Below are 72089 nucleotides of genomic sequence, written 5' to 3'. Positions count from 1 at the left end.
GGAAAAACTCCCTTTAGAGGAAGAAACCTCCAGCAGAACCAGGCTCATAGTGGGCGGCCATCTGCCTCGACCGGTTGGGGTGAGTGGAAAGAGAAGAGAGAAAAGAACAGCAGGCAATAAAGACAACAACAAGCATCAAGAACATTGGGCAGATGAACTGGATTCTGGAGATGTACAGCTCCAGGCCAAGGATACCTGCAGAAAAGTACAGAGAGAGGGAGACAGAGAGGAGGAAACACAACTAAAAGAGAGAGAAGACACAAAGTTAATGACATGCAATGGTGGCATTAGCATTGATATAGGAGAAAGGAGAGAGGAGAGGAGCTCAGTTTATCAGTAGAGGTCCCCCAGCAGATTAAGCTATATCAGCATAACTAAGAGATGGTTAAGAGTCACCTGATCCATCTCTAACTATAAGCTTTATAAAAAAGGAAAGTTTTAAGTCTAGTCTTAAATGTGGAGAGGGTGTCTGCCTCCCGAACCTGAACTGGGAGCTGGTTCCACAGGAGAGGGGCCTGGTAGCTAAAGGCTCTGCCTCCCATTCTACATTTGGAAGCTCTAGGAACCACAAGTAAACCTGCAGTCTGAGAACGGAGAGTTCTGCTTGGAAGATAAGGAACTATGAGGTCTTTAAGATAAGATGGAGCCTGATTATTAAGGGATTTATAAGTTAGGAGAAGAATTTTAAATTCAATTCAATTCTCTTCAATGGAGAGAAGCTAATGTTGGAGAAATATGATCTCTCTTGCTAATTCCAGTCAGAACTCTGGCTGCAGCATTTTGGATTAACTGGAGGCTCTTTAATGAGTTATTGGGACATCCCATTAATAAGGAATTACAATAGTCCAGTCTGGAGGTAACAAATGCATGGACTAGTTTTTCAGCATCACTTTGGGACAGGATGCTCCTAATTTTAGCAATGTTTCTTAGGTGAAAAAAGGCAGTTCTAGAGATTTCTTTGTTGTATGAAGTGAAGGAGATATCCTGATCAAAGATAACTCCGAGGTTTCTTACAGTAGTAATTGAGGCCAGAACTAAGTCATCAATGGTGAGAATGTGATTAGACATAGTGTCTCTGAGATTTTTAGGCCCAAACAGTATAACCTCGGTCTTGTCTGGATTTAGGAGAAGGAAATTGGAGAACATCCAGGTCTTTATGTCTTTTAAGCATTCCTGAAGTTTGACTAATTGATTAGTTTCTCCTGGTTTCATAGATAAATATAGCTGGGTATCATCTGCATAACAATGGAAATGTATAGAGTGTTTCCTAATAATATTGCCTAAAGGGGACATATATAAAGTGAAAAGAATCGGTCCAAGCACAGATCCCTGTGGAACTCCATAGCTGACTTTGCTGTGCATGGAAGACTCATCATTAACGTGTACAAACTGAAATCTATCCGATAGATACGATTTAAACCACTCTAGTGCTGTTCCTTTGATTCCAATGACATGTTCCAGTCTGTGTAATAAAATGTTCAAGTCAAGTCAAGTCAAGAAGCTTTATTGTCATTCCAACCACATATAGCTGAAGCAGTACATAGTGAAATGAGACAACGTTTCTCCAGAACCATGGTGCTACATAAAACGGCAACAAGACAAACATGGGGCTGAGGACTGCTAAGTTGTCCTAGCAAAACACATGAAGTGCATCCTGTGCAACCTAGTGCAAACAGTGCAAGAACACAAAGAAAAAGTGCAGACAGACGTCAGAAGACAGTGCAAAAACAGAACACAAAACACAAAACAGCAGCGACCAGTAGCGGAATAAATACAATTTACATCTGAAAGATGGAAACATGACAAATCTAGAGAGTGTGTGTGTGTGTGCTCGGTTCAGTTTGTTGTGTGTGTGTTGAGGAGCCTGATGGCTTGGGGGAAGAAACTGTTCAAAAGTCTGGTTGTGAGGGCCCGAATGCTCCGGAACCTCTTCCCTGATGGCAGAAGTGTGAAGATTGGGTGTGAGGGGTGGGTGGGGTCGTCCACAATGCAGGTAGCCTTGCGGATGCAGCGTGCGGTGTAAATGTCCGTGATGGAGGGGAGAGGGACTCCAATGATCTTTTCAGCTGTCCTCACTATCCGTTGTAGGGCCTTGCGATCCGAAACAGTGCAGTTCCCAAACCAGGCAGTGATGCAGCCGCTCAGGATGCTCTCAATGGTTCCCCTGTAAACACATCATACACCTTCTCCATCGCACCTATACCCACCTGGACAAGCCTGGGGGCTTAGTGAGGATCATGTTTTTTGATTTCTCCAGTGCATTCAACACCATCCGGCCTGGATTGTAGTGGCCAGTGTCATCTTTTATGCTGTGGTCTGCTGGGGCAGCAACATGAAGGTGGCAGACCTGAGGACCCTGCCAGGAACGTTGTCAGGACCAGCAGCCTTCCGTGGGTTGATTCTGCGTAGAGTCTTCCTCACGTCGGCTGTGGAGAGACAGAGTACCTGATCATTTGAGGGAAGGGTGGATTTCCTAGCTACCGTGTTATTCTTTACCTGTACCTCAAATCGGGCATAGAAGTCGTTCAGCACATCTGGGAGGGAGGCATCGCTATCACAGACGGGTGGAGTTGTCTTGTAGTTAGTGATCGCCTGGATGCCCTGCCCCATGCGCCGGCTGTCTCCGCTGTCCTCAAAGTGGCCGTGGATCCTCCTGGCGTGCGCACGCTTCGCCTCTCTGATGGCTCGGGACAGTTCAGCCCTTGCTGTTCTTAAGGCCGTCATGTCTCCTTCTCTGAAGGCTGAGTCCCTCGACTTCAGCAGCGCACGCACCCTAGCAGTCATCCACGGTTTCTGGTTGGAGCGTGTAGTGACGGTCTTGGAGATGGTCACATCATCAACACACTTGCTGATGTAGCTGGTCACTGATGATGTGTACTCCTCCAAGTTGACGTAATCACCGGTGGTTGCAGCCTCCCTGAACATGTCCCAGTCGGTGCACTCAAAGCAGTCCTGAAGAGCAGAGATGGCTCCTGCTGGCCAGGTCTTTACCTGCTTCAGAACCGGTTGGGAGCGTCGAACAAGTGGTCTGTATGCTGGAATTAGCATAACAGAGATGTGGTCTGAGTATCCGAGGTGGGGGCGGGGCTCCGCTCGGTACGCGCCGGGCATGTTGGTGTAAACACGATCCAACGCGTTCTCCCCCCTCGTTGCAAAGTCCACATGCTGATGGAGTTTAGGGAGCACTAACTTGAGATTTACATGGTTGAAATCTCCGGCAATGATGACCAGTCCGTCAGGTTGGGCGTTCTGCACGTCGCTGATAGCTCAATGTAGTTCACTCAACGCCTCTTTGGCATTAACGCCAGGAGGGATGTAAACTCCAAAAATGAAAACAGTGGTGAATTCCCTCTGTAAATAAAAAGGTCTGCACCGAACAGTCACAAACTCCACAAGTGGTGAACAGTAGCTGGAAACCAGTACAGAGTCCTTACACCAGTCCGTGTTAATAAAAACACGTGATCTATAGTGTCGAATGCAACACTAAGATCTAACATGATGAGTATAGAGAGTAGTCCATTGTCTGATGCCAATAGAAGATCATTAGTAACCTTTACCAGTGCTGTTTCTGTACTATGATGTACTCTAAATCCTGACTGGAAATCTTCATACAAGTTATTGCTACGCAGGTGGTCGTACAATTGCTTTTCAGCCCATACTTGCCGTTGATGTTTCTGTGCACTATGCCAGCCACTTGGTTATGGTGTTTCATGTACGCCCTGGCTGCTAGCATCTTGTACACTCCTGTTATGTGCTGGATTGTCTCAAGGGGCATCTCTGCACAGTCTTCCCTGGTGTGGTAACCCAAGCCTCTATTGATCTTGAACTTAGAGCGTGCTTCTGTGCTGCTATGATTAGTGCCTCTGTACTGTCTTTCAATCCATCTTTGTCCAGCCACTAGTAGGGTTTTTGCAGCATCTTCTATCTGCTGGTGTTACATGCCCTACAGACATTTCTCCTTCCATGATGGTCCCTGTTATTTCACACTTTACTTATAGCTGTCCTCAGTGACTGCTATGTTGCCTTCTGATGTGTGATCCCCTGAGTTCTGACTGCCTTCCCTCTCTGATCTGAATGACATTTCTAATTTGTTGCTGTAGATCCTAGTGATGTAGATTTAATGTCTCGTGCACTCCTGGCATACATCTTGATGTCATCCATGCAGAAGAGGCGGCTGATGTTGGCTCCATTCCATAGATCAGGGGTGTCAAATGTACGGCCCACGGGCCGGAACCGGCCGGCCAAGGGGTTTAGCCCGGCTCCCAGGATAAATTTGAAAGTGAAAAAATGCACTGAGACATAAACTAGAATTTCTAAAAAATAAACTATTGCTAAATTGTTTGCTAGGGGCGCTAGGGTGTTTTACACATAGGGTAGGTGAAAGAAGAAGAAAAAGACAAAACAATTCTGAGATAGACACATCTACTTACTTTTCTACTCGCCTTTGCACTCTCATTAGCCAAAATGTCTTTCTCAAAAAAAGAAAAATTGACTGCTTCCTGTGTTCAAGGAATATAATATTCTGCGCCACTATGAGACAGCCTGCAAGGACAACAACAAGATGTTAGTCACCAGCTTTACTACAAAAGAGTTTGGTCATAAATTTTCTGTATGTATTTTTTATGTGTGTTTCATGTACAAATTTTATATTTACAGGCCAGGTGATTACTTTCTTTTGTATTGATTTAAAATGGCCACCACTTAGGTTTGTAAGATGTTGGGAGTCAAATTTAGTTTTGAGAATTATTACACATGTGGAAAATGATAATTCCTATATCTTGAACTAAAATGAGTTTGACATCCCTGCCATAGATTTTTACTGCATCCCTGCCACGACAGTACACCGTGATTGATGCGTCCGGTTTATTCTCCTGCCTTATATATCTATGGTGATAGAGTTAGGTTAGACAAGGCTCTGAGTCTTTGTGAGACTGTGAGTCCTCAATTCTGATAACTAATTAACCATTACCCACTAGCTGCCTTAATCTTTATTTTACAGCCAAGCATCTCACTGTTGCTGTGGTGTAGTATGGATTGTTTGTAGTGCTTCATTCATATCTTTTAGTAGGCTTTTAAATGTTACTTCTTGATAATTTGACATGGAGGGTCCAGGTTTCCATCTTAGCCATGATCTTATGTCTCAGGTCAGCTGCTCTTATATTCAGCTTACAAGGACTTGTTGTTTTTGGGGCTTGCTACCGAATCTCAAATGTGGGAATGATGATATCTCCCCTTGACCCATCGTCTTGGCTCTCTCTTGCCTTAGCATTTGTGTTGTACCTTCTCAATTTAGTTGTTTCGATGGCAGTCTAGACATTGGATTTAAAATAATTCATAGGTCCTGCATCGTCTTTATGTAGCCTCATTCTCTGGAGCTGATTGTGTAGTAGCATATGGAGTTCCACAGGGATCTGTGCTTGGACCGATTCTTTTCACTTTATATATGTCCCCCTTAGGCAATTTTATTAGGAAACACTCTATAAATTTCCATTGTTATGCAGATGATACCCAGGAGGGGAGGCAGACACCATCTCCACATTGAATACATTCTAACATCAGCTGTGGATGACCAATTTAGATAAAATTTTGACGTCATGCTTGTTATATCATTAGTGTCATATCTGGAAGTTGAGTCATGGCAGCTGGACCGAAGAAGCTAATTGAATGGGTAGTGAAATGTCCAGTTGCCATGACTCAACTTCCAGATAAATTCACCTGGACAACTGAGAATCTTCACTGACGTTAGTGTCATAGTTTTTTGCAGGTACATCATTAGTTTTGCATGTATTTGTTCATAAACCAAAGTGGACAGTTGGGTACACCTTGACCTGATGATGATGAGCCACAGGGAAAATCAGAAGACCACCAGAGTTATTACAACAGGTTTTTCCACATTAATTTTCATCTTGTGGTCTCATTTCCTCTCATGCCAACAGCGATCATATTATCTCTTCTAGCAGATTGTGGTTGTCGCTCACTCCCCTCCTCCCATACATTACCTTGGCATTGGTGTTATTTTCACTGAGGCTTAATTTACTTAATCTGTACACGTGTGTGGGCGAGGATCGAAGATTCTCCTTTCCCCTTATGTCCTTGTTCATGTCTGTCATCGAGTGCACACACACACACACACACACACACACACACAATACAGATACTATTTACTGTAAGTGTGACTCATCCTCTCTGACTGGTATACAGAACACCATTAAAAACCATTAAACCATTAAAACGTGCATTAAAACTGCAGCATGCATACATTAACACAGAACTTGTATATTAGAAAGGATCTGTCTTTATCAGCATCTTGATGGAGGTAGAGTTTTGAAAAAAAATAGAGGCAATACTGGTAAAATGGTTGAGAAAAGGAATGAGTAGAACTAAAAACTCTTAACATTTCTGCACCCTTTATTGCTTATTTCTCCTTGTAAAACACACTGCAACTGTGAAACACACATCAATCTACTTTAATTATTACTAATTTCCTAACGTTTTTGTTATTATTATAAATACTTTCTTAAAATCTTTCTGTGAATCAGACTTACTGAACAGCACTTCCAGTAGGTCAGACATATTGATTCTCACAGTTTTTGAGCAATTGTAATTATTTCTTCTTCAGATCTTTGCATTGGCTTCCTGTGGCTGCAAGGATCAAGTTCAAAGCTCTGTCTCTTGCCTACAGAGTGGTCAACTCTACAACTCCATCTTATCTCACGTCAATCATTCAGGTCTACATCCCCTCCCGTCCACTGCGCTCGACCAGTGAATGACGTCTGGTGGTACCAGCGTCACACAGTCGACACCAAGGAAAACTCTTCAGCCCAGTGATCCCACGATCGTGGAATGAGCTGCCTAACTCTGCATGCTCAGCCACCTCACTTGCAATATTTAAAAACCTGCTGAAAACAAACTGTTCTGGCCCCTCCGCTCCAGCTGGCTCAAAGTTCGTCGCCGGTCCTGATCGTCGCCTTCCGGCCGTCCGCCCGAAGCTCTTCTGGTCTGTTTGTCGCCGTTCGTCAGTTCGTTAGTTCGTCACTTTGTCACTCAGCCTTTTTGGATCACTCTGGACTGTACTTCAGTTTGTTGGACATTGGTCTCATTCGTGAGTTTATGTTTGTGAACTTGTAAGTTGCCTGCCTTTCGCAGTGTGTTTTAGTTGTTACTTTGTCCTGTTAGTTTTGTATGTTTGTTCCCGTCCATCCTGCCTTCTGCAGTGATTTTGGTTTGTTACTTTGTACATCTACTTTGTCTGTTGGTTTTGTCCACATTGGTGTGTAGTTTTTCGTTGTTACTTTGTATGTCAGGTTATGGTTTTGTTTGTGTTTATCCACCGTGTTTTCGGGTCCCTTTCAGTTGATACTTTGTTAGTTTGTGTTAGTTCCCTGTGTCCCCTGCCGTTTTTGTTAATAAATATCCTTTTGTTCGAACCTATTTGGTCCCCGTCAGTCCAGGTTGCAACATTAAGAACATCAAGCAATGTCCAGTTGAATGCACCACAGCTCTCGATTTATTTGTAAGACCTCACTTGTACATAGACAGCTTTTTCCCTTTATTGCAAAAAGTGTCTCCATATCCTGAGCTCCATGTCACACTTAGATTTGTTATTTTTCTGAAGGAAATATTGTTACTTGATTTAACAGCTATTACTTTCATATCATAAGACTTTGCATTGAAATATTACTATTAAAAATTAGTACATTTTGGTTATAAGACTTAAGTAAGACATTTTAATTGCAGTGGAATATTTCCAGATTTCAATATTGGTACTGTTACTTAAGTGAAAGACTGATGAATACTTTTCAGTAGTAGCACTACTCACACAAGAAACAATAGCACACCAGAAAAAGCACATATACTGTATTTGCTGTAGCATTAAGGCTTTAATGCTTTAGCTTCATATAACACAGTTGCCATCCACTGATAAAGAGAATGCATTGCAAGTATAATGGCACTTGAGTGTTTGATAGTGACAAGCTGCCTGTGGGTAATGATTGTTTTCAGTAAAACATACAATTTGTCAACGCAATAATCTTTTTCTGATTCACTTAATTTTCTTTGTTGAAGTCTTTCTTCCCAGCAGTGAGAGCTGCATAAAGGTCCCTTATAACATTTTCAAATACGTTTTATAAGTTTTATATGGTGAGGACCTTTGTTTAAACATTGTAGATGCCATGGTGATAACATAGGATCGTGATACCCAGATTACAGGCTCTGGTCAGGCTGCCTGGAAGAACTTTCTCATGTCAGCTGCTTGAAATGGCTGTATGTACCACTGTGTTCTGTGTTCAATCAATTGATTCATTAATGTCCAGGTTTAGCGTTATGTGCTCAATAACAACTACATACATATGCTAAACCTTAACAGTGTGTTACAGATAATAATGAACTGAGTTAAGGTAAATAAGTGGCCACCTGAATGGCTACTTTACTTGCCACAGTGAGGCGTCACAGACTGTTACAAGCCTTTCTTTAACTCACTTACTCTACCCACCTAACTAACTTACACCAATGATCTTCCCTTCCTTTCCAACATTTTCTTGGAACATCCTTAGGAACAAGACTATTTAGTTTACATACTCGGTCTCGATCATCTTCACTCTATCCAATCAGTCTCATCGCATGGATCTCTCATGCCACAATTTATCCATGCCATATGGAAACAAGCACAGGAACGGGTCTGTTGCTGCATTTACCATTTGGAACTCTCTCTCCATCTTTTCTGGAAATAGGATTTGTACCATAACGAGTGCTGTTGCATCGGTCTAGTCTGGATTTGACAAAAGCATGAATAAAGGATGGCTAAAGGTATGCTGTGTTTTGCAGGTGGATTAACATGATGTTCAAATGAAAGGTTGGTGTCTAAAATAACAGTAATTGATACTTTATTAATCTCCTCTGGGAAATGTTTGTGGATAGACAGCTCTTTTGAAGCACCACAGATTCAGGGTTCAGTTTCTTGTCCAGGGATGTGATGTATGTCAGAAAATGCTGGGAACCAAGAGCTGAACCATCACCCTTGGGGTTTGTGAGCCATGCTCAGTTGGTAGAGCAGAGTTGCCTTTTCACTAAGATATTGTGGATGTGTGGGAAGGAGGAGAAAGTTGTCCATGCTGATGTCGAGATTCTGTGTGGTTCTAGGAAGAGATTTAAGATCAAAGATAATAATGTATGATTTTTAAAGTTTAGCTCCAAGAAGTTGGTGTACATCTACAGTGTGACTTCATTTCATTCGTCACATTTCTTTTTGGTAATGGTGGATTTAGTTTTGTTGTAAGTTTTGTAGTGATGTAGAGTTGTATGCCATCAGCATAAAGTAAATGGAAGCTATTTTGAGCCAACTGTGAGAAGTGTATGAGCAGTTTTAATTTGTATTGTTCCCGTGTGTATTCGCATGTAGACCCGAGGAGTAATAGCTGCGGTGATACAAGAGCCAAATGAATTCCCATACATGATTCTTCAGTGGCAACTGGACATTGCTTGAAGTTCTTAAACCTGTTTCACTTTTCATATAAGTGACTTCACATGGAACATATTAGTCAAAGTGTGACGTCAGAGAGGAATTATGCAGCCTTTCAGATGAAAGACAAAAAAGTCCCAAGAACTCCAGTCAACCAGTCCTGTGCCATTAAACAAGCAACTTTGGAATAACTATGGCCTAAATGACCGAAGCTCTGCATAGACATGATCCAAATAAAGAAGTGGATTAGCAACTTACTACTGCAATGATATGAAACATCTAAAAGGTGGATTGTAAATAACTAAAAAAAGTATTGCAATGGCGCTTCCACACTAAGAGCAGTCTACTGCTTCTTCTTCTTCTTACATATGTCTCCTTCTGAAGATGGTTTTAAAGGAAAACCAAAAGCTATAAACTGCCATGACTCCTGTCTGTCAACTGGAAAAAGGTGGCTTGCACCCTCCAGGTTGGGGGGGAGATCCTCCCTCAAGTGGAGGAGTTTAAGTATCTTGGGGTCTTGTTCACTTGTTCACGAGTGAGGGAAATAGGGAGCGTGAGATTGACAGACGGATTGGTGCATCAGCAGCAGTAATGCGGTCGGTGTACCGGTCCGTCGTGGTGAAAAAGGAGCTGAGCCGAAAGGCAAAGCTCTCGATTTACCGGTCAGTCTACGTTCCTACCCTCACCTATGGTCATGAGCTTTGGGTCATGACCGAAAGGACAAGGTCGCGGATACAAGCGGCCGAAATGAGTTTCCTCCGCAGAGTGGCTGGGCGCACCCTTAGAGATAGGGTGAGGAGCTCAGTCACCCGGGAGGAGCTCGGAGTAGAGCCGCTGCTCCTCTACATCGAGAGGGGCCAGTTGAGGTGGCTTGGGCATCTGTTTCGGATGCCCCCGGGACGCCTTGTAGGGGAGGTTTTCCGGTCCTGTCCCACCGGGAGGAGGCCCCGGGAAAGACCCAGGACACGTTGGAGGGACTATGTCTCTCGGCTGGCCTGGGAACGCCTCGGTGTCCCCCCGGAAGAGCTGGAGGAGGTGTCTAGGGAGAGGGAAGTCTGGGCATCTCTGCTTAAGCTGCTCCCCCCGCGACCCGGCCCCGGATAAGCGGAAGAAAATGGATGGATGGATGGATGGATGGACTCCTGTCTGTAACTTTATTCCTTTAAACAAGAATGTCTACATATATTATTCTTGAGGAGCCATCCATGCTAGTTACAGCCGGGATATGATACATTTTTTCTCTAATAGTATTGGTTTTATTTATAAAGAGGCATTTAACCTCCATTATGTAATTCAATGAGAACATAGTAAACTCAGTTGATGTCAAAGAAAAAGAATACTGCAAACACAAAATGTCACCATGTTTTTTAATTGAAGACAGTTGCTACAAAAACTTAGTTTTCTGTGTTTTCTTTTCTTTCTTTAACTTTCATTTTCTAGATTTTCTTACAAAATAAAACAGTAACAGTATAACAAATAACTCAAATTCACAGGTATACATCAAATATACATTTATACAGAAAAAGTCCAAGTAGGATCACAGTGGTAAGGGCTGAGAAGAGAGGCATGATTGGCTTTGGGTGACCCCTCTAGAATGTAACACTGACCTCTGTGCCCCATGTGCTTTGTACTAAAAACTGTCCAAGACAAAAATGTCTAAACAAAGTACAAATGTTTTCAGGGCCACCCAGCTCACACAAAAAGGAAGATTGTGAGGTAAAGGGAAAAACTACTACTTAAAACTAAAATATTGGATTTTGACAGGAAAGTGTGTCTTATACCTTGTAGGTAATTTTAATATTGGCATGCAGACTCAGCAATGACTTTAAGACTGTAAAACAATTATTCTGTGATGTACACAGGCTTGAATTTGATTTCAGTTTGGTTATTCAGATTTTTGTTCTATGGAGTTAAATGTGTCCACCACTCCATAAGCCAAAATGTTCTAATGCTAGACATACTTTTGAGAAATGTGCTTATTCTCTTTATTTGATTGAGTGATCTGAGAAGATGGATATCAATCATTAAAAAATCCATGTACCAGAATATTTAAAGCTCACAAACAACCAGGATATGCAAGTACATCACATGTCTTATCCTGGTTGTTTCATCAGAAAAAACTAGGTAAAAATTCAGAAACACCAGAATCTGACACATTTGAGCTCCATGCAAATGGCAACAAACTGTCATGGTGCAGTTCATACATGGGCCAGCATATAGACGAAAAATGGCACATACACAAAGAAAATATATATAAAAAAATTAAGATGTTCACTTAACTGTACATAGAGAGATCATAGTGAGGTCACTTCTAATTTCAGTATTTGTGAATAACCCTACAAACAGAAAAGAGACAGGCAGTCTTTAAAGCTCTGAACTCACCCAGTCACGTAGAAATAAAAACAAATAACATGAAGTGGAAAGACTAGAACACTGTTTTGAGGGGATGTTTCTTGCACTGGTAATTAATGAAAGACTATGTGAAAGGTTTAGCTCTTCATACAATAACCCAGTTATTGAGTGTGAAACTTTGATACTTATTTTGATGCCTTGCCTTAAACAAATGTATTTATTTTGTTCTGCAATGAATGTCACAATGTAAAATCAAATCTTAAACATCCGACATGGTACTGTGATCCAGTGTAATCCATCTTAATGGTAGACATTCATCCAAGCAAAAAGAGGGATCACTGAGGGCCCCACTTAGTTTTCTCCAGGAAATTCTTGTTCTTTAGAGACTCTCACACAGAGGAGATTAAATGACATTTGTAAAACTGTCTCTGAATACATAAAAGAACAATTTCTGGAATGCGTGTGTTTTTATGAAAAGTACTAATTTAAAGAACACAAATACAAAAAAAGGAGCTTGAATGTGCTGCTTGGACCCACTGTGCTAAAATGTGTGAACATACAGTACATACAGTACAGTGTCCTTGTGTATCTGTAAAACGAATGACAATTACAACAATACCACACATAGAGTACATGTATGATAACATATTGGAGATTTGTCCATAAAAATCAGACTGACAACTAGGTAATAGCAGGATGTGAGAGGAAAGCTTTGCTGGAAGAAGTTCAAAATGATAACTGCGGAAGCACCTGTTTTAGACAGCAGTCATATAATGTGAAATAAAAAAACAACAAAAACAAGAAACAAAAATAAATCTAAAATGAATTTTCACTCCAGGATGACCAACACAGAGCAAAACCACATTGTGCTGTATGTGTAGTGTCTCATGCTTTTGCAACAAGTTCGTGTTTCTCAGTCCATGAGCAAATAGTTTATGTTCAAACATAAACATGCACCAGCAAATATTGTACAAATAAAGCACTTCAGTGCATTTTCTCAAACTCTAGCTTAGCTTAGGTCTGACTGTGCACCTGTATGAAATAAAGATGGAGGTTAGAGATCAGGACCAAATTAACAACTACACCTCCACAGCAGTTTCCCACTTTGTTCAGCGGGTTACCCAGTCAGCATGAGAAACGTGACATGAACTATAATAGAAGTGTAATAGGGTCTATTATAACCTGCACTGCATTAAAAGTAAGAAATTCTTTTTTGTTTTTGTACCTGAAAAACTGTGACTTAGTGAGCAGACAATGAGGAAGAACTTACCTCTCCTGATTTTAAGTAGCAGTCAATGCCAGCAGCACACTACTGCTATTGACTGCTAGGAGCATGTAAGCATTAACATCATCAACAAAACATCATCAATTTGATCATTTACAACTGACCAAAGACCTAGTTCAGTGGGTTTTGAAGTTAGTAAGAATCAATTAACATGTCACCAAGTCCACCAAAAGTTAGATAGCAAACATATCTGTTGTAATGCTACAATAGATAGAAGAGGTTTAAATATGTCAGATCTCCTAATACAAAAAAAGAATCAGACCTTATCTGACCCAAGGTGATATTTCACTTTTCTGTACTCTGAAGTATAAATTATTGTCATAAACACATACCTTAAAAAAAGCACAGTCCTATCAAAATTCACATTTCTAAAAACTGACAAATTAGAGAGTTTCTTTCTGTTTCTAATCCCTGCCCAATGTGGTCCTGAAAGTCAGATTCTCACATCAGCTGGACTATTTTATACCATAGATGGATTAAATATGGACATATAATCACAGCAGAGCTGGAGGATGTCAGTTGTCAGAGCTTGCATGACCTGTGGTCTGTATTATGTGGTTCATCTGTGCACTCATACTGTACAACAGACATGATCACTCCCACCCATGTGGGTACTGCAACACACTTGAACCTCTGAAAGAGAGGCCATGGCAGCAATGCTTTATGGAGCTACTCTTTAAGTCACCCAAATTTAGTCTTAAAACACTATTACTATTACTAACACTATTATTACACTTTACTATAGAAGTGCATCAAATTCAACATTATAGATAAATGGAGATGTTAACTTGTATCATGTATCTAATACTGGAGAGCAGATACATTTGTGCATTTTAAACCACTCACTGAGCTTTTAATACACTCTGGGCGTCTATCATTTTGTTGGTGGGTGCTTTGCGGATGATCTGCTATGAAAAATGTATGTACTTTTATTTATCTCGGACTGTGCCAGTTTAGTCTTTCGTCTCCTTTGGTCAGACTATCTTTCTGACACTCTAGTGTTTAAGCTGTTGTAAAAATGCAATTTCTCCATTGTGGGACTAATAAAGGTTTTCTTATCTTGGAGGCCGCCGTATTTTAGTCGAGAGTTTGTTGCACATGTAAAACAAAAAATCTTTTGCTCCAATAGCTTGCGGGAAACCAGCAACCACATAAAATCCACATTTGGAGTCATTCCGTAGACCCTGAGTATCTTGAAACTCTATGTAACATCCCATCCTAGAGAACAAGGACTTTATGACTTGGCACAACACACATGAAAACCTATCATGGGAGACCCCAGAATAGTTGCAGCAATGGCTACAATACTTACCATACAATAATTTACATGGTGTGGCCTCTTTTTTCCAGAAGGGCACACACAGCTTTAGCTAAATGCTACACAGATGCCTTGCTTTTGAGCTTTGAGCAATGAGTTAAACTGACACTTATAGGGCCCATATTATGCAAAATCCATCATATGAGACAGGTGAGGTCAGACTTATTAATGGTGTTGTCTCACTACTTATTTTAACATTCAGTGTTTGTGAACTGAGGAAAAAAAATTTTTTTCTTTTGAATAGCATGCTGACAGTAAGCAAGATGGCCTACAGACAAAATAGTACTTTACACTTTAAAATAATTTAATGCTACAGTATTATGTACTATAGATGATGCACTCTGCATGGCTTTGCATTTGTATATTGAGAAACATTATTCTTAATTTTGTAAATACTTCAACAAAGTGGTAAATCTTGCTCCATTCTTACTTCTGAAATACTCAGAATACACTACCCTTTCTTTTTATAAAACACTGAAGAACTGAGAATATTTTGTCGTATGTCTTTTGTCAAACTCGGGCTCCGTAGACCGTAAGACATGAAACACTGTACAGTTTTTCAAGTTGATTATGTGCTACTTTAAATGTTTAAATGTTTCAGACTTGATGTGCAGTTAGCTTGTTGTTCTTTTCTAAAGTGAAGCCAAACTTTTAAGCATTTACTGCACTTCATCTTTCACATACTGTTGTAACTTATAACGTCTGCCACACATGTTAGCCCGTAAACAAATTACATACACAGCATTGGTTCTGCGTTTCGGGACCATTAACAGAACTGAAATTCAGTTTTTGCTGCGGGTACACGGTACTTTCCATTCTGAATATAATTCTTATTTGGAACTGAGTTTCTGTTCCCAATTCTAATACGTTTTTTTTTTTTTTTTTTAGAATTCTCAGTTTCAGCATTTATTATGTTGTCTTTGTACTATTTTCCATCACATAGGCTTTAAATTATTTACAAATCATTGCATCATCACATTTTTTTATACAGCATCACAACTTTTTTAGAAACAGGGTTGTATTTTAATCTGCAAGACCAGCATCACTGCTTGATAGAGTTAACAGAAAAAGTATGGTGCCAGGAAGCATTTGTAAATGTGCTCCAATTGATTTTACCAGCTTGCATTTTTCAGTTGCCATTTAGTGGAATCCTAAAGCACATTAAGACCATCTAATTGCGTTAATTGGTGTTAATGGAGGGTCAGCATGGGCAGTCTTTCTGCCCCATACCCAGAAAACTGTGATACACTCTGCTTTTACATACACTCAAGTAACCAGGTTACAGTCGACTTTCTAGAGTAATATATGTATAATAGTAACTTGGTTTCCTGAGTGCCTGTTAACGTCTTTCCCTATTTCTCTGGAAATCTGGTTACTTCAGTACATGTAAATGCAGTCTTACAATTTCCATGGGCAGTTTTACAGTTTCACTAATTAGCCAGTTTAAGTAACTGATTTCTTACTAAATGATTTAACTGGGTGGTAAATATACTCTGTTATAATTGAAACGAATAAATCCAGCCAACAAGGTCTTGCATTATATAGACATGGACTGAGCAGTAAGTTGTCTGGGTGGCTGTGCTTATGTAAACAATAATATCATCCTCCCCCTGAGAGTGATCGTTACCTAAACATACAGCAGTTTTAAGAAATCAGTGCTGTACTGCAGACTGGTGGAATCTTCTAGTGGGAGATTAGAGGGAGTAAAAGTGAACTGAGGTTGGATTGAAGTCATAGTCTATCTGAGGACATCAGCTCTCCTCACAGGATGCAGGGTTGGTGCTGGCACATTTCCTACAGTGCACACAGCCTGTGGGAGATCACACCTCGACCGAAGTGATCTGGTTCATCTGGGCCCTCATGGATTGGATGCTGTTGAGGATCTTCTTCTGGTGGCCGGCCAGTGTCACTCCCACCCTGAGGATGTCCCTGTAGAGAAACCATTTGTCAGTTTGACCTTGGTATACCACTAGACTAAGACCTTGTTTTGTCAGGATGCTGAAACGCAAACCTAAATGGCAATTCTGGTGCTCTCTGATTTTGTTGTAGGCAGCAAAGCAGTGTCTTTTGCCACTCTGAGTCATAGCCCTTGAATAAATCTTAGTATTGATTATGGTGTAGTTTTATTAATCTTTTTAGAAAACTGTAGGACTTCAACTGGTTTGAGGATAAGAAAGACATGCTGATGATAGTCAAGCTGCAGGAGTAAAATTAAATCTTGATGGATGACTTGAATGATATATTTTCTCTGCAGTACATTAACATTTAGTCATTTGGCACATGCTTCTAGGGTAAGCATAAGGAGGTCTTGCCTAAGCACCCCTACTGGAGATAGGCAACACCCAGGATATGAATCTCGATCTCCCACATAGAGGGCAGCTTTGTAGCTAAAACTACATTATCCAGCCGCTTAAAGGTATGCTTATTTGTTTCTGGTTAAGCTGGAATTATCTTTACAATGTTACATATACCAACATAAATTTAGATGCAGCTAATTGCTTCTATGACTGCCTACTGAAGTATATGTTATTATTTGACTATTGAGTCCAAGTTTTCTAAAATACACGACTATGGTTGGAGCAATGAGCTAATGGTATGTTGGCAGATGCAGATAACATGCTGACTGTGTATAGCAAAGTTATTAAAGTGTTATTAAGTCATTTCAAGCACTATTAATGCACAAAAACAAATTAGGCTCAATATGCCATTAAGTTGGCATGCAAAAATCAATTAGACTCTAGAATAGACTCTCCTCTCTATACACTTTGTAGACTGTATGTTTAATTGGGCCCATGTTTGATTTACCACACTTTGAGTCATATGGTATGACTTCAGTAGATATACTTTAGGCTTTTTTCTTTTTTTTTTCTTACCATGGGTCATAACATTTCAAGTTATAGTATAAAGCTTTGAAGTATACCTGAGTAATAAAACAATTACTTATTTTACAGTTTCACATTAATTAAAAAGAATATTTGCATCATACTGCAGGCAGCTCCTTTAAGACATTGTCTGCACTGCAAGCCACTTCAAAGTATTTTTGCAGTGGGTTTTTACTAGTATTAATATTGTGTATAACTTACAGTATAATGATTTTTAGATACAATTACAAACCATTACAAACTAGTCATTTGTACATCTTTATATGGTTTACATAACAACAAGCTAACTATGATCATGATCATGATCATAGGATCATATCTGTCCTCATAGTGTGGATAGTTGTGAAGTAATGTAACATACTCCATGGTCATTTGAGACACCACATCAAAGCTGGTGAAGCCTTCATTGGCAAAGTTCTCCTTGTACTGCCCCATCTTAATGGCATCCAGCCACTCATCCACTGTGCTGAAAGAAGAGAAATCTGGAGTGCTGCGGTCCAGTAGAGGTAAGTGAACACTGGTGGACAGAAAAAAGACAGAGGAGGATCATAGTAGCCTGTGAGACAGCTGAATTGTGTGGGGTGATAATCAAAAGTGCTGAAAGTGTTTCCTGCCTCACCTTGATGATAGAGGTGTCATGGCTTTGAGGCTGCTGGGGTTGCGGATCATCTTGTCCAAGGTGCTGACGATCTGGCTAAATTTGGGCCGGTTGTTGCGGTCTTTCTGCCAGCAGTCCAGCATCAGCTGATGCAGTGCACTGGGACAATCCATGGGGGGAGGCAACCTGTAGTCCTGTTCTATGGCATTGATAACCTATTGGAATTTACATGAAAACTAATGCTGATTCTCTGAGAACATGATTAGAACACAGTAGAACGTGACTCATTAGAACATATTTTTCAAGCAGAGAAAAAAACAGATAAGGTATACTAGAACACTCTGGTTTCACATTTATTTATCTATTTATTTTATACTTAGAATTGATTTTTGTGTTTTTTGCAAAAATGAAGTGACTGGGATCTCTGCGTTTGTGAAAGGACTTTTGGTGGCAACAGCTAGCCTGCAAAACACAGGCCTAATCCCAGAAGGAATCCTGAAATTTACCAGGAGCTGAGGAGGTGGAGACAGTGTCTGTGCAAAATGGACAAATCATCTGTGCTGGACCAAGGAGCTGAACAGGACATGGCTGAATGAACTCAGGACAACTTTTAGTTGTTGAGGATGAACAGACAAACAAGGTTCGCCTGTCATCAGACTTCTTTTTGTTTCAACCACGCCCAAAAAACTCAGGTCACCTGGATAACCTCAGACTGATGTAAACAGGCCTAGTATGCTTCTAAATAACACTTACAATTGAATTCTACTGAGACTAAGCAGAATTACAAAACCCCACTCTATTCTGCAAAACCCCTTAATGTATAACCTCTGAATAATTTTACGAAAAACTGCATACAGTTCCATACTTTACCACCACATTTAATGCATCAAAATAGAATGCTGACTGTTCTGCCGGACTTTACCCACATCTTGATTGCTCATGTCCCAGTAGGGTCTTTCTCCATATGACATCACCTCCCACATGACTATGCCATAGCTCCAGCAATCACTGGACGAGGTGAACTTCCTGTATTGAATGGCCTCTGGAGCTGTCCACCGGATAGGAATCTTTCCTCCCTGAAAAAAAGTATGGAGCTTCCAGCAACAGTGGCACACAGTCTCCACCCTAAATGACTATAATACTGTAGGTGGTTTGCTCCCTCCCATCTGATATGGGAAGTCTTTTAGTTTACTGTTACTATAGCATATTAGCTATGGTTTTGGTAACAACAACAACACAAATAACAGCACACCTGTGTAACTGAGTTCACCTGGTGTTAATATTGCAAATATAGGAATATTGCAAAAAACTAAATAAAACAAAACAAAACAAGCAAACCAACAAAAAAACAGACTCTGAGCAACATTGCTTAAGTGCTGCATTTGCAGGCTTTAAGCCTGCAGGAAAATAGGGTCATAAGTGACTCTGAGTGTGATGAAAACTTACCAAAGCACTGGTATAGGTGGGGTCTGAAGTATCATCCTCAAGGAAGCGTGACAGGCCAAAGTCTGACACTTTGCACACCAAGTTGCTGTTGACCAGAATGTTCCTAGCTGCCAGGTCTCGATGGACATAGTTCATGTCACACAGGTACTTCATTCCTGCTGCTATGCCGCGCAGCATTCCTACCAGCTGGATCATTGTGAATTGCCCATCATTTTGCTTAGTAAAAAAACAACAAAATCAAATTAGTGTTTTGTAAAGTGCAAACGACTGAAGACTGGTAAAAATAGAACTGCAGTGTGAATACATTTCAACAAATGACCATGTGTCGTTGCTTGCTTGTTTTCAGATCCAGCTTACCTCCTCTCTTGTCTGCTCTGTAGTCAACAACATTGGTTGTTAAGGCAATTCCATTAACTGCTTTTGTTTTACTAGTTACTGTTCAATGGATATCCAAAAAGAAATAATTAGAAATAGAGATATTTATTTAACATACTGTAGAGATATGTTCCATTTATTTTGTCCAAAACCCCTTTTCCTCTAAATTTCGACAAAATTTGCTGTGATTATTTGTAGAAGATGTCCTTTACTGAGCTTTCCTCTCACACTGTGAAGACTCCATACTAAGACTAGTGGTAAACCTGGTGGTCGGTCATGAAGATGCAGTGGAACTACATACAGCACTTTGAGCTGGGGAATCATAGGCTACTGTGGGTTAAAGGAAATATTGAGGTTGGTACTAAAGTTGGCACTGCTGGTGAAAATGATCCTGATGTCAGAGTATAATAACAGAATGTTTAACTTACAGCTATTAGCCCAGCAGAACACAGGTCTGATGCCAGGAAGAAGACCTAAAATCCACCAAGAGCTGAAAAGGTGGAGGTGTGAAGAGGTGCTGAGAAAAGCTGGTATGAGTCATCTGCACTGATTGTGGACAAGACTGGACATGGCTGAATAAACTCAGACTTAAGGACACCTGTTAACTTAGTGCTGTAGCTTCCCACAAACTTTATCTGCTATATCTCACCTCTCTACTTGTATTTTATTACTACGCTATTGATTTACTCTGTATTTATTTTTACTATATTTGAGTAGTCTACATTAGTTCTGTTTTTAACTTTTAATGTCAGGGTGACTCTGCTGCTTAGACGTGTATTTCCTCTTTGGGGGAAGGATAAAGTATCTTATCTTATTATAATTATAGTTATAATTTGTTACATGGCAATGACAATTGCAATATCAGTGATCTAAGTGACCCTATAATGACTATAAGGTGGTAAGATATCCACTGACCTGAGATTTATGTATAGTTATACACTGAAAACCATTAGCTACAATGCATGTAGGTTGGTCATGTTAAGTGATTGAGAGACAACTTTGTCATTGATCAGTTTGTTTATTACCCTGAGAAAAGAGTCAAGGGATCCATTTTCCATAAACTCGGTTATGATCATCACAGGGCTACTCTTGGTCACCACCCCCTCCAGGTGGATGATGTTAGGATGGTCAAACTGACCCATAATTGATGCTTCACTAAGGAAGTCCCGCCTCTGTCGTTCAGTGTATCCTGCCTTCAGCGTTTTAATTGCCACAAGTATCTCTCTCTTCCCAGGCTGTCGGAGGTTGCCACTGCACACCTCACCAAACTCACCTGACAAGTAGATAGGAGCAGTGAATGGCAGGTAAATGGCATTTTAAAAAAGCACAGTTAAACACACCACGTCTTAATCTAAACATTGTACTGGTGCTGGTGTAGTAAATCCTGAGTTCTCTCACAAGACAACTGAAGAACCCCAGTAAAGTCCAGTAAAACCTTTCCTGCTGAAAATATTTGTTCAGCCCTCATCTGTCTTTTCTACGACCCAACATCATTTCCTTTGTTTCTTTTACCTGCACCAATCACTTGTTCAATCTTGACGCAGGAAATGTCGATCTCCTTGGCAAACTCTCTCACTGCTTCATTAGGGTCTTCATATGTGAAAGGGTCAATATAGATCTTCATTCCTGGAGACACTTCAACAGAGAGATAGAAATGACCGTAACAGCTATACACACAAATCTCCAACATAACTCCAAGAAATAAAACCTCTGGTTTTTTTTTTACATATGTCCTAATAAATATGTCCTATAACACAAAAAATGCATTCATCGTTGTTAATTAAGTACTCACTGTGACCACTGGTATAATGTTGAGCTTTATCTGTGCACTCTGATTCTGTTCTGTCTGAATTTCTCCTGCTGGAGAAAAACACATATAGGCTTCCATGTCAACAGATCCAAGCTGAGCAATGGAAATAAAAGCTATGAAGTGGACTTTGAGTTGGGACTGTTTTGTCAAAATCCAGATTGTTAGTTAGGTAAACGCAACGTGTAAAACCAAAGTAACACCAAAATAGCAATGTGCAATTTTATTTCAAATAGAGATATAAAAGAGCACTCTATGTTATTGCCATGAATTTGTAAGAGATGTGCAGATAAACAGATATTTTTTCAAGAGTTGGAGTGCAGAGGTTTCTTATCCATGTCCATCCATCATTCTAACAGCTTTTTCCTTTTAAGGATCACAGGGGTGCTAGAGCCAATCTCAGGTGAAACTGCACAAGAGGCAGGTTACAGAAGAGTCTGGGATCTTCAGGTAACTCCACAGATGTTCTATGGGATTTAAGTCTAGGCTTTGTTTGGGACATTTAAGGACAATCTGAACCTTGCTGAAGACATGCCAGAATTAGTTTGGCTGTTTGCTTCATTATGCTGATTGTGCTGGGGTCAGGTTTTACAAGTTTTTTTCAAGCACTTCTCTTTATTGGGTTGGAACTTTCAACTCTAAGCACTTCACCTGGCCCTGACAATCAAGTGCTGTTTGATAGCTAACAATAGAAATAAGCCTCCTTAAGTGATATTTTTTAACCCTTGTGTTTAGTACTTTGAGGGAAACACTTCATGGCCTGTAACATTACTGACTCACCTGCAGCAGACAAGTATGAAGACAGTGATGGCAATGATGAAGACCACCCCTGCGGCAGCTGAACCAATGATGAGCGGCAGTCTCTCTTGGATATTGGAGTCATATTCTTCTACATGGCAAAACAGAAACCAAGACGTGAATAAGCTTCAAATTCAGACTTTAGCAATACCAATCTACAGTAAAAAATAACTTTTCAACCAATCTTTACAGAAATGCTGATTATAGAAGTATTTTATCCTGCTCTCTATTTCCAGTTTAGTTTATCTCATAAACAGCGGTTTTCATGGTTTCAACACTGTTTTGCATTTGTCCATCAAGGTAGTAGGGTTATAATGACAGTTCCTATGGTACCAAATACTGACCTTTTTAGATTTAAACTGATACTAAAGGTATGTCCAGGATGGACCTGCCATCAAGACAGCAAACAAAAATTATTATCATTATAGTTGAAAATATCATGTTTGCTTGACTTTATGCATAAAAACTGAGTTATGATTAGGTACTAAAAACTTTAGAGGTAAGTATAAAATAAATATATTTTAATATTTTAATATATATATATATATATATATATATATATATATATATATATATATACACATATACATATTAAAATATGTCTCACACTGGACTTCAACTTCACTCTCCTGTGGGAAAGTCCAACGTCTAAAATTTATTGTAGTTTTACTTCTGAAACCAGGGTCATGTGGGCCTCATTCCGTGTTGCAACTCTATTAGGAAGTCCTCAGGGCAAACATACATGTAAATTCAGCTGGCCAGTACATCTGTTTGTCAATCTTACCTTCAGTCATAGTTTGGAAGTACATTTTGCCACTAAAGCGCCCAAACCCAGCAACAGTTCGAGCCCGAACCAGAAAGACGTAGATTGTTCCAGCTTTCAAGCCTCGTATTACAGCAGTATTGGTCTGACTCCTTGTTATAGAAGAGTTCCATTCTGCCTGGTTCTGAAACACACGACAAAGACATTACAAAAGGAATAACTTTAAACTATACAGTATATAAAGTAGCAGATTGTCAAGCTAGGAGTCATAAAGTGTGTATGAGCTGTTGTGGAACAAACTGGACGCCTATATTTTTTATTATCATGTACCTTCTCATAGTACTGCAGTTCATAGTCCAGTATAACTCCGTTGGGCTGATCAGGCTGGGACCAGGACAAAGTAATGCTGTTAGGTGTTCTGCTGACCTGGTGGATGATGGTGACTGCTGATGGTGCTGATAACAAAACAAAGAGAGAGGCTGTTGGGAAAATATTGTCAGGCTATCCATCTATTTTCTTAACCGCTTGTCTTCTTACTGGTTGTGGGAGTGCTGGAGTAGGCTCCAGCGCTCCCAATTGACAGCTGGGGTAGGTCCCAGCTGTCAATTGGAAGATAGGTCACCAGTCCATCACAGGGCTGACATACAGAGACAACCACTCACACCTATGGACAACTGACCAATTAACCAAACCTAAAATGTATGCCTTTGGACATTGGGGGAAAGCCAGAGTACATGAGAAAAACATGCAAACTCCACCGTGAGGTGACAGAGCTAACCGCTACACTACTGTGCCCCCACTGACAGGCTACTGAGAGTTAAATTACTACTGAAATCATATAAAAAATGGCCCTGCTCATGATGGCTCATCAAATCACTGAGCAGTTATTAAAATGAAGTTAACTTAAAGTAACCCCCTAACACAACTATAAAATGTTGGGTATCCATACGTACCAGCCTGGTTGGTGGTGATGTTAACAGATGTGTACTGTGGTGAATAAGGACTCTGGTCAGAAACTCCATTGACAGCCTGTATTTCAAATGTGTACTGGGTGTGGGCCAAAAGGTCACTGATTTGGACACGGGTGTCGGTCAGTCCCAGCTGACGTGGAACAAACTGCACATTGTCTCCACATCGGGTGCAGCCCCCCCGCCCACTGCCACAACTTTTACATATGATGTTGTATACGACATCCTCTCGACCACCAGACTCCTGTGGTGGACTCCACTCCAACCTCAGAGACGTCTCATTTACTATAGAGATGACATTTTGTGGAGCTGATGAAACAGCTGGAAGACATCAGGAGAAAAGGAAATAATACATTTGATGTACTTTACTTCAAATCTGCTATGCTGTAGTAAGCAGGCTTTTGCATTATTATGAATTTTTGTTCATTCATCTCAACTTTCTCTCTCTACAGCTGACTGCCTCTGCTAGGATTATTTTCAAACCATGTAATTTAACTAATTATGTAAATACAGTGTAATAAATGCACAAACACCTACCCCACCTTACAAAAAAAATGGCATAATGTGTATTGTGTATAATGCAATGATTTGCAAATAATTTAAAACAGTTTGAAAGTGCTACAAAAACAATACAACAAAGTGATCCAGTGGCCAAATTAATGTTTACAATTAATAATTATTTGTTGTTCACATGTTTAGTTTGTGTGTTTAAATCACAAGTTATTTTACCATGATAACAAACTCAGTAACTACACTGTAAAACAGAAAAATTTGAGAAAAGTTACAATTTTGAGGCCTACTTACTGCACTAGATTTTTGAATTTTGAACTCAAATTGCTATGTGTTGAAGAAAATCCCCCAGAGTTTAATTTATCTTTTAAACGTCTAATAAAAGTTTAAGTTTATCTATTGTTAAGCAAATGTAGGTTTGATATAAATATATATAATATAAGATAGCTAAACCTCTCAATCGTTTATTTTAAACATGAAAAAATGTTAATTTAATGTAAAAATTTAACTTGCTTCCTCAGTTAATTTGAAGAAAACTTCAAACTAATTCAAACAGCAATGGTAGCCTACTGCAGCTAACACAATGAACTGGCTTGTGTTTGTGCCTATATTTACCAAACAAGTACAAAACAATCATATTAAGCTGCATCTAGACTAAAAGTTTATTATATCAGTTTTTAAAATTTACATGCAGATCTGATGATCAGCATCAGCACCTGCCTGTCACCACCAACCTGTTCTTATTACCAGGCATTTCTCACACATATCCCTCTAGTATCTGTATACCAATGCACTGGGTTTTCACTTGACTCCTGGCTTTTAAAAAATAAAATAATACGAGTTGCTGTTTGCAGCAGGTACTGTACACTACTGTGATTGTTGCTGTATACATACTGGTACAGGGCATCTGTGGAGGGTCAGAGTCAGTGCGGTAGTAGTTGTTGCGACAGACACAATTAGTTGCTCCTTCGCTGGTAGTTCGGCTGTTGATTGGGCACTGCAAACACTTGTGGTCTCCCTGTATGGCCTTAAAGAAGCCTAATTTACATGCTTTAATAGTGATATACAGCAGCAGATCAGATGAAGGGTGCAGAGAAAAGAGGGACACAAAAAAGAGGAAACAGGAACAATATGCTTAGAAAGAAAACATATGGTATACTGTACAAGAGAATATTATAGTATATTATAAACTAGTATTATTATCTACTAATACAATTGGTTGTATTATAAAAAACGATCTCATCTCTTTCATCTATATTTCTTTCCCTAAAGAGCTTATTTGTAACCATGATAACCACATCTGTATCCCAGTGAAGGTAAGTTCAAAAGACGCTGGGCAGAGGAGATTGTTGAAGAATACTCAAAATGACTGCCACTGCAAGTTGTATGTGATAATAAAAAAAGTCTACCACAGCATTTAAAACAAGATAATGCATTGAATGGATTGCATTAGACTACACTATAATGGTAGTATAAGTAGTACAGTTCCTAATAACAAAATGTAAATAACTGATAACTGCACTATGTGCATACCTTCTTACAAAGGAATTAGATTAAATAAAATACTCATACTTAAGCCCAATTAAAGCTTATCTTATCTCAGGATAGGCACACCAGCTTTGAATCACTCCTTTTATTATTCATCCTTTTATATTTCATATTCATTCATCTTTAATGTGTCTGTATCTGCCTCCTCTGCATACGTGACTTAATTTTTAACCATAAATAATGTATGTTAAAATCTACAATAAATTTATAATCTGCACAATTTACTTATCACCAGTTGCACTTATAAGAAGCAATACTACTGTTTAGCTTCCTTCATTTTAATGATGTATGTTTTAGGGGTTTCTGATTTCATGCTGCCTTTTGCACATCCCGTAAGTTAACAAACCAACCTCATCTCGAATGTGGTGTTTTTTTAGGTTAAGAATTAAGAATTAAATTATACCTGTACTTTTGCTTCTCAGCCAAACAGCAAATCTACTATGCATTCTAGTAAACAAAACAGTTAAGGTTCCAACAGTGAACGGGCCTCAGCCCATGCACAAGACATATGTGCTTTGCTTGGACTTAAGCTATGCTTTTACAGAGCCTGAGTGATGTCTAAATATTAAGAGTAGTGCAATTAGTATATGTATTTTGAGTCTGTACTATTACATATGTATTACCATACATTGTATGCATGACACACTAAAAGCCTGTGTTTTACATTAGCAATCTCTTTGCATCACTGTATACTATATTTTGAGGACTAATTTATTGTCATGTAAGATAATGCTTATCTGCTCTTGGTCTGCTCTGGCTGAATTGCTTTCACCCATAAGAAAAAAAAGTCTGAATTCCATATCACTCAATTGGACAACAAGGACGCTCTTAAGTTGCTGCACCACAGTGTGCAAGGTTTGTCCCTTTCTGTGGTCACCAACTTTACACTTTTTCAAACCTCATTTAAATCAGTTATAACAGACAAATGCAGCTAGATCTAGGCAAACAGCAGCATTGCCAAAAAAAATTCACAAAACACAGATCAGAACTGGATAATAAAACAAAGCTGGACCATAAAATATGACCCTAACTATAAACTCCCAGACTGCTTGTTGCTGCTGTGATTCCTGATCAAAACAGAGCTAGATAAAGTAGCCATGCAGCAAATTTTACTACTAAAAATTAACACTTTATGGTTGGGTTCAGGTGCTTGACTTGCTGCTGTAATGAGCAGCTTCTTGGATTTCACACATGTTGTCTTTGTAATTGATGTTGGTTATTCTTGTACATGTGTGGACTATATTCATCCACAGTTTAACTAATACTGATAAATAAATATTGATAACAATAAACGTGCAGAAACATTTAGGAAAAGGTAATATCAACATGTTAGTCTTGACTTTTAGGTCATTACAACTCTCCTATGCCATTGCATTAATGGTATTAAATGTTTTAGCTACAGACAAAACCCAGGGCATAAACAGGTGATTGAATGCAGCTTCTGGATCATCAGTTGGCTCTGCAGTGTTGTCACATGTTGTATTTACTGTTTTATTTTGGTAACCTCCAAACTTCCTTTTTCCACTCATGCTGTCCCATGTGCTTTATTTTCAGGTTGCTTTCCAACCTCCTATGGTCTCCTGTCCTACATGTAGGACACGTAGTCCTGACACTTACATCTGCTGGTCATTACTCAACATTTCCCACAATCCTGTTCTACTTTATAATACTTTACTTCTTTTATTAAGTATCTACACCAGGGGTCTCAAACTCAGTTTACATGGGGGCTGCGGGAAGCAGAGTCTGGGTGAGGCTGGTTTTCCACAAGAAAAGCTTTCTTAAAAAAAAAAATAAATAATACATAATAACATAAAAAAATTAATAAGAAAATAAATCAGTAATAAATAAATAAAATAATAATAATGAAAATAATAATAATTATATTCCTCTAGTCGGCGACTATGTGGTTTCTTCAGTCTTCTAAATCTGCTGTATTCAGATTCAAATGTCTGTATTAACAGTTCTTTAACCTTTAACCTTCTTCTGAACATAGATTGAACATTGAAAGAACATGAACTGTTCTTCATCTCTTGCCTACTCCTTGCTGCACAACAGTGCCAAACATATCAAACTCGAGGGCCGCACTAACATTAAACTTTCATATTAAGGCGGGAGCCACAAATTATAATAATTATGATTCTTGCAGCCGCGAGTTTGAGACCCGCGAGTTTGAGACCCCTGATCTACACTGAGCCTTTAAAAGAGGTATTCACTCTCGTTAGAGGTTTTTGCACTGACTAACAGAAACTGCAGAACAACTAAATATTGTACTAATATTTATACAGCAGTAAATAATAAGTAGACTTATTAGTAAGACTGCACTGTTTTTTTTTTTTAAACAAAAGAAATATGCAAGTCACTTTGCATAAAGCTTACCTTACTGAATGGTAAATGGTCTGCACTTATATAGTGCTTTTCTACCTAGCAGGCACTCAAAGCGCTTTACACTGCTTCTCATTCACCCATTCACACGCACAAGCACACACACATTCACACACCGATGGCAGAGCTGCTATGCAGCTGACCTGACTCACCGGAGGCAACTTGGGGTTCAGTATCTTGCCCCCTTTGGCATGTGACGTGGCAGCCGGGAATCGAACCACCAATCCTATGATTGGCAGTCAACTGCTCTACCTATTGAGCCACAGCCACCCCAATACTGAAAAGCACAAACCAAGGCAAGAATAGAAGAAAATGTCCATGCCACTCAATATCTTTTATAGTTAATAATAACAAAATAACAAAGAACAAAAAACACAATAAATCAGCCTAGAGCCAAGTGTGAAAGAACCATTAGGACGTGGGGGACAGAAACATCTCCAATATTAGTCAGCAAATGTCTCGAAACTCTAATTAAACAAATGTTCTCTGCTCAGTCTTTAGTGGTAGACTGATTCCAAATGTATTCCCTGAACTCCTCCTGCTGGTGGTTTGTGTCAACAAGAAACAGCGAACGCAACACTATACTGTGCTAAAGATTTTGGCTGATCTGGATCCTCCATGGGCTATCCATAAGTGATCGCTTACAGGTCTACTAAACAGGTAAAACTGTTTCAAGCTCAGCATCACTTATGTTAGTAGTTTATCCTTTGGTCACTTGTCCTTTGTAAAAAGGGTATGTAATTATGTAATTAGCGACCATTACTGTATCTGTAGTTAGTTGGACAATACACACTCGCAGGTGGAAATTCTGTGCACTGGAATACACATTCTGATTAAGATGACACACTGAAATAACAGCTGCAAATCTTACACACATTGTTATAAAAGTGTAGGTAAGCTTACGTCTTTACAAACTCATCATGTAAATGTGAACATTTTGCTAAAACCTTAATGAAAGACTCATTTTTTTTATTGTTACCATCAGCTATTGTTTTATTTTGTTGAGAGAGATTTAATCTCTTATAGAATACGTCCGTTATCCAGGGCTTGGAAAGTAATAACTCCAACTCCAGAGTGTGTATTTTTATAGCAGTGGGCGTTTTTTAGGATGACCAGTTATGCACTAAGCTAACACTGACACAATAATATAACATTTACATGAACTGCTTCATAATTTACAAACAGCAATTACACTGCAAATTAACTGAGCAACCCAACATAAAGTGCAGGACTTGCCTGCCATCGTCAAAGTTTGTTATGTGCGCGTCATGCTCACTATGTTGCTACTATGTTGTGACATAGTAGCAACAAGCAACTAGGTCTATGGTGATAAGCCCAAAAACAGCACAGGCAACCCCTTAAAGCTTGCTTGTGTGTTCCACACAATGACAAATTCATATTAAAGATTTGCTATCATATTAGAGGCAGTTATTTTTTCATTGAAAGAAAAGTACAAATCTATATAATCAACATTTCACAGTTAGATAATCTGCACAGTCTTTGAATCTAGAAGGAAAGAGTGCTCCCATGGGAACTGCTAAAGAAACTCCATCATTGATGGATCATCAATAGTTTAATTTTGATGTGCTGATTTGAATGGGGAAAGGCTGTAGATCCTGTAACAGGACTAACAACTAGACATTTTGACTTTATTTGAAAGGTTTAGTGGAGTGACAGGAGATAGAGAACAGCCCAAATAAGCAACTACAATTTTGGAAACAAACACACTAATCTGCAACCCACAACCACAGTATAACAATATTTCTAAGTGACTTAAAAGAAAAACAAACCCAATGTTGCCTATACAGTAAAAACGACAGATAATGTACTGCTTCAATGAATGAATAATGAACTATGCTTTCTATTGCTAAAGGGTGTTCTTCTAGTGTGGATAATACCACTAAATTTAGGTTATCACAGCATGTTCATTTGACTAAATGAAATGTTGTCATTCTGACACTTACATGTAAGTAGCATACCCCAGAAGGTAACTCTGTTATGACAAGAAACTAGAAGTCTATATTTTTATAGTAGAGACACAGTGAGACTCTTACCTCTGCAGACTGTACTATTGTCCACTGCCTCATACCCAGCTTTGCACATGCAGCGTCCAATGGGTACCATCCACTCCCCATCCCCGTTACAGTAGAGCTTAATGGGTACATCTACCTCCTCCCCATTAGGAACACACACTCCTCTAGCTGCCACCAGAGAGGTGCTCTCTGCTCCAGACAGAGTCTCTGGAAAGATGGCACCATTCTGGATCACGCTGGGACATTTCCTGTAGAAGACTCGGACAGCGATGAGTGACATGCAGGCACCATAATCCTGGAAAGCGAGGTAGAAGCCATTGCGCGAAACCGGTCCAAAACTCCGGACTTCACTGTTGATCTTCATTATTCGACCACCGAGATCGACCTGAGAGAAGCTTTCATCAGCTGCTATTGTGTCCACTTTCACCCAGGGATTCTCCATCCAGGGTGGGAATGATTTGGTAGCTGTATCCAAGTCAGACTCATAGTAGTATAGGTTAAAGGTCTCCTTACAGGAGCCTGGGACACTGGGTATGGAACTGCAGTCCCGTACTGAAAATTTCATCAGGACATAGATGCGTTGAGCACCATGGCGGCGAATGTATTTGGTGCGTACCCAGTTGTTCTGGCTGCTATTGAAGACATTGCACACCTGGTATGTTCGGATGGTGTTCATGTTTTCATCATAGCCACTAACTTCTTCCCACTATAAGGAAGATAAGAAAAAAAACTATTACGACAATGACACACAGCAATTTTCAAAATACTTCAACAACAACAGTTATCTCATTATATATTGTGATGATTAGTCTTAGCTTTCAGAGAGAATTATGATTGCAGGCTGACACTCCAGTAATTTGTGTATTATGGCGTACCTCACTGAGAGTACTGTGTGTCTAACATAGACGGTCCAAAAGGGATAGTTCTGTATCCCTTTCTCTTACCTTTAGTCATTTGTCGCTTTTATCCAAAACGACTTACAAGTAAGGTATAAGTTACAAGCCATGCGTAAGCAGGTCTTGCCAAAGGACCCCTACTGGAGGTAGGCCACAGCCAGGATTCAAACACCAGTCTCCTGCATGGAGGGCAGCACTCTTACCACTACCCTATCAGTCACTCCTCTTCACCCTGTATACCTTAGAATTGAATTGAAATCAATTCAATTCAATTTGTATAGCACCAAATCACAACAGAAGTAATCTCAAGGCAGTTTACAGTGTAAGGATTAAGACCTTACAGAGTATAATTGTATAGAGAATTACACAGAAAACCTAATAGTCCCATTTGAGCAAGATTTTGGCAACAGTGGAGAGAAAACTTCAGGTACAACTCCAGTCCTCCAATCTTCAAAAATCTCTGAAGACTCTTTTGTTGTAGGATGTATTCAGGGTGGAAACATCAGAGTACTAGACAGTGGCAAAGAGTTTTGTGGACCAGAATGAGCTCAACCATCTCCAGCTCAGTGGAGATGGGAAGTTAGATTCTTTTACCTGACTCAGATCTTTAACTCTCACCCAGTAACAGTAAATTGAACAAATAATTTTGAGTCATTTCCTTCATTTCGTTCATTTTACAACAAGTGGCACTGTAACCCTCTTGTGGGCGTTGTAAAAAATGACCGCGGTTATCAAACACTATACACTGAAGATAACCTGGTTTAGTTAGTGATTAGTGAGACTTTTAAAGCGAAAAGTAATAATAAGTCCCCTAAAATGTTGAAATGGTGCATTTATTATGTACAAAACGTGACATTATTATTATTGTTATTATTATTGGTGTTGTTATCATTATTATTATATTTGTTGTTATTAATATTGTTATATTTTATTATGTTGTGGTAGAGTATAACACAAAATCAACATGTTGGTATAATTTTAAGTATTTATTTACAAACACACTTTACATTATATATACAATAACACTACACACATCTACTAGAATGAAAGACCACTAATTATGATTCCATGAATAAATAATGCGTCAGGTGACCAATAAATGAACGTCAGATATCAGACATCATTCATTTCCTTGTTTCTCAGTCCTGTAGCTGAGCTACAGCTGTAACATGACAAATGAACGAAATAACTTTTTAACGATCCTTATGAACGACTCCTGTAGTGATTGCTGCCACAGAGCCTGAGCGGTCTGGCTGTCACGTGACAAAAAAACGAGGAGCTGAGGACGGATGCACAGTTGAGTGAGTCGTGAACTAATAATTTCTGTTTCCTGTACTGCTGACTGAGCTTATGCAGCTGCTGCCATGTGGCGAGAGAAGGTACTGCAATTACCGGAAATGAACAAATCACTCACGGAGAGGACTCCCAAATCATATAAAAGATTAGTTCATATTGAACAAAACGTTCACGAACGACACACCACTACAGCTCAGTATCATTGAAACTAAGGAGCTGGTGTTGGGTCCTGTCACTCCTCTGGAGGAGGTGGAGGTCGTATCAGAGTACAAACACCTGGTAGTGTACTTGTGACAACAATCTGGACTGGAGAAGGAGGGTTGGTTCTGTTCTGCGAGAGGAGTTGAACCCTCTACATGCTGTAATCAGGAGGAGGATACTGTCCAAACACCTCTCAATCATGGATAATCCCTCCCAACCACTACATAGTGTGCTGGCTGGACAGAGGAGCACATTCAGACAGAGACTGATCAATGTCAAATGCTCCACAGTGCTCCACAGGAGATCCTTTCTCCTAGTCACCATCAATCTTTACAGCTCCTTCACCCTCTGCAAGACGAAGGAAGATTTACAATGATCATAATCTTTATTTTTGTCATATTTATGTTCTCACTCTCCATCACACAACTATTATTGACTGTTTCATCCATCTTTAGATATCTCTGTTCTTGAGTTTTTTCCTTGATGTTGATTTGTATTTGTGTTGTTGTAGATCTATTCTTTTTAAAAACTGATAGCAGCTGTAATGAGGGAAAATACTTTCCCTTTGGGATTAATAAGGTTTTTTGAAACTTCAATCTTGAATTGTACATTTCATTTATTTATTCAGATCTCTGTCCAGTATCATCCCCTGTACTAACACTTGCTACAGTAAATTGAACTTTTGTAGCTGGAAGATTAAAATGGTAAATGGTCTGCACTTATATAGTGCTTTTCAACCTAACTGGTACTAAAGGGGCTTTTAAACTGCTTTTCATTCATCCAGAAGCGCTTTGGCTGCACTGCCATGCACCTGACAGGACAAAATTAACTAGAGCATTATAGTATCTCAGTTATTCTTGTCCCCTTGACCAACTCATGAATTGGTCATTGAGACTACTTCCATTTACACTTCCCACGTTGTTTGTACATCTAAACACTGACAACAGATTAGTGTATCAGAATATGGAAACACAATCAAAAGCAACCCAGTCTCCTAAAAAGAGCTACATACAACTAAACTGCATTCAATCTCATTGTTAAAATAATGACACAATTAATATAAATGACAAATTGCAAATAGAGTAATAACACAGTAACTCTATTGCAGACTCTGGACTTCCTGTGTTCTGTGGTTCATAAATTCTTTCATTTCACAAACTTCATCCACCCCAACCACCTCCCTAAGTTCTCTATTTATACATGTAGCTTCATTATTTGTTTATGTTTATTGTGGTGAACATAAAGTTACACAGGGCTGTCAAGAGGCATTTGTATTTTCTAGTGAAGTCACCATGGTTGTGTTAAATATTGACTGCATGTTTACATACTGTTTCTAGTGTCTTGGTTTGTCCCACTCACCCCCTGTGATGGGTAGATGGTCCAGCCGAGCTCTGCTGTTGCTGTTGTTGAATCCATTAGTACTTCTGCAGAAGACAAAAATGAAAAGCAGTTAGAAATTCTTAATTTTTCTTTTTATTCAAAGTATATTCATTTTTTAGAGAACAATATGAAACGCCACAATTTTACCTAGGAAATAATTTGAACAAACTGTATTTTTTTTAAAATATATATATATAAATACTTAAAACATAAAAACATTACACAAATTAAGTTACATTTAAAAAATCACATACAAATTAAAATTCCATAAAAATAAATATGGTGTGGTGAAGCTACCTGTCACTCTTCAAGAACAACACAAGCCCCTAACAACACTGGAGAGCTCACATGTGAATCTTGACCTGTCAACTGTGTAAAAGTACATTTTACATGTAGTAGCAACAAAGTTAAATGGTAAATGGTCTGCACTTATATAACGCTTTTCTACCTAGCTGGTACTCAAAACACTTTACACTGCGGCTCATTCACCCATTCACACACACAAGCACACACACTTTCACACACCGATGGCAGAGCTGCTATGCAGCTGACCTGACTCATCGGGGGCAACTTGGGGTTCAGTATCTTGCCCAAGGACACTTTGGCATGTAACATGGCAGCCAGGAATTGAACCGCAAATCCTGTGATTGGCAGACAACTGCTCTACCTAAGTACCTAAAGACCAAAGTTGGTCTTTCATTTCTATCATTTGCCTTTCACATACTTACTTACTTACCCATCCAGCAATTTTACACAATGGTACTACCAAGGCTTCTCACAGCATGCAACAAAGAAAGTTTGCCAAATATAAAAACAATCATAATAAATACACTTCTGTGAAACATTAAGTCTTTAACAAAAGTTCAGCTGTCCTGCATAAAACAGCAAATGTTATTATGTATGTACGTGCGTGGTGAATGACTATGTGAGACTATTGTCTCATTGTTTCAGTTCAATGCTAGCAGCAAGCACTGCTGCAAAACGTTGGTTAGCTAAACCTTATTTAATCAAGACATCTCACTGACACGAAGATGTATTCTGCAATTGTAAACTAAAGAAATAAAACTAGTAGAAGAGTATTGCTTCAGACTGGACAGGTGGTACACAGGCAGGGTGACACTACAGTCATTGTTATCTCATTATTGCATATGTTATATATTTTTTTCTTTCTATTGTGTAAATTTCTGACCCTGTCCCTGAAAAGCTGCACGTTCTCAGTTTTGATTAAGGAAAATAAAAAGGAGATCAGGAAAATACCCTGTCAGTGTTCACAAGTCTAACATTAGAAAGACACTACCCACTCAGTATTCATGCAAGTGCTAAGCGAGAAGACTTTTGTAGAAGGCTTGTCCCAGCTTTGCTAAAATACACCCTGATGACATCCAGTGGCAGTGACACTTTCTGCAGTTGAGTCAAAGACTCAAAGACAGCAGTTCACAGTAAGAACATTATATTTACTGTCACGCATGGTGGTTGTTTTGTGATGATGTAGGGATGCTTTTCTACTTCATGAATTCTGAGGGAGATGTTGGTACATCAGTCTATAATCAGAATCTTAAGCACATCTGATAAATGCAGCAAGACGCTAATCTAAAGCAGCTACAGGGAACTGCTGCAAAGAAGTTGGACAAAATGGGAGAATCCTTTACAGCTATTTGGCTCAGCGCTTCGGCATTGCAGAGAAGAGGTGGAATCCACCATTTATCCCAACTAAATCCAGGAGACAGGGGGAGAGAGATTGTTTGATGAAAGATGGCAGTCAAATAAACAGGGAAAGCTCCAGGAGAAAAAAACAGGGAAGGGAAATGCTGCAAGCAGAGATCAAGAACCAACTTTTATTTTTCAGGAGAGCAAACCACCTGTCATAAATTGACAACACATTACATAAGAACATATCTAATGTGCTGTGGCTCCTTTGGAGGCTGAAAGGCTGAAGAATGGGCGGGAGGGGTTTTTATAAAAAAAAAAATTCTGCTGACATTACCTTATTTCACCAAAACAAGATACTGAACATTGAAGGAATGATTTTCTTTAACATTCTGGCTAGCAGTCTACTTAAAGAAGAACAACTATATCAACACCTCTGGGCAAAAAGCAGGGATTGATGGCTTCCCTGGGTGCTTGGAGCACGCAAACATGATCTGGTCTTCCTAAATCCATTGGTGAAAGCTTATTCCCAGGATATCTCAGCTCTCACAATTGAATACCACAAAGCAACATGGCAGCAACTGGTAATAGGCATCATAGCAGGAAGCACAATCTCTTCACTAGTCTTTACCATTATTGAGATTATCACCTGCCCAGAGGACAGAAAGTCAGCCTGAGACATCCTACAATAAGGGCATTTATGGACAACCTGACCTAAATTATTTTTTTATATAGCACCAAATCACTACAGCTGTCAACAGAACTTAAAATTATACCTGTATACAGAATCATATAGAAAACCCAAACTAACGTGCTAATAAACTAGCACATTTAGCCTAACACTGGTATTGTGCCTGTAGTAAAATAAAGCTCAATATGAATAGTTTCAGTCTTGTATTGGTTTTCAGAGACAGGCTGGAATTTTATCCACTGTTACATCCAAATGGCCCAATTTTCCAGCTGCTTGGTTTCTGTTAGTATCAATATCGATTAATAAGGAGACTGGAGGAAGCAGCAAGCCAGGTGTCAGAGCCACTGGTGAATAGAAGTAAAGCTAGTAGCTCTGTTAGCTCACCAGAACAATAGGCAAGTGACACTTCAGCTCTTTCTTTTTCTTTCGAAATCCAACTCTCTGCTTTGCCTTGCGTTGCCTAGATTTACGTAGCCTTTGTTTGCTCCCATCTAACAGGACCAGTGAAAGAATGGTGTCAGGCCGAGTGGACACAGAAGTCATTATTCTGTACAGAATTTTCCAAAGAGTTCATTAAAGCCTTTGAACCAACCAAGCTCGGTAATTGGAAACATTATGTGTTGTATGATGCATTCTATGCAGATTTGACAGAAAAGGTTAAGGATGAAATGGCAGCCCAAGCATTACCCAAAACCCCAGAAAATCTCATTGAAATGGCAGATAGCATTGATTGCTGCATTAGAGAGAGGGCCAGAAGCGTTTATAGCTCTGGTTCTAATCACACTACTTTTCCACCATTCACTTTCTGCCTTTCAGTACAACCGACAAATTTCCCTTTTCTGCTCTTCAGAGACTCAGTAATCTGTTCAGCCCAGCTCACAGCAGTAATTGTCTGAATCCATGCAGATCGGCAGAACTAGACCAACCCAGAAGAGGTATTAGACGATTAAGGGAAATTCTCTGTTTGTATTGCAGTGGTGCAGGCATCTGCGTCCAACATTGTCCAGAAAAAGACAGCTCTAACCAAGCCTGTCAGCCCCTCACTCCAGTTACTCTTACGCTCCCTGATCAGAACATCTGCATCTCTGCTCTTATTGACTCGAGGGCAGACCCTCAAAATATTGTTGAAACCCTGGATTAACAGTAGAAAGTCTAAACTGAAGCACTGCAGCCACCAGTCCAGGTAACCACTCTTGACAATCCTTTATCTTGTTGTTGCAATGACAATAAAGTTTATCTTTATCTTTATCTTAATCCACTCCAGTTCCAGACAAACTTTTCCTATCTATCTGTCTATTGAGAATCACCATGAAAATATTTATTTTCTTGTCATCAGATACCCCCAGCTCCCCTTGGTCTTTGGAGCAACCTGGCTCCATGAACGCAATCCCAATATTGAGTGGAGCTCAGGGAGGATCTTAGGCTGAGGGGCATGTCCTGTTTAACCACTTGTCTCCTTGCTGTAGCTTCTCCCTCGTTTGGTCCCATGAGTGCTGCATCAGAGTAGTGTTATTCTTCATCAAGACTATCAAGACCTCAAGTAGGTCTTCAATAAGGTGAATTCTGTTCAAACTGAAACCTAAAGCACGAACAGTTAATGATTATTACTGGGCTGTATGAATTTAATGATTCATTATACCTTTTTTCACTACTGTAAAAATGCAGATCATTCTTTAAAAATCATATGATTAATTTTAATTGTTTAATTGAATATGTGTTTTTTTTTTGGTGGAAAACAAAGAAATGTGCAAGTGATCCCAAACCTTTGAGCATGTATCACTCTCCCTCTCTACACACACGCACACATACATATATGTGTGTGTAGAGAGAGAGAGAAGACTACTGTTTTGGCATTCTCTACAAGATTTAATGAAAAGTAGGGCAAAGAAGAGGAGAGAGTGGGCCAACTAAGTCCAGCACACATAATCCTTCTAGACTGTGCCATGCTCTTTATGCCACACTGGATTAAATCTACAGGGATACATCAGCAAAAGTCACTTTGTTTAATGGCGTGTTGCCTGCCATGCCTCTTTCAGAACCAGCTTTCAAACTAAACTTCCTATGATCTTATTCTTACTTTGTGGTTGTGTTATTTAATTTTAATCCACATGTAAACAGACTTGTAGTGTTAATAGGATTTTATAATAGCATCATATTTTACCTCTTACGCACTTCTAACACTTGCTTTGTCTAAGTTTTAAAATGTAGTTTTCTCTTATTCACTGTGTTCTTATTGACTCTTCTTTACTCTTCTTTATACTCTCACAAGTAAACAAGCAACTACTGTAGTAGAAACAAATGTGTGTCACTCCAAATGCTGCTTAAACAACACTTGGTGTACACATGCCATGAGTTTGGAATTGATCAGGACACTGTTCCCCAGAACCAGGCATGCATAAAGGCATGTACCAAGGAGTCTTCCACTCCAGGCTTTTCCACTGCTAAGCAAAAGGTGATCCTATACAAACTGCCAAATTTGAACAACTTGAGTCTGTGGTTTGACCATGGGTTACGGTTTTTATAGTTGATGGTTGGAATGTACTGTATACCAACTAGTACTACCTAATGTCCAAGGGGGGTTATTTTTGTTATTATTATTACATCTGATAGAACTGTGATTCAGAATACTTAATTTTAAAACATTCAGTAAGGGTTTTCTCAGTAACAGTTTTGTGAATATAGAATAGATTGATCAAAAATATGTGATGGAGGTTAGCTGTCGACTATAGTTGAGAGTTATAGCACAAATTGACTGATAAAAGTTTTGTCTTCCAAGCCACTTGGAGCCATTTGCTCTACCACTAAGGTCTGGTGCTATTCCTTCATTTGATAACCAATCGGCCTATCAAGCTCATGCTCCAACGTATGAACATTATTTAAACTACTTTCACATGGGACAGTAACTCAATCTCAACCAAGAGAGCATTCTATTGTTTTCTGACTAAATACAATGGGGTCAAGCATTGGAGGTGCTCACTCTCCTCCCAATCGCTTTATGAGACATTTCTTTGGTATTAAAGTCTGATGAAGACAAGAGAACCATATGATGATATGAAGTTTTCTCCAGGAGGCAGAACAGTTTGATACCGTTATGGAACATAGCCTGCAGTATCCTATTTAAAAAATGGGAACACAGACATGCAGCAGCAGGATCATAGAGATTTTGTGGTAGCAACAGACATTGCTAAGTTCTACATTATAATGTTATAATGGTTTCAGATAAAAATATTTCTATACCACAATCCAATCCACCACTGCCTTTAAATTAGTTTCACACAATGTCTCAAAAGGGCATCCTGACTGTCCCACTGTTTAATTAGCCCGAACATTTGTCCTGTTCCCAAGTATGAGAGAAGCTAACGTTAGCCACATTAGCTGTTTAGCATTACTATGCAGCTATTGTGGCTACATTCAACAAGAAATAAAATATAGCTTGAGTAAATATACACCAAAATCTTGGTGGTCACAAACATAAGAATCCAAATTCAGGAGTTTCTGAAAGTGCCACCAGATGATGATTGTCAGTCAACAATCTTCTGCTAAAGTTATTCAACATAGAGGTTTCCACAACCAAAAGTCCTTCTCAAACACCACAACTCCAGCCTTTTGGGCCTACCAGTGCCTGTCTACAGACCTTTAACACTTGCATGCACATAGTTGTGTTCAGTGTTGTTGGGGGAAATGAAAACCTACTTCACTGTAAATGAATTATTTCTTTCTTGTCCCTGTCATGAAACATGAAAGCACTACACTACACTCTTAATGTTCAGACGTTACTTTAATAAAATAACAAAATGTATCTCCTGTTTGCAAGGTTTAGATGGAATGCAATTGAAAAAGCTTATGCCAACTCATAAAATAGCCAAAGGATATGCTGTGAAACTGTGTTGTCTCTGCAGTCTAATATTGTTCAGACTAAACTACTACTCAGACTACTAAAAACTATTCTACAAACCCAATTTGGGGATAAGTTGAAATATTTCATTTATATGTCAGGACACTGAGTTGTTGGACAGTCAGCGCAGGGAGTGATTGACCAGATGTCACGTGGACTGAATCATCTCATCTCCTGAGGAAATTGAACAGGCATCAGTAGACTTAGGCTCACTAAAAGTTCTGCTTCAGGGGATTTACAGTCAGTGTCTTGTTAGAGAAAATACACTGAAGTACTTAAAGAGTCTTTTACGTTTGAGGAAATATTATGCATTTTCATTATGTTCCTCATAGGTTATCGAACCACGATTTTTTTTCAATTTGCTTTCACACCTACAGGATTTAGTTAGATTAAGTCGGACTCAAGTTCGTTTTCCCTCTTAGTGCGGTTCGTTTTGTCCGGTGTGAACACGGTAATGGCACTCGAGTGCGCACTAAAACAACCGCACCAAAACCCCCAAAATGAGGTGGTCTCGATCCAAATCACTTAGCGAATTCTGGTGCTGTCCTCCTGGTGAGAACGTGCACCGAACCAAAACGGGTAGGCCTACAAACGCTATGAATCGCATGATTTGAGGTCTTTGGGTAGTGTGTAGATTTTCCTCTTTTTTGTTTGTCGGACCAAAGGAAACGAATTAAGGTGTGAAAGCGAACCTCAGTAAATAAGTGTCTCTACAACAATACAACTTCGCTTTCACACCTTAATTTGTTTGCTTTGGTCCGAATCAGTTGATTAGTTTGTAACATTGTATCAGTTTCTCTTCGGTTCGGTTTCGTTTCACACCGAGTAAAAATCCAAACGAACCAAAACACGTCACTTCAAACTATGTGAGAACGACCTCTCCGCTTATTGGTCAGATTGTTTCTGCTGCGGGAAATAAAAAGTAAATACAGGAAGAAGATAAAGTGTTGTTCTACTGTATGTTTGAGTGACAGTAGGGAGATTATTATAAATGTTAATGCAGATCGATCATCCCGTTCATTAATGTTTATTACGTTACTTCGCCTGCAGAGTCATCAGACCTGGTGTCTGTGAGACACTTCATCTCCTATCGTCTCCACATTTGTCCTCCATTAAGCAGACAGCATGTTTTTGTTGGACAAACGAAAGAAATTGGAATCTACACACTACCCAAAGTCCTCAAATGATTGCGATTCATAGCGTTTGGTCCCGTTTTAGTTCGGTACGCGTTCCCACCAGGAGGACCGCACCAGAGTTCGTTAGATGATGCGGATCGAGACCACCCCGTTTTGGGGGTCTCGGTGCGGTTGTTTTAGTGCGCACTCGAGTGCGATTACCGTGTTCACACCGGACAAAACGAACCGCACTAAGAGGGAAAACGAACTTGAGTCCGATTTAATCGAACTAAATCCTGTAGGTGTGAAAGCAAATTGAAAAAAAATCGTGGTTCGATAACCTATGAGGAACATAATGAAAATGTTAAAACTTCTGCAACTTTATTAAAAATCAGAAAGGTTCCTGTGGCACTCTAAACTATTTGTGTTCTTACTCTGTTCAGGTTCACTGCATTGTGGATCTAATAATCCTGGGGGCAGGTTTCCACAAGTATATTGTATTTAATGTCAGGTTCAAATTTCTACTGTGGACCTGATAATAATGTAGTGATCAGGGTAAAGCCACTTAAACAATGAATTATGCTTGATGAGACACATTTGTGTAAAAGTTGGTGTTTGTATCAATTAAAAATTAAACGTAGAGCACAATAAATTGTGTAAAAAGTGACAGCGTCAGCTGTGAGTATTCATCCAATGACACTGTTATGATGGAATTGTAGAATGGCACCTACTAGGTGGAAGCCAGTTACAGCAGCTTCTCTCTTTGTGTGTTGATTTTGTTAGTTTTGTTGAGTTTTTGTTGTCTTTGTCCAACTTGTTTATGTGCTTTTCTGATGATGTGATGGGCTGAATTGAACTTACAGGAATCTTTCTGATCTCCTGCATTTGTGAGAGGACTTTTGATAATGTTATCAGGAGGCACATGTTACCATAGATAGAGCATTGTTTGTATATGGAAACAGCTAGCCTGCTAATAGCTATACGCCTTGCAGAACACAGGTCTGGTCCTAGGAAAAAGAACTAGGGAGCTGAAGAGTTAGAGGTGTGGAGCAGGAGAGAAGTGCTGAGAAAAGCCTTGTATTGCATGTGTTGCCATGAACGTCTTCAGCTGATTCTGTGTTTAACAAATAATAACAATGTCGTGCAATGTGGAGCATCTCTACGGTTGACACAGTCTGGCGATTGATGTTGCTTTAGCTTTCTGCCATGGTGAACCAACCATAGGCCAGTGAAGAACTGGGTCATGGGGCTGTTTTGATGCTTAGTGTTTATTGTTACTGCTGCCCAAGGCGTAAGAGAACTGTGCTGCCCCTACTGTTGAATATTGACTGGCTTAGATAACTGACTTCCACTTACAGATGTTGGCAAAGGGCACTGAGGCCAGGCTGGCTTCTTTTTTATTGAATAAACAAAAAGTGTTGACTATAAGGGATAAGTACAAATGTTAGGTTGCACAAATTCAAATACTATTTTTAAGTTGAAACAGAAATGCTATAATGACTATAACATATAATTACATTGCTAACACCTAAGTCTAGCCAATTTAGAGATAGCCATAATGTCTCATCTCTAGATTGCAGAGATTGTACACATTTTTACTTATGATTTAATTTTAGTAGTAGTGGTCATATAAGCTGCAGTAAAAAAACTTGGCTATAGGCTACATTTGAGCCTATAGCCAAGTTCTTGTGATGGATAAATGTCTCTACATAACATGAAAGCAAGCTGACACCAGATTATCAACCAGTGGCATTACAGATTTATACATTATTCCTCAATGCAACTAGCTTTGCTGCACACAAACATTAATGCTAAGCTCAGTGGTTTGTCTTGTTGAGCCACATCCAATAAACTTGGTTTTAGTTACCCTTAAGAACTGCTATCTAATGAAAGGAAGAAGCATCTGTTTGGTTTCCAGGCATGTCACATTTTTAAACATTCAGTCAATACATCCATCTGCCGACTATGCTACTTATTCTTTAGAAGGTTGTGAGGAGAGAGAGGCAGCCAGGACAGGTTGCCAGTCTCTTAAATGGCTGTTTGCTTATTTACTATAAACTCTAAGAAGCAGGCATAATGCTGCATCAGTGCTCTTTTTACACTGCTGCCAGGTGGATCAATCCTGGAATAACATACATGTTGGAAATCCTCACTGCAAGTCTGCCTAATGTTTCCAAGTAAAAAACAATACATTAGAATTTGGACTTTGAAAATTTGTGGGTCTAGAACACTATTTTTTGCATAATTAAGAATAAACTGTTAATCTTGGTGGGACAATAAATTACAAAAATTAGAAGGAAAAATATGATAATGATACCATCTTTACAGCAGACCTTATAATAGGAATTCTGCTGACTGATCTCTTCAAATAATGACATAAAAGAAATCTTCATACATTAAAGAAATCTCTAGAACTGCCTTTTTCCACCTGAGAAACATTTTAAAAAATCCCAAATTGATGCTGAAAAACCAATCCATGCATTTGTTACTTCCAGACTGGACTCCCTTCCGGTATAATATGCTACAAGGGATCGTTTGAAGTGCAGTCACTTTTACTTCCTTTTGGCCAGTTGAAACATCAGAACTTTATTAAGTTAGTTGTCAAACTGCATCAGTTCCCTTCAATCCTAAAACATCTGGTCTACATTCTGTTTGAAGAGTTTGTATCAGCTATCAACTACTCAACAAAAGACCACACTAGCATTCTAATCTGTGGATTCCAAAACCATAGACACCAATTTCAGGCTTTCGACCAGATGCTGGAACCTGGTTGCTGGGTTTTCCCCCACTATGCAGAGCTTCCCTGAGGTCCAAAAACAATGCTGGGTAGGTCTGGCTCACACCATGTATTCCAGTTTATACCACCCTAAAAGCAGACATTGTGCACATGTCATGTTGAAACAATAAACAACACAAAGCACTGAAAGAAAGTGTGATACACATGCTGTTATCTAAAATATCATTGTATGTTGGATCACGTCACTGCAACAAGGTTGGGTAAACCACCTTATGTCCAAAAATACATTATAAATAAATAAGAAAGGCCAGAAGCCTGTTCCTCAAGGCAAACAGGCTTCTGGCAAAGAATAGAGAACAATTTTGAACCTGTTCTCTGATGATCACAAATAAAATAAAAACAACTGTGAACAACTGCAAATAACCATGTCCAGACTTCACTTACCCGTCATAATTGTAGTAACGTTTTGTGCTCTCATTTACGTTTTCTGTTAAATTAATTGGTGGCAGTTAAATATAATACAGTAAATAAATGAAGGGCAGTGCTGTTGGAGGGGTAACCATTACAAGTGTGAAAAGTGTAGAAAGCTGTTGTCAAAGCAAAAGGTGCCTACTCTGAAAAATGAAAATTTTAATGTCTTGTTAAACAATAACTAGATCTAAAGATAAAAGCTGTGTGGGTTTGAGCAATGTTTTGGCTGTTCTACAGCGGTTTGGTAGTGACTCCCACAGCAGGCCACAAAGGTTGAAGAGATTAGATTGAAATATATCTTATAAAATAATAATTATTATTTTATAAGATATAAGGAATATTCTTAAAATTATAGTCCATGCGTTTGTTACTTCCAGACTGGAATATTAATGGGATGTCCCAATAACTGATTAAAAATCCTCCAGTAGTTCCAAAATGCTGCAGCCAGGGTTCTGACTGGAATTAGCAAGAGAGATCATATTTTCTCTACATTGGCTCCCTGTGAAATCCAGAATAGAATTCAATATCCTTCTCCTCACATACAAAGCACGTAATAATCAAGCTACATCTTATCTTAAAGACAGAACACTTCGTTCTCTGCAGGTCTCTTTGTCGTTCCTAGAGTTTCCAAATGTAAAAGGAGAGACAGAGCCTTTAGCTATCAAGCTCCTCTCCTGTGGAACCAGCTCTCAGTTCAGGTTTGGTAGGCAGACACTACATTTAAGACTAGACTCAAAACTTTCCTTTTTTATAAAGCTTATAGAGATGGCTCAGGTCCATCTCTTAGTTAGTTGCACAATTAGTATCTCTTAGTCTGCTGGGGTCCTCTTCTTTTTGCCGCTATACAAATAAAATTGAATTTAATTGAATTTTACTTTACTTTTCACTTTACTTAACCAAATAGAAGAATGTTACTGAGATTTTACACAAACCTATAGTTATGTATCATTATGTATAATTTCATGGTTTCAAAACGATTAAAAACATCTGTACTCTTGGTTATTTGGATTACTTGTACAGTATTAAACTCAGTTTCGGACACTGACTTTATGTTTATCACTAACATTTGACTTTAGTCTATTATTAGATGGTATAGAGTCGTCTATATATTTCTCAGTATTGAGATGTGAGTGTTTAATACTGTATCAGCCTGTTGCAAAAGCTGTAATAACAATAAGAAGAATTATATTGATCAGGCCGCCACAGCGTGGTCTAGAATGAAATTAATAGAAGCAGGCGGACTCAAGCGTATAGGCTTCTACTAACGTGTTACGTAGCGTACCAGAGCTCCATTCAAACGCCATTTTAATTTAATTTAGCTACTATATTATTTGCATTCATAATGAGGCTCTCCTGTGCATCTGTTCGCCCAGCGCAGTCTACACATTCAACTGTTCGAGTCTAAATAAGAGTGGGCCACCGACTTACCCTCCACAGCCAACACCGTTGGCAGTATCGATAGGAAATAGAAGATATCCATAATAAATCCAGGCTTTCGAGTGTAAAAAGCCAATGCGTTCATCGCGCAGCCGTCCAGCAGCAGGCCATTGACAGTGAAGTCATTCAGAAATGCACAGCATCATCCTCTCCAGCAGCATCAGCAGCACAGGAATAAAGGCTGACGAGCTGCTGCTCGAGCCAGTTTGGGCCAAACCAAATTGAAAGGGGGCGGGGAGTGTGTGTGTGTGTGTGTGTGTGTGTGTGTGTGTGTGTGTGTGTGTGTGTGTGTGTGTGTGTGTGTGTGTGTGTGTGTGTGTGTGCGTGCGCGCGCGCGTCTGTGTACATGCATACACGTGTGACACCTGTATGTTTCAAATATATTACGGGCCTTCATGTAATGTATGTTGTGTTGCTGGGTCCTTTCACATTTCACAGTTGTTTTACTGTTTAATACTTGTTTATTGTATATAGTTGGTTCAGAAACACTGGACTATTAACTAACTGTTATATACCAACAATAAAATGTCTCACTGGAACACATCTAATACTATCACATATATTCTGTAGTAAGTTCAGGGGACTTTTTCTGCACAACCAGAAATTTGAATATTTGTTAGTACCATTACATAGGTAGCACCAATTTAATTATTTATTTTCTTACTCTTTATTTTCTTTCTGTTTGTTCATTTCTTCTTTTCACTTCTCTTCTTCTGCAAGTTTAAACATTCTCATCACTTAAGAAGATGTAAATGGATACATGTCTTTGATGTTTCATTCACATTTATCTGTCTCAATTTTACTGATGTTTTAGCTTCTTTTTTAAACTGACACTTCCTCTGCTTTCTGGATTTTCATTCCAGTGTCATTTCACTTCACTTCATCTTCTCTAAGCAGTTACAAGTCAGCACACACTTCAGCAGCATATATCACCTCACTCTTGACAAATGACAAAATCCTGATATAGGAGTCAACTTACACTTTAAGCATCATTATGGCACCAAGGTTGTATGTATGTATATGTATGTGTATGCATCATGTTATATCTCTCTTATATTTCAGATGCACTGGTACATTATAAACAAATAAGACAAATTACAAAACCTACCATTTCATTATACTGTATGTTTACTGTGATTGAGAGCTAAATAAGAGCAGAGTTGTGTGCCTTAGTGGCACTGCTGTTGTGTCCACAGAGGATCTACAGCTGACCTGTCTGAGCTATTTCATAAGAGTAAAGTGGTTGAAAGAGAAGGAGAGAGAGAGAGCAAAAGACAGAGTAGAGGTAACATTGGCAGAAGAGCAAAAGAGAGAGAAAGTGAGTGTAAGAAAGTGAGCGAGAGAAAGGAAGTGAGAGAATGAGAAAGAGAGGGAGAATGAGAGTATGAATAAGAGAGGGAGCAAATAGAGCAGAAGAATATGGGTCTGACAAAAAGGAATCCAGCCTGCCTCCAGATGAGTGAGGGCTGCAAAACAACAGATTAGAGGAGCCCAGGGCTTGTTCCCATGGAAACCTTTGCCCAGGGAGACGGCGGTGAGAAGCAGATTGTAGGTCAGACGAGCCATCATGTAATCTGTCTTGACTTGTGGGTCATAGATTGAGCGGTAAAGCTGGAGCTGTGGCTGCTCTCGCCGTTGGGGTTCTATTCCCAGATAACAGAGCAGAGCAGTGTCTATGTAACCACCAGTGAGTGCACAAAGGACCAGCTTTAAATACTAGGTAAATACACTGTAATATTATACAACCGTCAAAAAACAACCAGCACTACTGTATAAGTACAACATCACTATACTGTGAGTCTTTTGTCCATTCCCTAAGGGAATAGGCTTACTGCTGTTAGTTCTATTTTACACAATAAAGACGGTGAAGATTCTCAGTCATCCAGGTGACGGAAGTTGAGTCACGACAACTGGACTTCCTTCTTGTTAGGTCAGACTGAAGCTACTTGGATGAATAGCGAAATGCATCTTCCTTTTCCAGCAGCATCAGTAGCTCAGGGATAAAGGCTGACAAACTAAGTTTGGGCCAAACCAAATTGAAAGGAGGGGGCAATGTGTGTGTGTCTGTGTACACGCACACATTTGACACCTGTATGTTTCTAATGTATTATGGGTGTTCATGTAATATATGTTACATTTACAGTTGTTTTACTGTTTATTACTTGTTTATTTTCCTGTTTGGGGACCAAAGAGGCTGATTAGTCTGCAGTCCAGATCTGTCTCTTATACGTTATTGGTACTCAAAGCGGGTTTACACTGCTTCTCATGATTGGTAGATGACAGCCACGACTTGAAACACGTTTTAGGAATTATTTTTTTCTTGGCTAACAACTACATATGACTTGCAATATATATGTTCATAATAATAATAATAATAATAATAATTATTATTATAATTATTATTATTATTATTATTATTATTATTATTATTATTATTATTGCAAACTTAGAATATTAGAAAAGCAAGACAATCATATAATACCATGTAAGACAATAAATATTTAAAATATGGAATATGGTGTTACCAATAGTTAAATTAGTTTGGAGGTGTGGACTAGAGCTACTTTGACTTACAAAAAACACTAAACGCTCCGCACAAGAACAATATGCTTATGTGAGCTATGCCTCTCCAAAAGAAGCCTTGAGAGCATCTACACACTTTGGAACTGTGGTAACACTACCAAGAAGTGGTCAAAGTCAAAATGATCCCAAAAGCACAGCAAACACTTATAAATGAGGTAAAGAAGCAACCCAGAGTGACAGCCAAAGATTTGACTGCATCACTGGAACTGGCTAACAGCTGTGTACAAAAAACATTAAACAAGCAGGACACCACAAACGAAGCTGCTTACTAAAAAGAACATTGCTGCACACCTGAAGTTTGCCAAAAAGCACATTGACACTGCACAGCAGTATTGGCATATTTTGTAGACTGATGAAACTATATTGAACTACATGGAAAGAAGACACAGCACTACATTTGGCATAAAAAGGTCACAGCATAGCATCATAAAAACATTGTCTCAATTGTAAAGTATGGTCGACTTTAGGAATAGAGGCGTTACAGAACAACTTTAATAAGAGATCCACACACATAAGAAGTCAAAAGAATATGACAGACCTAAAGAAGTTCTGCCAGGAAGAATGGGCAAAAATTCTTTTCGAACAATGTGCAGGTCCAACTGACAGCTACAGAAGGTACCTGGTTAAGGTTATTGCTGCCAAGGGGGGATCAACTAGTTATAATTCCAAGTGGTCACATACTTTTTCCACTATCACTATTGTTGTTTCATTGCCGCAACTCTAAATGGTAATAGTTTGTACAGCCCCCAAGTGGTTATATGCAAGTTGGGGCATACAATGAGACAACAAATGGTGTCCTGGGGTATCTCCTCCCTGATCTGGACTAGGGCATCACTGAGCTTCCAGATAGTCTGAGGTAGACAGAAACATATTGTCCCAGAGGTGTTTTATTGAGAGTGGGGGCCAATTAAAAGTATTAATTGCTTCATACTCCAGAAACATGCCTCCCCAAACCATTACCGACTCCACCACCAACCTTGTCATGCTGACCAATGTTACAGACATCTGTGATAAACACAGAGCGTGGACCTGCCAATTCCTCCAGTTTGCATATCAGCCAGTTGAAGGATGGTTCCTCAGGGTCAACTGTCAAACATGGAGGAGGAAGCATGATGGTCTGGGGCTGTTTTGTTAGATCCAGGGTCAGTGAGAGGCACCTTGTACAAAAATGGTTATCAGAGCATTCTGCAGCGCCATACCTCTGCCTCATACCTCTGGTACTGAACAAGATGGTAAGCTTGAAAACATGGAGTAATCAGCACAGTCTCCATACTTGACAGTGATGGTTTGGGATGAACTGGATAGAGTAAAAGCGAGGCTACTCACAAGTGCCACACCTTTATGGGAACTTCAGCAACAGAGTTGGGAACCGCACTTCTTTCTTGTTAAGTTGAAACATTTTGCTACTCATCCAAGTAGCAAAATGTCTGAAGATAGTTGGTTGGAGCCCACAAATGTGTACTCCAAGTTTGGTTTCACTCCTTCCCTTGGCCTAAATAGGCTCGTTAGGTGAAACAATGGAAGGGGAGGATGTAAAGGATATAGTAGTCACACCTCTGCCTACCCCTCTTAACACCTAAAATGAGTAGTTAGGTGTGTCCAACCTGGTGCAGGTGTGAATTGGGCCTGATCTTTCTGGGGATGGATGAAAGGGCAGCATGATAAATAGAAGACAGGTTGTGTCTTAGGCCTCCACCTCTGTTGAGTGTGTGGGTGTTGATTTGCACAAGCAAGGCTTCCCTCACCCCTCTCTCAAACCACTTGTCTTCTCTGTCCAATATGTGAACGTCACTGTCCTCGAATGATTGTTCCTTGTCCTTTATTTCTGAAGAATATTTGATTTCCAGTGTAGAAAGACTGCCACGAGTGTGTTTAGCTGTTATATTTGCCGAAGGTGGTTATTTTGATGAGTCAAAAGTTTGTAATACATTTTGGTTCATAAATTGATTGCGTTAATTCTTAATAACTTTTTTGCTTTCATTTTAAGAGTAGAATGGGTCCATCAGCTGGAGTGTTCTAAAACATTTGACTGGTAGTGTATATACTGCATATTATAGGGTACAGTGCTCATTCTACATGCATTTATTCTGGGTGTACAGTTCCCTCTAGTGGTTGCACATAAATACATAATTCATGAGTGACGTGACTGTAGTTCAAACTTTGATGATGATGTAAGTCCTTCACCTGTATTCATGTAAACACAGAAAGACCACAGTGTAGAAAAATCTGTGACACAGACCAATTGGTGTAGCACGTCTGATCTGGTCTCATTCCAGTGGGACCTTATAAAACTGTATTGTTAGAACATGTAGTCTTGAAGACTCAGCACGAACAATTATAAATCATGTCACAGTTTAGGATCTGTGTTGGTACAAAAGACAGAACCCACTCTATGAGATAGGCTTGACTTCATCTGACATTGTGTTTCTCAAACAGTTGAATACAGAACACTTCCAAAACTTCCTTTCCACCTCACTTGTAAGACGCTTTAGATGGAGCTTCTACCAATTAACTAAATGTGATTGTAAAAATCTAAACTATTTCAAGTATAAAAGCCTACTTTACTTGTCTATCAAAGCTGGGTCGGACAACAATCCAGAGTGACCTCAGTGACGCCCAAGGTATTAATAGCTTAAGTACTTCACATAGCTCAAATATCTGGGAGTCCCAACCAAATAGATAGAACTGAAGAATTCCTTTGAATGACATCTTTAAGGACCTTAAGCAAGACCAGGTGTCACTCAGTGGCACCTTTCAAATAGCCATGACCTGGTTGACTGAAAATGTCCAGAGATACAGTTACAGAGATCTTGGATCTTGTGTGTTTAAATTGTTATAACATTCCTTCTTCTCTGCAAAATATCACAATACTTTGTAAATATTTTGTTAATTTCTCAAACCCCACATATTGCTGATAGAGTTGTAAAGAGCACCCAGCAGAGGATGAGCGACACATGCAGAGAATTAACCCAAGAGAATGGGGATGATTTGATTGCTGTGGATACACGATTAGCAGTGTGGCTGATCTCCCAGCAGATTATGATGTCACTGTGGAGTGGGGATAGAACAAGCCCGGGGGATCACACTCAGGATTAAGTGCATGTACAGGGAATAGTAGTTTGTGGCCAATACAATGGAGCAGCAGGACTGAATTCATGCAGAGCTAGTAAATATTCCCCTGTTGACTCCTGATAAAATGAAATTGTGGAGCTTTGCTATATGGGAATGGGAATGAAGAATAAGAGACATCTAAAGCTGAGGTAAGCCAAATGATCTGTGCTGCAGCTGCTCTTTATAAAGGATTTTTGTTGTTGTCACCCTATTCTCAAACCCTATACTCAAATGTCAAAAGAAACAAACATATGTTGTGGTGCATGAATTTATTAAGACATTTAACTGATGTAAACATTTTTCTTAGACTGTGTCAACTTCTTATAACAACTGCTAAGCAAAATTAGGGTGAAATGCTGGGCATGGTTGTTTTCTTTCTTTCTTATGTCCGTGATCATGACCTGCTGTTTCATAAGGGAGTATAGGATGCCAGAGGTCTGATAACTCCTCACCTCTGACAACCCCTCCTACCCCCTAAAGTCGATCATTAGGTGTGGTCAAGGTGGCAACCTGTTATTCTCTTGTTAATTGTTTGCCTATTAGTATTCTAAGCATTCCAATTTTTTTCATTGTGAGCTTGATATAGACAGCAACATGTCAACTGCCAAATATTTACAGTTGTACTCACTGTTAGCACTGTCCAGACTTGCCATACAGTAACCTCAAAAAAGCTTACTGGAGTCAGGTGCTAGCATAACTGGACTCTTGTTAAAAAATTAGTTTGGAGTGTGGACTGGAGCTACTTTGACTGACAAAAAAGAAAGTTGCTGCTTGCTAAAAAGAACATTGCTGCATGCCTAAAGTTTGCCAAAGAGCACATTGATACTGCACAACGGTATTGACAAAATGTTTTGTGGACTGATGAAACTATATTAAACTATTTTGAACAAACACACAGAATATCATCATAAAAACATCATCCCAATCATAAACTATGGTGGAGAAACACAGCAGAATGCATCAGATATAGAAGACAGAAGAAACCACATAAAGTCGCAGACTAGAGGAATTTAATTATTATTATTTTCATTATTATTATTTTATTTATTACTGATTTATTTTCTTATAAATCTTTTATGTTATTATTCATTTTCTATAAAAAAATTAGAAGAGATTTGAGAAGTTAGGAAGTTAAATAGCCCAGCCTCACCCAGACTCTGCTTCCCGCGGCCCCCAGGTAAATTGAGTTTGAGACCCCTGCTCTACACACTATAAGGTCTTTGCATTCGTCTCTTGCATTGGTTCAGTTCCCGGCTGCCACGTCACATGCCAAAGTGTCCTTGGGCAAAATACTGAACTGAACTGAACTGAAACTGAAACTGAAATTTCCCCCAGTGAGTTAGGTCAGCTGCATAGCAGCTCTGCCATGTGTGTGAATGGGTGAATGAGACACAGTGTAAAGCACTTTGAGTACCAGCTAGGTAGAAAAGTGCTATATAAGTGCAGACCATTTACCATTTAAATTAAACTTTGAGCATCATGTCACAAACCTTGTTCAGACATGTTTTTATTAACTCAGAAATATCTACAAAATATGTTCAATTCTATCATTTCATGACACAGAAGTGATCTTGCATGCATTTATTTCCTCATGCCTTTACAACTGTGACAGTCTATTAACCTGTCTAAGCTACAAATCTTTTAATTGGCTCCAGATTGTTCAGAACTCACCTGCAAGACTCGAAAGAATGAACATATCCCTTCTGTCTTAGCTTCCTTACACTGGCTTCCAGTATAATTTAGGATAGATCTTAGGATTTTATTAATAACTTTAAAAGCCCTGCATGGCTTTTCCCCTAACTATATATCCCAGCTGTTAAAGCCTTCTCAACTGCCACGTAGAGATCCTCTGGCAGAGATCTTTTGCATGTCCCTGGTATTAGAATGAAAACTAGAGGCGACAGAGCTTTTGCAGTTAGAGCCCCCAAACTCTGGAATGACTTACCTAAGGAAATAAGATCAGCTGACTCAGTAACATCTTTTAAATCTCTCTTTAAAACATACTTTTCATGCCTTTCCTGACCTCTTTTAAACAAGGACAGCTTCCCATTAATTTTCATGACTTTGATAGAGTTTCCTCCTTTAAACAGGGTTGACTCCTTATTTAGGACAACTTCCTATACATTTTCCTGAATGTGATTGAGTTTTTTCAATCTATCTTTTGGAACTACTACTGATGTAGTAGTTGTTGTAAATTTTGTTTATGGTTTCCCACACACCAACAGCTGAGGCAGATGGCCAACTTACTGTTTCTGCTGGAGGTTTCTTCCTCTAACAGGAGTTTTTTCCTCTCCACTAGTGCTGGCTCAAGTTGAATTTGTTGCATCACCTGTTTTTTATTTCCTATGTGAAGCACTTTGTAACACATGTTTAGAAAGGTTCTCTATTAATAAATGTATTATTTTAAATTTATTACATCAAAGCCAGCTAGTTAACCAGACCCGGGAGCTGTCAATTCAGCTGTGTATGACTAGATGTACAAATATCAGTCAGCATGTTTCATACACAAGACTAGTTTTTCCCCTTTTGTCACAGAAGTAGTTGAAAAAAAAGCAATGGTAGAGGAGATGTGCCCTCGCTTCCCTGAGCCTGTCCCCCTCAAACATCCCATCACATCACTAAGGGTGGCTTTGGAAAAGGTGATTTTCTTTTATTCATATTAAAATTTGTTTTGTTTGTTTTGTAAATATTTTGGGTAAAGTTAGTCTTACTGAAGTTTGTCCCAACAGATCCCACTCCTAAAGATGAGCAGTCACAACCCCCGACTACCAGCAATTTTAGCCATTGTGGTTTTAAACTATTCTGTTCTGTGGAATGGTAACTTTGGCAAGAGGAATCTAAGTGACCCCTTGTCATCTGCACCCAATGAGTACACAGTGTACAGGTGAGCTTTATAGTTGCATACATTGTGTGGAGTAGAGCAGCGGCTCTACTCCGAGCTCCTCCCGGGTGACTGAGCTCCTCACCCTATCTCTAAGGGTGCGCCCAGCCACTCTGCGGAGGAAACTCATTTCGGCCGCTTGTATCCGCGACCTTGTCCTTTCGGTCATGACCCAAAGCTCATGACCATAGGTGAGGGTAGGAACGTAGACTGACCGGTAAATCGAGAGCTTTGCCTTTCGGCTCAGCTCCTTTTTCACCACGACGGACCGGTACACCGACCGCATTACTGCTGCCGATGCACCAATCCGTCTGTCAATCTCACGCTCCCTATTTCCCTCACTCGTGAACAAGACCCCAAGATACTTAAACTCCTCCACTTGAGGGAGGATCTCCCCCCCAACCTGGAGGGTGCAAGCCACCTTTTTCCGGTTGAGAACCATGGCCTCGGACTTGGAGGTGCTGATTCTCATCCCAGCCCCTTCACACTCGGCTGCAAACCACCCCAGTGCCTGCTGGAGGTCCCGGTCTGATGAGGCCAACAGGACAACATCATCTGCAAAAAGCAGAGATGAAATCCTGTGATTCCCAAACCGGATTCCCTCCGACCCCTGGCTGCGCCTAGAAATCCTGTCCATAAAGGTAATGAACAGGATCGGTGACAAAGGGCAGCCCTGTCGGAGTCCAACATGCACCGGGAACAAGTCTGACTTACTACCGGCAATGCGAACCAAGCTCCTACTCCGGTCATACAAGGACCGAATGGCCCTTAACAAAGGGTCCCGAATCCCGTATTCCCGGAGTACCCCCCACAGGATGCCACGAGGGACACGGTCAAACGCCTTCTCCAAGTCTACAAAACACATGTAGACTGGATGGGCGAACTCCCATGAACCCTCGAGCACCCTAGCAAGAGTATGGAGCTGGTCCAGTGTTCCAGTGTTTTGCCAGGACGAAAACCGCATTGTTCCTCCTGGATCCGAGGTTCGACTAGCGGCCTAACTCTCCTCTCCAGCACTCTGGAATAGACTTTCCCAGGGAGGCTGAGGAGTGTGATCCCCCTATAGTTGGAACACACCCTCCGGTCCCCCTTTTTAAAAAGAGGAACCACCACCCCGGTCTGCCAGTCCAGAGGTACTGTCCCCGATCTCCACGCGATGCTGCAAAGGCGTGTCAACCAAGACAGCCCTACAACATCCAGAGACTTAAGGTACTCGGGGCGAATTTCATCCACCCCTGGTGCCTTGCCACCGAGGAGCTTACTGACTACCTCGGTGACTTCGACCAGGGAAATGGACGAATCAACCTCCGAGTCCCCAGCCTCTGCTTCCTCAACAGAAGGCGTGACGACGGGGTTGAGGAGATCCTCAAAGTATTCCTTCCACCGTCCTACAACGTCCCCAGTCGAAGTCAGCAACTCCCCCCCTCCACTGTAAACAGTGTTGGCAGGAAACTGCTTTCCCCTTCTGAGGCGCCGGACGGTTTGCCAGAATTTCCTTGAGGCAGACCGATAGTCCTCCTCCATGGCCTCGCCGAACTTTTCCCTGGTCCGAGTTTTTGCCTCTGCGACCGCGCGGGCTGCGGCACGTTTGGCCTGCCGATACCCATCAGCTGCATCAGGAGTCCCACAGGCCAACCAGGCCTGATAAGACTCCTTCTTCAGCTTGACGGCTTCCCTTACTTCCGGTGTCCACCACCGGGTTCGGGGATTGCCGCCACGACAGGCACCAGAGACCCTACGGCCACAGCTCTGAACAGCCGCATTGACAATGGAGGTGGAAAACATGGTCCACTCGGACTCAATGTCTCCAGGCTCCCTCGGGACCTGATTGTAGCTCTCCCGGAGGTGGGAGTTGAAGACCTCTCTGACAGAGGGTTCCACCAGACGTTCACAACAGACCCTCACAATACGTTTGGGTCTGCCAGGTCTATCCAGCTCCCTCCTCCGCCATCGGATCCAACTTACCACCAGGTGGTGATCAGTTGACAGCTCAGCCCCTCTCTTCACCCGAGTGTCCATGACATATGGTCGAAGGTCAGATGACACAACCACAAAGTCGATCATAGACCTCCGACCTAGGGTGTCCTGGTGCCACGTGCACTGATGGACACCCTTATGCTTGAACATGGTGTTCGTTATGGACAAGCTGTGACTAGCACAGAAGTCCAATAACAAAACACCACTCGGGTTCAGATCAGGGAGGCCGTTCCTCCCAATCACGCCCCTCCAGGTATCACTGTCATTGCCCACGTGGGCGTTGAAATCCCCCAGTAGGACGACAGAGTCCCCAGTCGGAGCACCTTCCAGTACCCCTTCCAGAGACCCTATGAAAGCTGGGTACTCTACACCGCTATTTGGCCCGTAGGCACAAACAACGGTGAGAGACCTATCCCGTACCCGAAGGCGCAGGGAAACAACTCTCTCGTCCACCGGGGAAAACTCCAACACATGGCAGCTGAGCTGGGGGGCTATAAGCAAGCCCACCCCTGCCCGTCGCCTCTCACCATGGGCAACTCCAGAGTAGAAGAGAGTCCAACCTCTCTCAAGGAGTTGTGTTCCAGAGCCCAGACTGTGTGTGGAAGTGAGCCCGACTATCTCTAGCCGGTACCGCTCAACCTCCAGCACAAGTTCAGGCTCCTTTCCACCCAGTGAGGTGACATTCCATGTCCCAATTGCCAGATTCTTTGTCCAGGGATTGGGTTGTCGAGGCACCTCCACACGGCTGCCACCCAATCCACACTGCACCGACCCCTTATGCGCCTTCCTGCGGGTGGTGGGCCTACGGGAAGGCGGTCCCACGTCGCTCCTTCGGGCTGCGCCCGGCCGGGTCCCGTGGGAGAGATCCCAGCCACCAGGCGCTCGTCTACGTGCCCCAACCCCAGGCCTGGCTCCAGGGTGGGGCTCCGGTGACGCCAATCCGGGCGACGTTTCCGACCTTGATTTTTCACTCGTCATAAGGGGTTTATGAAGGATGGAGAATCCAGTGAAAATTATTGTCCTCAAATTAGTGTCCTTTGTCCTTAAAGTGAAGGAACACAGCTGATTCAGGTCCTGAGGTGTTGTGCCTCCTGTATTGTGTCATCCTCTTTTGTAGCGGCTGTTTTGTTTCTCTAATGTACAGCTCAGAGCATTTTTCACTGGACCAAGTAGACTATACTACATTGCTCATCTTTTGTTTTGGAGTCCAGTCCTCTTTTTTACCGGTGTTGATTTCAGTATTTAGTTTTCCACTGTCTAAAACCACAAAGATCAACTGTCAAAAAAACTACAATACATTATTATAATTTGTACTTGTACGTGTCACACCCTTTCCTACGAGAAGTCGAAGGGAATAGGAGTCTTTATAAATATTCACCTCATTACATAAAAGTTCAGTAACATGTGAAGGGAGCTAAGGACACATCTCTGTCACCTACTACACCAAATTAATTAGATTGGGCTCACTAGAGCAAAGAGAGCAGCTATAATTACACTGAGCTTTGTTCAAAAATAGAGCTAATGAGCTGATGGATCATTTCTACTACCAAAAAAATAACCCCATGGTGGTGCTTGAGGAAACGTTATGGAATGAATAAAGTCATGATACATTAAGTAGGGACCGTAAATGCACAAAATCAGAAGAAATTTCACTGTAAAAGCGGTAGATGGCCATGCTAGGTGAGCCAGTATGGGAATGTTAACCTGATTACAAGCAGTGTGTTTAAGAGTGTTTAGCTATAAGTTCCTAACAATGTGTTAACTGAAAGCAAATCTTTCTGCTTGGAAACATACAAACTTAACATGCATGTTCAGAACAGTGCTTGATATAAATGTTTTGCTCACCAGTCACTGTGCCTAGTGTTTTTTCCAAGGTTACCAACCAGCATTTTCACTGGCCATAATTTCTTATTATTAAAAACATTGACCTAAAAAACATGACCAAATAACAACCCCTTTAGATTTTAATGAGAAAACACTACACTACAGCTCATTATCAAATATTTAACCATGACAAAGTCATACGTAAAGTATATTTTCTATGAAAACATGCATTCTATGAAAACAAAAACATAAAATGGGTAGCTTCTTAATGCAAACAATAAAACTGTTGCAGGGGAGTTGAATATTAATTTAGAAAATAAAAGGACTGAAAACACTGGCCAGTGATGCGTTTGGTGATGCTTCAGTGGGAATTACCCCTGGTTTTATGCCCTCTCATGAACCCCCTTTTTATGCCAGTGCCACAAATATCTCTTAGTTTAATTTGATTTAAAAAATTCTCTTAGCACTGACCGAATAAGTGAGTCATCTATGTGTGCTCACAGTCTCTCCACCATGACCCTTTATCAGAGAGGATTGGTGTTTGGCTATTTTGTGACCAAAATCAACCAAAACATTATACTTTAATCTAACCTTTAATCCATAATCATTATATTGGATTTTATTTTTCTCTGCCGCACAGAAATGTCAGAAATGTCATTGATATCTACAGATACAGCTGAGTTTTTCTTAACTCAAGGGAGGGCCCCCAGCAGACCAATCTATAGCAGCATGTGAGCCATCTCTAACTATAAGTTTTATCAAAAAGGAACATTTTAAGCCTGATTGTTTAGATCAGATAGAAAATCTAAAAATTCAGTTAAAAACTAGTAAGGGACAGGAGGACACTCCACCAGTTTTTTGACCTGTCCAGTTTGGATCAGCGAGGCTGAGAGTGAGGCTCTGAAATTAATTCAAACTATGTTTAGGTCTAGGTTAGATTAACAAGCTTGAGTGGAAGATTGCTGCTACTCCTCCACCACAACCTTTGCATAATTAATATGACTTGGGGGGCTGACTTATTCATATCAACAAATTCTACTGTAAAATACTGCAAATCTATTTGATGGTCACTTATCAAATCCTTTATAGCAGGTTTTGCTATAGTGTTTATAGCAAAACCCTGCTCCGCCACAATACCCTGACAACCATGCTGAACCCAGTCTTCTAATGCCACAGTGGTTACTTTGCCAACTCCACTGGCATACCATGGAAGATCAACCAGGGTTTGATTTCCCAGGACTCAACACTTATAGGGTGACAAGGATAGCTGGTTGACCATACTTTACTTCATAAAAGTAGGAATTCAGTTTAGAACAACTGTGACTGAAACTGTGGGTCAGTGAAGATGTCACATTTCTGCAAGTTTGTGTTCTGTTTGTTCAACAACTGTTTCATAAATTGCTTGGTCTGTGAATGGCTTGTTGCTCTGCACAGAAAGCACAGGGAGGGGAGGAGAACTGGATAAAGAGAAGAAGAGACCCCATAGGTTAAGAACTGCCACAACAAAGAAATATCTACTTGATTGGCATCTTTAGTAATAAAACGAATTCTTTACCTAGCTCCTTCCTGGTAATTATAGTTAGGTTTGCCTTATGACATCTGTAGTAATGTCATGTAGAAATTTTATATTAAGAGAAGAAACCTCCAATAACACCGGGCTCAGGGTGGACGGCCATCTGCCTCGACCAGTTGGGGTGAGTGGAAAAAGAAGAGAGAAAAGAAGCATAACAAAAAGCAACAGACAAAATACTGGGCAGGCAGGTGGAAAGAAGACACAAAGTAAATGGCATGTAATTGTGAATGCATAGAGACTGGAGGGAGAGAGGAGGGTAGACGGGGAGCTCGCTAAATCAAGGGTGGTCCTCGAGCAGGCAAAAGTGTATAGCAACATAATTAAGAGATCGTTCAAAGGAAAGTTTTGATCCGAAAAGCAGAGAGAGCTTTTTAGGTAGTTACTGGCACCTCCTAATATTAGGGAATTACAGTAGTCCAATCTAACAAATGTATGGACTAGTTTTATAGTGTCACTTTGAGACTGTATTTTCAAATTTTGGCAGTATTTCTCAGGTGGAAGAAAGCTATTCTAGTCAGTTTTATTTGTGAGATTAATAATATATCGTGGTAAAATTTAACTCCAAGGTTCCTCACAGTCTAATCTCAAGGCTAAACCATTGCCATCTAGATTAATTCAAATAAAATGATTTTTTTTTTTTGTATAGAACCAAATCACAACAGATGTCATCTCAAGGCACTTTACAGTGTTTATGGCTGGCAAACCCAACAACCTCACTTGAGCAAGCACTACTGTAGGTGACAGTGGAGAGGATTCCTCTAAACTCCTTTTAACGGAGGAAACCTCAAGCAGAACCAGGCTCAGAGTGGTCGGCCATCTGCCTTGACCAGTTGGGGTGAGTGGAAAGAGGAGAGAGAAAATAACAGCAGGCAACAAAAAAACAACAACAAGCAGGAGAAACTGGTGGCATTTGAATGGATAGACAAGAGGAGAGGAGCTCAGTGGCCAAGGACGGTTCCACAGCAGACTAATCTATAGCGGCAGAACTTAGAGATGATTCAGATTCACCTGAAGGACCGGTATCTGTTCCTCTGGAACAGGAGGAACAGGATGAGCATTGCCAGAGACCTACAAAATGACTCCAGCAGGCCACTGGTGTGAATGTCTGCAATGAAAAAGACTTCATGAGCCCAGATTTTCTCTTGTGGGCCCTGTGCTAACTGCCTGGCACTGTGGAGCTTAATTGGCAGATGAGAGCAGGTTCCCCCTGACAACATGTGACAGACATGAACGTCTAGAGAAGCAGTGGATGGGTTGGAAATTTCCGTAAAATGGACTAACCTGTTGCATAATTTTTCCACTTTCATTTCATTTTCATAGTGTCTTATTATAGTGTCTTATTTTAATTTTCATCAAACGATGTGGCATCCTTTCATTTCTAGCAGACCACATCAGTATAAATATCCAGCATGATTTTTTTTCTGCATTGAAATCTGATGTGTTTTCAAAGTGTTCCATTATTTTTTTGAGCAGTGTATGATCTCTCTTGCTAATTTGAGTAGGTACTCTGGCATCCAGTATTATTAGTTATTGGGACATCCTATAAATAGTGAATTACAATAGTCCACTCTAGAAGTTGCAAATGTATTTTTATTATTGGTGAATGGAAATCACAACATGGAGTCTGTGTGGATAGGTCTCAATTAAGCTTGCATATCTGGACATTGGAATTTTATACCATTTTTGTTTTGCAAAACTGCTCTGCCTCTGTCAGGTTGTGTGGGGATTAGGTTCAGAATATATATTAGCCTGTATACTCAAGTGGGTGATGAAAGACAGACTATTTAATATCCTATATAATAATATAGTTCTCTCTCTTTTTTCTCCAAACCCAGCTGGTAGCATATCTCACATGATGTGCAGTCCAGTACATAGGTTTTAAGGAGTCTATCTAGCCATTCAGTTGTTAAATTGCCGACTCAGTTCAGTCTGGATATTTTTTACTATTCTATCAGATTCTGATCATTAAGGAAAACATTTGCGCCCAAACAGAGAGACTGTCAAAATGGGACATTGGCATTTAAACTCCTAAGTTAAAGGGTTGTAGAGAAGTTTTCCAGCATTTAAAGCTTTGTTTTCATAGAAACTGTATATACTGTAGTGCTTTGGATGTCCATCAGGGATCAAGTGTAGAAAATGTGTAAACACTGTAGAACAAAATATCAGCAGTACAATGTATAAACATGGATGAAATGGGGCTTGAGTGCATGCAGGGAGGGTTGCCAACAGATGTACAGAAAAATACATGATCAGCTAATCAAAGCAATGGTCACAAAACCTAACATTTGTCTTCATGCCTAAATTTATTTTTTGTGCCCCAACATGACAAAACCATCATGGTATCATAATCATAACCAGGCATTTATACCCTTTACCTGACAACAAAAGAACTGTTGGCTACCTGCTGCTATAGAAAGAGCTCAACCTACATTATAGGTTACATTAAAGGGTCTAATAAATACAGTGCCTATAAAAAGTATTCACACCATTGGATGTTTCAACTTTTTATTGACATTATAAATCAATCATGGTCAATAAAAGTTGGCGACTTTAACAAAGAAAATTAGAAAAATACCTCATTAATGTTAAATTGAAAACATGTTTCTACAAATTAATGTCAATTAAAAGAATATGTAAAAGGTGAAATCATTGTTTGCATTAATATTCATCCCCTACAGGTTAGTACTTAGTAGATGCAGCTTTGGCTGCAATCACAACATGGAGTGCCATTTTTGTTTTGCAAAACTGCTCTGGCTCTGTCAGGTTGCGTGGGGATTAGGTTCAGAATTTGTGGATAGAGTTGAAAAGTGATAAACAGCCCTTTTCAAGTCTATCCACAAATTCCGAGGTCCCAAGTTGACTTGCAGACTAAATAAGATCCTCCAGGTTTGTTTTATATTTTGCTGCATTCATCTTACCCTCTACCTTAACAAACCTTCCAGGGCTGGCTGCTAAGAAGCATCCCCACAACATGATGCTGCCACTACCATGTACACACTTACATTTCCCTCTCCTTGAATATGTTTTGGATACCGTATTTTCCACGCTATAGGGCACACCTAAAAGCCGTTGTGTTTTTTTTACGCATTACAACTGAAAAAATGTTTGGGAGTTATGGTGAACGTGTTGAATAAAGTTTGACTGACTGTTTTGTTTCGCTTAATGTGCCTTTTAATCCAGTGCGCTTTATATGTGAAAAAAGTTTGACTATTCAATGGCAGTGTGCCTTATACTCCGGAGCGCCTTATAGTGCAGAAAATATGGTAATTCAGAACAGCCTCTAATTACAACAGCAAAACACCAGTCGATATAATGACCACACAGCCAATTTTGCAGCTCTGACACAGACTCAAGCATTCATCTTTAAAAAACATTTCACAAAGGCAGGACATTTGTACAGATAAGGTGTACACTATGCTGGGATCATACAGCATGTCTGTAGTCCATCTGTGATCTTAATGAACACTGGCACTATTAACATGGCTCAGGTGGTTCAGTATCTACACAAATGCTGCTGGCAGGGCTGATGGCAGAGGCAACAGGTCCTTGACAGAAAAATGAAGCCTCCTTTCTGTTCTTAAACATATCCTTATATGCAAAGAAACAGGCACATGCGTGTGTGCGCAGGTGGTGTGACTAAAGGCCATCAATATAACCAGTTTTAAATTAATCATGAATAAATAAAAACTCTAAATATAGTTGGCAACAAATGTAATTACTGATTATGTGGTTTTAGTTAGCTATATCACACAGTGCTTTGTGAGGCGAACTGAAGTAAAATTTAAACTTTTTATTATGTCCCACTGAGATTTCTAACAACAAAATTCAGCCTAGGAAAAGTCTCTTTTAACAGTATGTCATGAGGATTACTGTTGGCACCTGATTTGAGCAATGTGTGCCTTACATGCAGGCAAGACGGACACCTCAGCAGTCACAATAATCTTCACCCCCTAGGCTGGACAGAGCTCCTCTCACCAAACCACAGGTTAAGGTACTGCAGAGAGACAAACAGTCGTCAGTCATGTGATAGGTAAGGATTTCCGGGTACATTCCAGTGTTGTGTCGCATGTGTTTGTTCAATGTGCAGTAGCTGCCCAATGTGCTGTGTTAAAACACAATGAAAAACACTGAAACAGTATAATAGAGTAGTTTAGTCAATTATTTGTATCTGAAAATTTGAGGATATTACACTTGTACCTATTTCTTTAGGTACAAATCAGGCTGACAATAAAAAAGAAAAAAAGAAAAAAATATTTATGCTGTATGCTGTATCAATGTAATAGGTCACAACTGGGCAACAAAACAACCTTGTCAGTCACTTTTTCCAATACTTTTGCTCACATTTAAAATGGGTGGGTTCAAACAAAAGATGTTATCTACTAAGTTGTGTATTGGTTCCAGACATAAACACCTGGAAATGAAAGCTGAAGTGAGGAGTGTAACAAAATAATTTCTATTCTCTTCAAATTGAGGACATTCTGAGCACATGTTGTTAACAAGTGGCAGAGAAATCCGTCAGTGCATTTACATGCAATCGAATAACCAGGTTACAGTTGGCTTTGTCTAGAGAGCCGATTCTTAAGTTTCATATAAACCGTAACACCGGTAACGCTATAAACGATAATATGACAAACCACAGCCGACTGACATGCTCTCTCTTCTGAACATGTTTGACCTGAAACTAGTCTCTACTCCTCCAACCCACAAAGCTGCAGTCTCTAGCTCGTGTAGCCCTCCACAACATCAGAAAAATCAGACCCTACCTGACGGAGTACACGCCCCAACTCATTGTACAGGCGTTGATCATATCTCGTCTTGACTACCTCAACGCACTGCTGATGGGGTTACCGGCAACCACGACCAAACTCCTACGGATGATCCAAAATGCAGCAGCACGCCTCATTTTCAATCAACCAAAAAGGTCTCATGTCACACCACTCTTCAGATCTTTGTATTGGCTTCCTGTGGCTGCAAGGATCAAGTTCAGAGCTCTGTCTCTTGCCTACAGAGTGGTCAACTCTACAGCTCCATCTTATCTCAGTTCATCATTCAGGTCTACATGCCCTCCTGTCCACTGCACTCGACCAGTGAACGACGTCTGGTGGTACCAGCACAACACAGATGACACCAAGGAAAACTCTTCAGCTCAGTGATCCCACGATGGTGGAATGAGCTGCCAAACTCTGCACGCTCAGCCACCTCACTTGCAATATTTAAAAAAACTGCTGAAAACAGAACTCTTCCGCATCTTCCTTTGCACTTTAAAAAACAAACAAACAAAAAAAACACTTTTCTGCTCTTTTGTACTCACATCTCTTGAAACAGAAACACTTTTTTGATAGCACTTTGCTTTGATGTTTTTCTTTGGATAGAAGCGTCTGCTAAATGACTAAATGTAAACGTAATAGTTACTCTAATCTGCATAGGGGATTAGAGAAACGTGATTTCCTGACGTAGAATTCTCACAGACAACTTTGATCACTCTGCCATGTAAATATGTAACTGGGTTTCTAATTGGCTTTTTACAATAGCACATGTGCATAACCAGAGTGCGTGTAAACTCATTCCACAATTACCCAAGAAACCTGGTGTCTCTCAGTATCCTGGTTATTTGAGTGCATGTAAACGCATTACCTGGTGATTGGTTCGAAGGTTGTCAATTTGTTTCTTGAACACACAGGTCCAGAAGTCTTTACAGATGAACTTCATAGTGTCCAACTCATCTTTGAAATGTGCTGTGTCCTTTGCAAGTCTAGACAAAAACAAAAAGCAGTTCAAATAAAGACCAGTGGACTAAAGCATTTATGTCAAGTGTTACTGCCACAATGGAAGAATCCTTGATAAAAAAAAAACAAAACATAAAAGACCCACATTCAAAGGTTCAAAGGTTACTGGTTTGTAGCATGTACTAGACAATAATATCTCTAACTAACTGGTTTAATTCTGCATTTTACTGTTAACACATCATATGGAAAACTAATTATCATATAGAACAAAGACAAGAAAAGCAGTGGATATTTGTCACTTGGTGGACACAGGTGGCAAACTCAAACTGTAAATCCTTCCGACTGCTGGACACCACCTGTTTTAGAGATTTTGTTAGCAAGAAAACTAATTTTAGTAAACTGTCTAGACATGGTGGTGATAAAGCAAAATTGATGGACATAGGAATGTAAAAAAAAAAAAAAAAAACTCTAAAAGCTACAATATGTAATTAAAGGCCAGCAAAATATCTAAGCCGTGGAGAAGAACTTTAAAGTAGTGGTCTAGGAAGAGCTGTTTCCATTTCATGAGGTGTAAGTGCAAGTTATCAAGGGTTAGGGTAGGCTTTCACAATCTCTGACTTTTACTCCATATATTGAAACATTCTGACTTTACCGTCCTATCTTTAGTCATAAATATACATTTTTGTTGTTTATTTATTTTTTTACAAGTTAGTAATTCAGTAACTTCTGCAATTTCCTAAAACAGCTGGTCATTAACAAATGTTATTCAAGGAGAAAATAATGTATGGATCAAATACATAAATCCAGTCTGTATCAAATGTACTATATATCAAAGTACTTTAGCAGTAACTTCACTTTAGTATCTCCAAATTGTGTTACTTTATTTGTATGCAGAGGGAAATGTACATTTCCATCAACTACATTTATTTGACACAATTATGAATTACTTTAATGAAGAAATCAATCAATAAACATGTGATGTAATTACATAGGACATTATCCTATAAGCACCCTAGTACAAAGTCTGGGCAATGTCAGAATGTGATCTCTGCAGTGTCACACATGCTCTACACAGGCAACTCCACACCTACTGAAATCAAGTTTCCCCCCCATGTGTCAGTATGCTATTCACACGCAGCATCAACTAATGTGTCAGTGTTTTATTCAAACGCATCATCAATTAATGAGCCATGTATCAAAGAGATCTCAGAAGACCTATTATCAAGAGTTGCTGATATACATGTACGGATGAAGACTGTAGTGGTAAGATCGCTGCCCTCCACTTAGGTTCAAATCCCAGCTCCAGTAGGGCTCCTTAGGCAAGATCTCCTATCCCTACATAATAGCACTGTGAACATGAAAAATCAGAGACACAGAGAATCAGAGACACAAAGGGAGGATCCCACTTTCCCTTATACGTCCCTTACTTCCTTGATCTTCTCTCACCCCAGAACTATGTCCCAAAGTCTTTTATTTCATTATCAGGAGGGAGGGTAACAACAGTAAAATAGAACCAATGTAACACATTCACAAAACCAGGAAATTGCAATTGAACAATGCCACAACTTTTACTTGTGACTGCACAAGATATGATGCAGTGATATGTACAATTAATTAAAACATTAGCAGTAAACCAGCGCTGATGAACTACAATTAGCAAACTATTAAAATGATCGGCTAGTAATAAAAACAGACTAATATAATATGATATGAACAAACTGAAAACACCTAATCTCACAGTGACGAGGGTCTGCTGGTTGTTTGACTAATGGCGTTTCACACAACACTGTCCAATCGCATAATTTAAATGTTACAAATCAGTGTGATATGCTATTATAGGTGCATAATAAGTTATAAATACGTTGATAATGTAGCTGTTGCAACAGTACTAATTTTCAATTTAACTGATGACCCAGTATTATTCAGCACTGACGGTTTGCGTCACGTGTCACAGTGAGCAGTTAGAAACTGTTAGCTCGTTACCTCTCAATTAGCTCTTCGCCGACTCTAAATCCCATGTTCTCCAGCTTGGTGATATTTCTTCCAATCTCCTGAACATAAGTGAAGAGAAATTGTGAAAAGAAGAACTGTCAGAGAGTGTAGCGTTAGAAGAATTAAGGAGATAACTGAACTGGCGGTCAGCCTCTTACCACCTCTCCGCTGTCTGTTGACTTGTACATATAATACTGCATCACTGCATTTTGTAAAAATTGAAAATGAGCTTCGTCTGTTATTCACCTTCTTCTACAGCCCATCCTTCTAACAGCAGCTGCTTCATGGTGTGTCTCACACTGGGACCGATATAATTACACACACTGACAACTAAAACAGTATGTCTGAAAGACAACACAAACACTTTCTGTCGCTTCCTGTTTCCTAGCGAAAGGATCGAAGCCTAACACAGAGTGTCTGCATTAGCGCCCCTGTCGGTATGGAGTTTCAACTGTCTCACGGACCACACGAAAAATAAAAGCTCATACACATGCTCGAAGATTAAACAAAGTAAATTAAATGAATTAATAAAAGAAAACAGACCCAGTATCCTCCATTTCTAACTCAACCCACTTTTGGAAACAGAGGCAAAATGAGGGAGTCAACGTTTTACCAAAACTTTTATGAAAATAATACAGTAGACAAACTTATTAGCCCTCTTAATAAAATCAAATCCTTAACCATAGTCAGGTGATTATAGAGGAATTGTTTTCAAAAGCTTAAAAAGGCAAATTTCCACTAATATCGGCCACTTGCAAAACTATGTGTCTGAGGTGTTGTCTGTAACACAGGTGCTACATAGGGGATAGTTCTGTCTCCCTTCCTCTTGACCCTGCATATCTCAGACTTCAAGTACAAATGAGAGTCATGCCATTTTCAGAAGTTCTCTGATGACTCTGCAGTTGTAGGATGTATTCAGGGTGGACACATCACAGAGTACCAGAGAGCTGTGGACAGCTTTGTGAACCAGTGTGGGTTCAACCATCTCAAACTCAACATTGCAAAAACAAATGAGCTGACGATGGACTTCAGAATCCAGAAGTCCAGTCCTTCAAAGTTTGAAGTTGCCTCCTTGGGAAAGTCTATGCCAGAGTGCTCAGGAGGAGAAGTAGGCCAATAGTTGAACATTGGATTCAGGAGGAACAATGCTGCTTTCGTCCTGGTCATTGAACACTGGACCAGCTCTATACCCTTACTAGGGTGCTTGAGGGTTCGTGGGAGTTCACCCAACCAGTAAATATGTGCTTTGTGGACTTGGGAAAGGCATTTAACTGTGTCCCTCGTGTTATCCTGTGGGGGGTGCTTCAGGAGTACGGGTCCTGGGCCCTCTGTTAGGGGCTGTCCGGCCCCTGTACGACTGCAGCAGGAGCATAGTCGGAAATAAGTTAGACCTGTTCCCAGTGCATGTTGGACTTCGGCAGGGCTGCACTTTGTCACCAGTTGTGTTCTTCATTTTCATGGACAGAATTTCTAGGCTTCATCAGGCCAGGACCTACAGCGCATTTGCAGCCGAGTGTGAAGCGGCTGGGATTAGAATTTGCAACTTCAAGTCTGACCCTATGGTTCTCAACCGGAAAAAGGTGGCCTGCCTCCTCCAGGTTGGCGTAGGGTTCCTCCCTACGTGGAGGAGTTTAAGTATCTTGGGGTCATGTTCACAAGTGAGGGAATAATGGAGCGTGAGATTGACAGACAGCTCGCTGCATTGGCAGCAGTAATGCAGCTTTTTTTTAAGCCTCAAAAGTGCATAGTATGGGCACTTATATATATTGGAATCAACACTTTAACAAAGAATTGGTCACTATTAAGTAACTAAGTACATTTATTATTTAACACTTTATTTAAGTACAATTTTAAAATGCTTACGTATCATCTTATATAATCACATATATTATATACATATACTTAAATTTTACTTTTAGTCCGGTTCAATTCAAAGGGAAATATTGTACTTTATCAACAAATTCAACTGTCTTTCGAAAAGTTAGAGGAGTACTTTTTTACTTGCATTTTAAAGCATATACTTATAATATACTGTACAGTTGCCTTGAATTATTAATGTGTTGTTGTGTGGGATAGGAACAAACTGAGGGTTTCAGAAGTTTATGATCCATTTTCAATAGTTTTATGTGAAGTCAAGATCACAGATACAGTATAAAAAGAGCAGTGTGGGAGGATTTTCTCTGTTCTCCTCACAGCTCAGGGATTACATGGGATAAGAGATGTTTGAATTCTGACCTTCTGACTTAAGGGAATGGGTACAATCAGACTGAAGACAATCATCATCATCAATCATTTATTTTGTAAGACTTCTTTTGAAGTTAGAAATTAGATTTGTGTACAAACTATTTTTGTTTAACAAGTCATTATAAAATCAAGAGAGGTATTTTAACATGTTTTTTCAGCTCAAGTTCCGTAGACGTCTTCATGTGGATGCTATCAGCTGGTGGTCAGGGCTCCTCTGGACAATAATGGGAGTAAGACGTGAGCCACTTTACGGGACAGTCCCTGAAAAGACAGTGATATACTGTATAAACTAACGGTACTTTCAAACTCACAACTTTTGGTTTTACTTTTATTAACTGTGGATAGATACTTAATGTTGAATTAGTATCTGCTTAACCAGACAGGGTATTGAATTTTTTATGTATTTATTCCTTACCTTTCCCAATTCCCTAAAACCCTGTGTTGTGAGATTGTTTGTACCTATGATACTTCTGTCCTTTCCTCCGCTGGTACTCTGTTTCATCCACTGTCCACACTGCTCCTTTTCCTCCCTCCACTCGCACAAAACACTTGTGAAGGCTGAGGTTGTGGCGCACGGCATTCTGGATTGAAGAGGAAAACAAGGCAAAGTGAAACATGCTTTGTTCTGATATAAGGTGATATTATATTGTTCAATAAAGATTTGTATTGTGAAAACTGAAACAGTGATCCACCAAAAAGTAAGACGTAGCATTTCGCAGTGCTTTAGTGCTCACAGTCATAAGGCTGTACAAGATCTGGGTACCATCTGAACAATAACACACATATTCACAAATATACAACACAACATTTGCAACAATTAAACACCAAGTGCAATGTATATACTGTAAATGTTTTTTGTTGATTTAGTATTTCTAGTTATTTGGTTACTTTATTACTCACATTGTGCCATATTATTTTTATTTTGCCTTGTTTTCTGTTCTTTCTTCTTACTTGTCATTGTACTGCAAGTCAATTTCCCCCTTACAGGTCATTAAAGTGTTATCTTATCTTATCTTAAAATGAGAAATACATCTGGTAGTCAAAACCAGAGAGGATGAGGAAAAGATTGTGTTATGGCTAAATAAAAAAAATGTCATTTCAAACACAACATATTTATTAAGCCCTGATCTTTCTTAACCCATAACCAGATGGGTTTTGTTGTCTACATCCACCACAAGGCCCACCTCACTGTTATCTGCCTTCTAAAAATGACTGTAACACTCATTCATTCAGAAGTATATTTGCAGCATAATACATACAACACAGCAACATTAAGTGATTATGTTTGCTACAAAAATGTAAATGCATTTGCAGTTCAATTTCATGGAAATATAATTTTGAAGAGACAAGATTGCTTTTCCATTTAAACCCTGTGTCATAAATGAGTGTAGTTTGACTTATTGACAATCTTGGAAACCAAAGTCCTATTCTGTTCCTGTCCTGTCTTGGTTTTAATATCACTACACTTGAACATAAAATTGAATATCTGATCCCATTAGTTCAAACCTTCCAGGTAGCAGTGTTGTGTCTGAAGTAGAAAAACATGGAGGTGAACCAGTTGTAAATTTCATTCAGAGTGCGTTGTTTGTCTGAAGACTCCAGGATAGACTGCAAAAAGTCACACACAGTAAGACAAATATGGCAATATTCACAAATGGTGACATTCACCATACTAATGATAATGAAATATTTTATTGATCAACTTTGGATCTGACTTACTTACTTACTGACTAATTAACTGTTGTAATAGTTTTTAGAAAACATGTTGAACTAATTTCAATCCTGTCATTTTCAAGAGAGGCATCATTTATGCCATAATCACTAACATGCTGTAAAGACATCGTTTTCATTTTAAGACTATATATCAATCATTAAAAGACCAACTTTTAA

General features: G+C 39.8%; 3 protein-coding genes across 9 annotated transcripts in view; all 3 read right to left on the bottom strand.

Annotated features, from left to right (window-relative positions):
- Positions 1 to 15280: 15280 nt before the first annotated feature.
- On the bottom strand, positions 15281 to 46403 carry LOC113167623 (ephrin type-B receptor 2-like). Its single transcript, XM_026368400.1, has 16 exons — positions 46280 to 46403; positions 34275 to 34339; positions 30544 to 31228; positions 25454 to 25609; positions 24035 to 24370; positions 23412 to 23536; positions 23103 to 23265; positions 22301 to 22409; positions 21506 to 21570; positions 21226 to 21348; positions 20739 to 20986; positions 19339 to 19554; positions 18819 to 18968; positions 17914 to 18107; positions 17656 to 17811; positions 15281 to 16341 (listed from the first exon to the last, which is right to left on the bottom strand). The coding sequence occupies exons 1-16, from the start codon at positions 46371 to 46373 to the stop codon at positions 16233 to 16235; spliced, it is 2994 nt and encodes a 997-aa protein (XP_026224185.1). The 5' UTR covers positions 46374 to 46403; the 3' UTR covers positions 15281 to 16232.
- Positions 46404 to 62071: 15668 nt separating this feature from the next.
- LOC113167839 (trafficking protein particle complex subunit 6B-like) lies at positions 62072 to 68335 on the bottom strand. 5 transcript variants are annotated; one of them, XM_026368728.1, is made up of 5 exons: positions 68202 to 68329; positions 67987 to 68014; positions 67947 to 67955; positions 65872 to 65989; positions 62072 to 64231 (listed from the first exon to the last, which is right to left on the bottom strand). In XM_026368728.1, exons 1-5 carry the CDS (start codon positions 68239 to 68241, stop codon positions 64181 to 64183), a joined length of 246 nt encoding a protein of 81 aa, XP_026224513.1. In that variant the 5' UTR covers positions 68242 to 68329; the 3' UTR covers positions 62072 to 64180. The 5 variants fall into 5 exon arrangements, 2 of the variants coding, with proteins under 2 accessions (XP_026224513.1, XP_026224512.1); XM_026368727.1 differs by having other exon boundaries at positions 67947 to 68014; positions 68114 to 68328; XR_003299310.1 differs by lacking the exon at positions 62072 to 64231 and adding an exon at positions 67179 to 67311 and having other exon boundaries at positions 65896 to 65989; positions 67947 to 68014; positions 68202 to 68335.
- A 1899-nt stretch (positions 68336 to 70234) lies between these two features.
- The window catches only part of foxp3b (forkhead box P3b), a 14960-nt gene continuing 13105 nt past the window's right edge, over positions 70235 to 72089 (bottom strand). For 2 of the 3 annotated variants that reach the window (XM_026368634.1, XM_026368633.1), the window contains 3 exons: positions 71706 to 71807; positions 70659 to 70780; positions 70235 to 70460 (listed from right to left, as the gene is read on the bottom strand). In XM_026368634.1, coding sequence (XP_026224419.1) covers positions 70403 to 70460; positions 70659 to 70780; positions 71706 to 71807 — 282 coding nt within the window. In that variant the 3' untranslated portion in view covers positions 70235 to 70402. Of the gene's footprint in view, positions 70461 to 70614; positions 70781 to 71705; positions 71808 to 72089 lie in introns of all 3 variants that reach the window. The other variant, XM_026368635.1, reaches the window with a different exon arrangement.

The sequence above is a fragment of the Anabas testudineus genome, chromosome 7 (genome assembly GCF_900324465.2).
Source record: "Anabas testudineus chromosome 7, fAnaTes1.2, whole genome shotgun sequence".
NCBI lineage: Eukaryota > Metazoa > Chordata > Actinopteri > Anabantiformes > Anabantidae > Anabas > Anabas testudineus.
The sequence above is the reverse complement of the archived record's forward strand: the minus strand, read 5'-3'. Positions and strand labels throughout refer to the sequence as shown.

What these genes read in the sequence shown, in the direction of transcription:
- LOC113167839 (XM_026368727.1), bottom strand. Translation starts at nt 68,155, where the DNA reads ATGCAGTATTATATGTACAAGTCAACAGACAGCGGAGAGGTG. An exon ending in CAACAGACAGCGGAGAGGTG is followed by an intron (nt 68,015 to 68,113) that starts GTAAGAGGCTGA and finishes ACTTATGTTCAG; the next exon opens with GAGATTGGAAGAAATATCAC. An exon ending in GGCGAAGAGCTAATTGAGAG is followed by an intron (nt 65,990 to 67,946) that starts GTAACGAGCTAA and finishes GTTTTTGTCTAG; the next exon opens with ACTTGCAAAGGACACAGCAC.
- LOC113167623 (XM_026368400.1), bottom strand. Translation starts at nt 46,373, where the DNA reads ATGAACGCATTGGCTTTTTACACTCGAAAGCCTGGATTTATTATGGAT. An exon ending in TCCACAGATGCCCTGTACCA is followed by an intron (nt 24,371 to 25,453) that starts GTATGTATACAG and finishes GATGTCTTCCAG; the next exon opens with CTGTTTCATCAGCTCCACAA. An exon ending in CTTCCAAACTATGACTGAAG is followed by an intron (nt 22,410 to 23,102) that starts GTAAGATTGACA and finishes TTTGCCATGTAG; the next exon opens with AAGAATATGACTCCAATATC.